At 51.6% G+C, this 70,657-nt stretch overlaps 2 protein-coding genes across 2 annotated transcripts; both read left to right on the top strand.

Annotated features, from left to right (window-relative positions):
- The first annotated feature begins 10,695 nt into the window (after window positions 1–10,695).
- GPRIN2 (G protein regulated inducer of neurite outgrowth 2) lies at window positions 10,696–12,834 on the top strand. Its single transcript, XM_032423834.1, has one exon. The coding sequence runs from the start codon at window positions 10,696–10,698 to the stop codon at window positions 12,067–12,069; it is 1,374 nt and encodes a 457-aa protein (XP_032279725.1). The 3' UTR covers window positions 12,070–12,834.
- Window positions 12,835–55,575: 42,741 nt separating this feature from the next.
- LOC116644175 (neuropeptide Y receptor type 4-2) lies at window positions 55,576–56,746 on the top strand. The gene has a single exon (XM_032423534.1). The coding sequence runs from the start codon at window positions 55,602–55,604 to the stop codon at window positions 56,727–56,729; it is 1,128 nt and encodes a 375-aa protein (XP_032279425.1). The 5' UTR covers window positions 55,576–55,601; the 3' UTR covers window positions 56,730–56,746.
- Window positions 56,747–70,657: the final 13,911 nt, after the last annotated feature.

Raw genomic sequence — 70,657 nt, forward strand, 5'->3', positions numbered from 1 at the left:
TTGCCTTTCCCACATTTGACTGACAGCAGGTGTTGGGACTCACTGTCCAAAGCATTTAACCTAGTCTTCATAGGAACAGAACTTCTTTATGCATATTCCACCAGTTCATCCGCTATTTAATTAAATTAGATTTAATTATTTATGTAATTGCATAATTACAACACGTACAGTCCGAGTAAGTAACTTTGATACAAGCTCGGCTGACTTGGTAAGCCGACAACTCAACCGCCGATGGCAGAAGGGCCAGCCAGCCCAGCCGTATCCTCCCGGCCACCAGCATCCAGAATGCTGTGGTCTTTGACTCCCTTTTTCTCTCTTGCAACTGTGAGTCCTAATTAGAACTTGTTTTTCTTTGATGATTCTTTCCGTGGGATATTATTGCCGGTCACGAATCGTGCTTTGGCCCCAAGACTGCTTGGCCATCTTCTACTGCATTTCTTTGGCCAGCAGAGGCTCTTCCCCTCTCTGCAATGACTATTTCTTTTCGTTTTGTTTTTAATTTTTTTAGCGAGTGGGGGGTGAGGCAGAAGGAGAGGGAGAGAGAGAACCTTAAACAGACTCCATGCCCAGCATGGAGCCTGACGTGGGGCTCGATCCCACGACCCTGAGATCATGACCTGAGCTGAGATCAAGAGTCAGCCACTTAACTGACTGAGCCACCCAGGCGCCCCTCTGCAATGACCATTTCAAACCTCCTCTGCTCTCCTCACCCCTCCAACCTTTCCATCAAACTTAAATTTCCAAACCTGGTGACCTACCTATGTGCTACCACTGTCATTTCTTCTTGCTTTCCAGTTACATAGAGAAGCTGCCCCCTCTCCTGCTTCGCATGTTCTGGATCCCAGCCCCTGGGGACCTTACCTCCAGCAGTGGTTTCCACTCTTTCCAGCTCTTCATCCGCTCCCTCCCTACGGCTCCTTTCCCCCCACTGTCAAGTTCGCTCAATTTGCTACAATGTTTAGTGGATCTGTCTGCGTCTGGCCACTTGGCCTCCATCCCTCCCTCTGGGAAAAATGTCCTGGGAGGCCGTGGGTACTCCTAGAGATCTACTCAGCCAGGTATTCCCGACTGTCCAAGGACAGAAGGTGTGTGGCCATAGCTCACCTAAAGGAGCTCCTGCTTCCCCGAGACTTTGAATCTTGAACAGAACACAAAGGAGAAAAAAACCCAGAATCCTTCCTTCCATGGTGGTGACCAGGCAAGACTGGGGAGTGGCTCCCTCTGTTGAGGTCTGGAGTTACCTGGCTCCCATCTTGGAGGAGCAAGGCTAGCTCTCCTCATCAGCTTCCTTTCTGAGCTCCCCGAAGTCTTCCGACACACTCCCTTTCTGCCCAATTCAACCCAAGTTGTTCTCTGTTGCTTGAAATCAAGGACTTCTACTCCATGATGCCCCATATTAAAAAGCCAACCAAAAAACCAGAGCCAAATGCCCCAAATCTCTCTTGACCCCATGTCCCTTCCTGAGCGATCCTTTTCTTTATTCTCTCCTTTAGGGTCCTGCTTAAAAGAACTGTGTACACATTTGCTGTCTTCGATTCTCCCCTCCGACTCCTCGCTCAGTGCACTCCTGTGGGTTTTGCCTCCAGCACCATGACAAAGCTGTTTGCCCTAAGTGCCCCAAGTCCCAGCAATGTCCCAGTTTCCCTCTTTCCTTTCTGGCTGCTTCTTCTCAGTCCTTTGCCACCTGGTTGGTTACGCACAGCTGGGTCCTGGGCCCTCTTTGCTACACTCTTCCTGAAGACCTTACTTACTCCTGTGACTTCAGGGACCCCTGTGCCCATGAGGCCCAGACCTTCTGGGAAAGTTCTAGATGTGCAACTCGCTTAGCCACCGGGTGTCCCAGCATGCCCCGACTGAACTCCTGAGCACACCATGCTTGCTCCTCTTCTGTCAGATTCTGAGTCTCAGGAAGTTGCCCTTGGCCCATGGGGTCCTAAACCAGAGCCCCCCTCTCTACTAAAGCAGTCAACAAACCCCACTCCTGCCCCACACCAGGCGGTCCTGGCTTTTATTTCCAGAACCGGACACAGGAGGAGCTCGATAAATATTTGATCAAATGACTGATAGCAGTGAGAACCCTCTGCAGAATACTTTTGCAAACCCCATCTTCCCCACAGCCCTGGGAGGTAGGTGTAATTATTGTCACCACGCAGATGAAACCAATGCCCAGAGAGGTGAACAGTTTTCTTGGGTGTGGGATCACAGAGTAAGTGAATATGTGGGGGAGTTAGGATTGCAACTGAGGGCTGACTCTCCATCCTGGCTCGCCTTGGGCAGCCACCACAGCCAGAGAAGCTTCTTTGCCAAACCACAGTTGCAAGAAGAGGACCCACTGGTCCCAAGGCCAGGGTGATGCTCAGAGACCCTGGTGGCAGGTCGAGCCAGGCTGCATCTGCAGGCAGACACCTGACTCCAAGCCACCTCCCTGAAACACCACATTGAGGTTCTCGGAGGGCTCTCACAGGACCAGGGAGCTGGGAGCCCCAGGGACTGGCACCAACTCTCAGTGTAACCCCGGTATCTTATCCCTTCTTGGGGCTCAGTTGACTTCCCTAAAAAGGGAATATGAGTAAGATTCCTGAGATGTGAAAGGAGGGGCTCTAATTGCTAGGCAGGAGCAGGAGTGGGTTGGTGGCCTCAGCAAACAATCTCCCATTTGGCCCCTTGGGGCAGGATCCTCCCTGGCAAGCTGTGTGTGGTGGGAGGACAGGGCCTGGGGTCTCCACGTGGACATCCTGTTACCCCCCAGTGCTCACCACCCCCTCTATAGCCATCTGGGCAAGTGCTCTAAGACCCCACTGGAAAGGGGGTGCTTAGGGCAGTCTGAGTCTTCCTGAGCAGAACCCCACCCACTCCACCAGTGAGTGAGCCCCAACTTGAAGCTGTAAGTGACCATGGTGGGAGGGGCAGAGGAGGTAGGGCCAAGGCTTCCAGCCAAGCCCTAAGCAGCAGGATCCCAGGCTGGAGGGGGTGGGAATAGGGGGGCATGGATGCCTGTATTGAAAGTCAGGTGGGGAAGTGTGAGGGCATGACCTGCGGGCCCCAGATGCTGTGTGTGACAGGTATCTGTTGTCCCCTTTGGGCTATGAGACAGTCTGATGAGGGGCAGTTCAGAGCTACAGACGGGGATACTAAGGCTGGGGGGGGGTCCTCACATGCAGAGAACATACCAGGTGGTGGGGTGAGGGCGGCTGGGTGTGAGGTACGAGCCACACCTGCTGCAGAGTGCTGCACACCCCTGTTCTGGGCTAGGTGCCAGGCTAGGGGCTGGGGGAAAGGCAGTGAATGGTGCACATTCCTGCTTTCCACTCTCCACCTTGCTCCAAGGTTGGGGGCTTTCTGCCCACCCTCTCCTGATGCTCTGGCCTCGGAGCAGGGCTGGGAGAGGCTGGAGAGGTGAGACCGGGCTTTGAGGTCTTCCCAAACTGGAGGAGGAGCTGAGAGGCATTGGCTTCTGGGGACACTGAACCCAAAGGGGTGCAGACCCCTCAGCAAAAGGTTGGGTAAGCAAATCAGGGGTTCCTGGAGCTAGAATCAATAGAGAGTCAACATTGGGACCCAATTCTCAAAGATTGGGGCCCAGAGATGGGACATGCTCTTCTTAGAACGAGGCCCTTGGGATGGGTGGCAGGAACCTCTGGAGAGCTGAAGGGGTGGAGGACAGGCCCCGCGTGGGTGGCTGCCTGTTGCACCTCTGTGAACCCCTAGCCAGGCCAGTGGCTGTCAGAGATTGGGGGATTTAGAGGGAAAGGTGGCAGGACCAGGCATTCCCAGGGCCTGGACACTTCCTGGAGTTGTGGGGCAGAAAAGGATCGAGGAAGGGCATTTTGGGTGCTACAGGAAGCAGCGGGATGGGGAGTGGGCTCAGATGGGGTTGGTTCACCCTCTCATGGTCCTTGCGCATGCCAGCTGTTGAGGTCCATGGGGGCGGGCTGGAGAATGAATGCCCGGGAGTGGGGTTGGGTTGGGGGGCAAAGGTGGGGATAGGGACATGGGCGGGGGAAAGGGTGGGAGAATACGGGCTTTGGGGACGGGGCTAGGGACGCAATTTTGGTGATGGCATCTACCAGGCCGGGCTGGTGGGGGCCGGGTGGAGGGCTCTGGGGACAAGGCTGGCAGTATGAGGGGCCGTGGAGGCGGAGCTCAAAGGACCAGGGTCGTCTTGGAGTCCGCAAGAATGGAGCTGGGAGGATGGGACTGTGAGGTTCAGGGCTTGGAGAACTGGGGCGCTTAGGGGAGGGACTATGAGGGACCCGGCCTGGTGTCCGAGGGTGGGTGGCCCTAGAGCAATGGGGTCTTGAGGGTGGGGTCTGAAGCCGGAAACTTGTGAAGGGCGGGTGCAGGATGACGAAGGACATGGGGCGGGGCCGTGAGGAAGGGGGTCGCCAGAGGACCTGTGGACCTCGGTGAGGGGTGTGGTGCTGGGCAACGGGTACCGAGGGGGCGGGGCAATGAGGAAGTGGACTTGGGGGCTGGGTCGCGGGCTGGAGGGCTGTGGGGGGCCGAGCCTATAAGACTGGGGGTGGGGGGCAGGTCGGGAAGATGGGTATCTTGGGGGTTCGCTGGGCAGGCGCGTAAAACAGGGGATCGTGGTGGGGGCGGGGCCGAAGAGACGGGACAGTGAGGACCTGCCCTGAGGTCGGGAAGGAGGACTGGGGGCTCGTGGACAGAGGGGTAGGGCTCGAGGGGCTGTGGGCGGGGGACAGCACGGGAGCCGAGGGGCCGTGGGGCGCGGCGGGCCGGGTCCCGGGGGCGGGGCCGCGGACAGGGGGCGGGGCCGGGACGCCGACGCGGGCGGTGGAGCGCGGGGGCGGGCCCAGGTGAGCGGGGCCGCCGCCCCCTGCGCCCCTCCTTCCCGGGCCCCCCAGCCACCCCTGGGCGCCACCCCGGCGCTGGCTCCGCGGGCCAGGCGGACGGCGGCGGGCGGCGTCTTCGGCCCGGGCCGGGTCCGGCTCCGGCTCCATCTTGGGCCGCTGCGCCGGGCACCTGTGGCGGCCGCAGGAGCAGCGCTTCCGCCGGCCTGCGCGGCCCCGGGCGGGCGAGAGGGTGAGAGGCCGCTGTGTGCGTGCCCGTGGCAGGGGGAGGGTGGTGGGATGGGCGGCGCCTTCCCTTCCTACGCCCCAGAACCCCACTCCTCACCTCTTCGTGCGCTCGGACCCTGCGCATCACAGCCCCCGCCTAGTGCTCGGCGTCCCCCATGGCTGCATCCCTCCTCCCATCTCTCCTCTCATTGCCTATCCCATCCCCTCTTCCACGTCTCCTCTGCCCATCCTCCCATTTCCAGCACTCTGCCTAGGACCCCGTCTTCTTCTGCCTCCACCCCCGCTGCTATCGCTGTCCCCTCCCATTCCTCCTCCCTTTTCCACCCCTACTCCCCCCTCCCCCCTCCTCTGCGGCCCCCAGCCCAAACCTCCCTTCCCTCGCGTTCCTTCTGCCCTCCATCCCTACCCCCTTGCCCCACAGCCTCATCTTCACTCAGTCACTGCTTTTGCTCCTGGGAAGATCTGTAGCCTAGTTTGGGGGATTGTGTTGAGGACCTTCTCCCTGAGTCCGGTGGGCTTTGGGCGGAGGGGCGGGGAAGGGACCCCTGCTCTCAGGGAGAGTGTATGGTGTGGTGTTTCAGGCCCCTGGCCCCACAGCCAGAGGCGGCCTGTACATTTGGTGTGCAGAGTGCAGTTGTGGAGATGGTGTTTCCTGCAGGCTCCCACAGTAAATCGGCCTGTGCGTCCGCCTCCGATGTGGCCACGGGTGGGGCTCGGGCCCATGCTGGTGCATGGGTGTCCGGGAGCATGCAGGTAGGGACACACTAGCTACCTGGGCTACCTCTGGTTTGGGGCACCTGGGCCTTTAGGTTTACCTTCTCCACCCCAGGTGCCTCCTGGGAAGTATGGGCAAATCATCCTCAGGGGAGGAAGCTCTGGGGCTGGTGGGGGCCTGGGCCTCTCTCTGGTGAGCAGTGCTTGGTCCTTTGGGCTTTTGCCCACAGTTATCCTAGAATCCTTTACTGGCACAGCTTGTGATGGGCAGATTTTGTCCCCTCCAAACAATCCCTCTTGGTAGCTCAGGAATGCTCCTTGCTGCCTTGCCCAACTTTGGCCTTGAGTGGTCCTGTCAGGCCCCCTTTTGCTGCTGGGATTGATCAGATGACCTGCAGGAGGTTGCCACACCCCCACTATCCAACCAGGGATTCCTCTGGTGTGTATCCCTACCAGGTCCCTGAGGGGTAAGGTCCATATTTTAACATTGGAGCAGTTTCCCCTCCTGACCATGTGGGTTTGCTTTTCTGTTTTGGTTTTGCTGGAAGCAGAAGTCATCATCCAAATGCCTATCTCTTAACAAGAGGAGATGTATATGGACGCCACAGGGTGGTCTGAGACAGGGCCTGCTTGCCCTGGCTTTGGTAGTCCCCCTGGCCACACTCCCAAAGGCCTGGGCCCCTCTGCTGGGTGATATGGCAGGAGCTAGAATCTCTGACCAAGTCAACCTAGCAGGTTTGTTTGTTAGTTTGTTTTTTGGTTGGGCCAGTTTGGAAGGTTCTGCAGGGCTGGGAGGTTTTACTCAAAATAACATTGGTTGATTGCTGCATGAGGCTGGTTGTTCTTCCATTTACTGAGCAGTAGTCCTGTATTGGCCACAGGACATGGCCGCATTGCAACTTTGGCATCAAATGGGGCAGGAGAGAGGACAATAAGGTGTCATCCAAAGAACACTAGGGGTCTTGGATAGCTCCATGTGCGTGTCATTTATTTTGTGCCAAAACATCTTTCTAGGGTCTGTTTGGGGTGAAACCAGAGTCTTTCCCATGGTTTTTAAGGTCGATGCGCATGCCATTCAGGGCAGTTTGAATGAAGACTCCACACTTGGGTGCGTGCCCGCATACGTGTGTGTACAAGCATGGGCATATGTATCCTCCCAAATTAGTTTTAAAATAGACTGGGAAGCTTAGTGCTGTGATGGAGACACCGGGGACCCTGGTGGTGACTAGGTCCTAGGAGGAGAGGAAGACAGGAAGGACTGGGAAGCAAGACTAGGCTCACCCATGGGATATCTTGATGGCTTCCTAAAAGGGCCTTTTGTCCCCCAGTCCTAGTCCCTGTGATACCTTGAGTGCAGGTCACTCCTGATGGGGGGAGGAATGAGAAGATTATTATTAGCAGTCGCTGTTCAGTCTGTATACCATCATATTGGGCTTCACAGCAACCTTGCAGTGGGCATTTACTTCTGTTTTGCAGACTGGGCAAACTGAGGCTCAGGGGGCGTAGGTGTCCACCTGAGGGCACGTGCACAGGAAGGGGAGGAATCAGGGTTAGAGCAGACCCCTTGCCCCGCCTGCTCACCCACGGCTCCAAAGCTCCTTTGGTCAGCTCCTCTCGCTCCCTGGGAGGCCCCTCTTCTTAGTGATGGGGGTGTGGGAAACCTCCTTTCCCTGGGATAACCTGGGTGACTTTCCTCACACCTCACAGTGCTTCCCTCCTTCAAGGCTGGGAAGGCCAGGCTGTAGGAGAAATACCCCGCTGGGGTTCAGCTGTGGGCTCTCTGAAATTTCTCAGCTGTTCCGGGCCTCGGGTTTGTCACCTGCCACAGATAGCCACCGGCCTGTGGTCTCTGTGGTCACTGCCCTCTCTGGGTGATGCCTAGTCCAGGTGAGGCAGCCATCTGGTGAGGGGGGCACAGCGGGACCCTCTCACTAGCTCCCGGAGGGGTCTGAGGGTACCCTCAACCTCATCTCACCTGTTTCCTCAGGGGGGCCAGGGCCTGACCTGGCTCTCTCTGGCCCTGCTCCCTAGGAGGGTTTCGGCTCGGTGGGGTTCAGCCAGAGGCTGCGTAGGTTGTCCAGATAGGGCTTTCTTGGGCTTCTTGGACCTGCAGCTGGGTGCTTGTTTGCCTGCCGGGGGCAGTTGGTGGCCACAGCTTTCCCAGCTAGCAGGGGCGTCTCCTGTCGTCCTGACTCCAGGCAGCCTAAGAAGCTGCTAAGAAGTGGGTGGGGTGGAGGTGGGCGTCTGGGCTTTGTTCCCATTCATTCCCTCGTTCCATGGGCATGTCATGGGCACCACTGCAAGTGTTGGGTGCTGGGGCTTCAGCCGAGTCAGGGCAACAGGAAAGTAAGGAGATGGAGACAGTGGAGGGTGTTAGCTTCCAGGAGAGAGGTCTGTGCCGTGCTCAGACGCTGCCGGGTTTGATTCCTGGCTTAGCTGCTCACCAGCCGTGTGCCTATGGGCAAGTCAGGACACCTCTCTGAGCTTTGGCCTCCTCATCTGTAGGATGGGGTTGATGATGTATCTCACGAGGCTGCTCTGACAATTACAGTGAAATGAGCCAGTGCGCAGACGGGGTACGGCACGTGCCTGGCACAGGGTGGGTGACGGGGCTCTGGGAGCTGTTCTTTATTATCCTCATCACTGTGACTGTTACTGGCTTTGTCGCCCTTCTCTGTATATACATCCATCTTAGAGCTCCTTGAGGGCAGGGCCTGGGTTCTAGCCCTCCCTTAGCTGTTCATCCTTTTCTTGCTGCCAGGGACCAGTCTGGCTTCGGCCCCGAGGAGCAGCCAGGAGGGGACGCTCCTGTGCAGGCTGGAGCTGTGTCTAGAGCTGCACAGTCCGGTCGGGGAGTCATTAAGCACATGTGGCCATTTACATTTAAATGGCCTACATTGCTGTGAAATCAGAAAGCCAGTTTCTCAGTCACGCAGGCCACCTGTCAAGGGCTCAGGAGCCGCACGTGGCCAGGCCTGATCGTACTGGGCAGTGCCGAGTAGAATCTTTCCATCATCACGGACACTGTGCCAAACTGGACTCCATAGCAAGCCTTGAGCTCTCAGGGGACTGCAGCTCCAGAAGCATCCTCACTGTTGAACAGCCAGCAGCCGTCTCCTGAGTGCTGGGGCAGAAGAAGTTGGTAATTATACAGAAACCGAGTTCCTGGGAGCCCTTCCCATGTTCTCTTGCTTACTTGGCCAAGGCGGTTGGTTTCTTGGTAGTTCTTATCAGCCCAGGGGTGGACGGGCAGGACCAGGATTGCCGCAAGTGTAGCTGTGCTTCTTCTCCCGCCCTGTTTCTCCAGCTGGTCCTGCCTGGCAGGGAGTCCCGGGGGGAGAGTCCTCATTCACAGCTTTGGCTGGGGCCAGGCCAGCCCAGATACCCTGCCCCCCCGCCTTACTCCCTGTGGGGCCCCGTCCAGCCTCCAGCCCACTCCTCCCCTCGTGTGCCTCCTGCCTTGTGCTCGTCCTATTCCTTCTCCCCCGGCCCCTTCTCCTTCCTCTCTCTCTCGGCCCCACGTACATGGCTGGGCCTCCAGCAGGCCTTTTCTGATCCATCGTGCAAAGTGAGCTCTCCTGGAAATGCCCTCTCTCAGACCCCATTTTTGGCACTCAGCCCTTTCCCCAGTGGCTTTACTCTTGTGTTCTCAGGTTCTCTCAGCCAGGCCCGTGGCGGCCGTTCTGAGTACCAGTGTCAGGTCAGTGCTGGGTGCTGGGTAGACTGAAGGGTACAGGCCAGAGGCCTGCTTTGACAGCTTCAGGTTGGTGGGAGGCCCTTGGTTGGCCAGGTTGTTCCCTCCGGGCCAGACAGTGCTCAGCCAGAGAGGGAGCCAGTCCGGCTTGGGAAAGCTGCTCCAGGAGGAGATGCTGAGGTTGAAGGGCCCAGCGCTGACTCTAGGCTGTGGATGAGTCAGTGAGCAGGTCTGGAGGGGTCTGTGTGGCTGGAGGAAGGGACAGGAATGGCAGGGAGGGAGGGAGGCAAGGAGGGTGTAGGCATGCTTGGCAAGAGGGAATTGAAAGTTTATGGAGGGCATGTCTGACTGGTGATATTAGACCACATTCCCAGAGGCACAGCCGGATCTAAGCTAGTTCTGTGTCTCCCGAGTCCAGAGCCTGGCGGGCGGTGGGTGCTCTGGAGACGGCTGTGGAATGAGTGAACGTATGCTGAGCGTGTTCTGTGTGTAAGGGGCTGATGCGTGGGGCCTCTCCCTATTCTCAGAGCCAGAGGTGGGAGTCAGAAAACCCCTTAACCCTTCACAGCTGCCAAGACTGAGTCCCAGAGACAGGACAGCTCAACCAGGCCAGGTCCGAGAGGGTGGGAAAGGGGGTGTGGGGGGGCGTGGGAACCCAGGGTTGTTCTCAGCGTGTCCTCTGTTCATTGTTTGTTCATCTCACAGCCCTCCTTTGAGCCCCAGCTCTGTACCAAGGAGGCCCCAGTCCAGAATAAGATGGATATGGACAGTTTTGGGAGGAACCAGGCTAGTATTTGCCAGTCAAGCTTTACTGGTTATTAAAATACTGCAATACTCCTGTGCTGGTTGACTAAGAGTTGCTGTCCCAAAGCCCCTGCCCCCAGTGCTGCAGTCCTTCCCCAAGGTCCCGGCAGACTGGGCCTCTCCCCTGGGTTCCGCTCTTGCCACATAATGCAGCTTGTGTGGTGGATGGTCTCCAGGACCCTATGCTAGGGCTGGTTCTAATCGCTTGGTACCGGTTATTAGATATTTGCAGGGACATCTTGCAGTATAATGTGTGCTGATCTTGATTTGAAGTGTCTGGTGTCCTGGTACTGTTTTGCTCACAGCTCTGAGCCATCAGGCAGCTGGGGCCGCGGCTGTCCCCCCAGTGTGCCTAGCACCGCGTGAGCCCACGGAGGTGCCCAGCTGAGGTGCTGCACACAGTTCAGCTCCATTCCCTCCCTCTCTCTCCTGCAGGCCGCCATGAGCACCAGCCGCCCCGAGCCGGGTGCCCGGTCCCCCCGGAGCCCCCGCCCACAGCCCCTGTCCCGGAGCTCTTCCAGCCTGCTGGGTGAAGGCCGGGGGCAGAGACCAGAGCTCCGCAAGAGTGCCAGCAGCACCGTGTGGCAGGCCCAGGCGGGTGAGGCCAGCGGCGGTCCGCCGGGCCCGGAGGAGGAGGGGCAGCCCGCTGAGAGCGTGGAGCAGGCACCAGCCTCCAGCCCCCGGCCCCGCACTGTGGGCCACCGGCGGGGCAGCACTGTGGGCAGCGTGTCTACCGTGGGCGGCAGTGATCTGTGTCGCCTGAGGGCCCCCGGCGCCGCTGCCATGCAGAGGAGCCACTCGGACCTGGTCCGTAGCGCCCAGATGCGGGGCCACAGTGCCACCCAAAAGGCCAGCCTCAGCTGCTCGGCCCTTGGCAGCTCGCCTGTCCACAGGGCTCGGCTGCAGCCCGGCCGTACTTCTGGCCAGGGAGGCCAGGCCCCTGGGGGCCTAGAAAGGGACCTGGCTCCGGAGGAAGGGACTTCGAACTCAGCCTGGACACTGGGAGAGAGTCAGGTGAGGGTAACGCCCCTAGAGCTGGGAGGGACAGCTCCCCACAGCAGTAGCCCCCAGGCCGGGCCCAAAGGCACTGGGCAGCCGGCCACCACCTCCTGCCACACCCTGTCCCCAGCGGCTCTACTCTGTGGTATGAGGGAAGTGGGGACCGGTGCCTGCCGCCATGCCCTGCCAGCCCCGGGGATCCTGGCCTTTCCCAAACTAGTGGCATCTGTGAGTGAGTCTGGGTTGCAGGCTCAGCATGGGGTGAAGTTCCAGTGCAGGTTACCTGGGGGGCTCCCTGGGCATTCCCACTGTTGTGCCCACCACCCTTGGGGTCCCACCGGGTTAGCCACGGAGCCTGGTGCCAGGACCAAGGATGTGTGGACCATGACCTCAGCCAGTGACTTGGCCCCTGTGTCGGCATCCTCTCTGTCAGCTCAGGATGCTGGTGTGCAGGCAGCGCCCATGGCGGTCTGCAAGGCTGTGGCCACCAGCCCGCCCCTGGAAGCCCCCGTGGCCCTGCACACATTCCCAGAGGTAACCCTGGGGGCCGGCCTGGAGGAGGCACCCTCCCCCGTGCGGGATGTGCGATGGGATGCCGAGGGCATGACCTGGGAGGTGTACGGAGCTGCAGTGGACCCTGAGGTGCTTGGCGTGGCCATCCAGAAGCATCTGGAGATGCAGTTTGAGCAGCTGCAGCGGGCGCCCCCCAGCGAGGACAGCCTGTCGGCGGAGGGCCGGAGGGGGCCGTTGCGAGCCGTCATGCAGTCCCTGCGGCGCCCCAGCTGCTGCGGCTGCCCCAGCGCGGCTCCCGAGTGAGGGGCCGTGGCCCTCAGAGACATCCTCGGCCCGTGGACTCAGCCCAGGCCAGGGACACGGGGGGAGGGGGCGCCGTGCTCCTTGGACCTGCTGGCGGCCGTGGACGTGTCTCCGCTGTTGGCAGCCTGGGGGTCTCCTGCTCCTCGCAGCTGGGCTGGTTTTGAAGGGCTTGACTCCCAAGAGCCACATCTCTGCACATCGAGGCTCCGAACTTGGGGACAGACTTTCAGCACTGTGCAGAAGGGAGATCCCGATTCTTCTGTACAAATACTCGACGTTCTGTGTAGTCTCTCCTCAGAACTCTGCCATGATTTCCCCCGAGGACTCTTGGTGGCTTTATCGTAAAGCAGTGCTGAGCTATGACGCATTCCTGACATGAAAGTTGGGGCCCCAAGTGACAGGGACTGGCTGGGTCTTTAGGGAAAGGCACTGACGTTGTTAAAGACCTTCTCTGTGCCACACACTGTGCTTGTCACCTTACCTTGTCGAGCGCCCACCTCTTTGCCCTGTTTCTGGATGAAACCTCGGATATTTGGCAAGGCTGTAGCTCACAGGCCTGGGCTGGCCTGCTGGAGGGGGTGGGCTAAGATTCAAAGCCAAGGCCGGCTGAAGGCTGTGCTGTTTTCCCTGCAGCACACGGCTGGTCCGTGCAGTGCAGTCACTAAAGAGAAGAATTTATGGAGTCAGTATTCTGTGCGGGGTTCTGTGGATTCCTTGGGGAATGAGACAGGCTGTCTGCACTCTTGCTGAGCTGACGGCATGTGGGAGGTGGGGTACACATCAGGACCAGGGCACTGAGCATTACAGAAGGGCCGGGGGTGCTGCTAAGTGCCAGCCCCCTTGTTGGTCATTGTGTCAGGGGCTGGTCTCAAGAAGGGGAGAACAGGTAGCTCCTTATCCCCAAATATGTTGGCAGTCCCTGAAATCGCACCATTGTCACCTCATTCCCGTGGCTTAAGGATTTATTCCCAGCTGGTGCGGTCCTTGGAAGGAGGGAAGGGAGAAACGGATGGGAAAAGGGAAAGAGCCTGGGGTGGGGTCTTCCACCTGGTGGGAAATGGCCAGAGCTGGGAGGCCTGTGGGCCTGTTCTCCCAGCCCTGCCCCTGTGAGTTGAAATGGGCCAGGCAATGGGGGACCGGGGATCATGGGGTGAGGGAGCTCAAGACACAGGCTTGGCATAGCCTGACTTCATTGCCCAAGGATCTCCCAAACTCCTATGGAGTTTGGGCACAGGCTTGGTGTCCTCATTCTGGGGCTTAGCATTGAAGATCCTAAGCTCCTAGGACAATCTGCCAACCTACCCTTAAGAGGGAGCCAGGGTAGGGTGCTGCTCAGGGTCCCGTGGCTTGGGAGGGTGGAGTCCAGGCCCACATGCAGCCCTGCCCATGATCTGGCCCTGGCCTCCTTCTGCACTGAGGAACCCGGGACCTGCCAACTGGCTTACGGGGCCACCTCAAGGCCCCCCGTACTCACGCTGGTGGAAATGACTCCTGCAGCAGTGGGTTGACTTTTTAAAGCAGGGGTGGCCCTCTAATGGGCCAAAGGAACAAGGTGAGGAAGGTATGCATGAGGTCAGAGTGCCTCCCAAGGCCCCAGGATGGGGCTTTCTTACCCCAAAACACGCCTTTCCAACTGTTGCTTAAAAATGACAGCACATCAGTACTGCTTCTGAGGGTGGGGCTGGGGCAAAGGGGGTTGGTGTGGGCAGGAGGGGACCTGATCTTACCCCCTGTTAAAATTCGATCAAGCAGGTTTTCATGCATTCATCGGCTCTGGGCACTGTGCAGCCTGGGGGCCTGGGCCCGTCTGTACCTCTGTGTGTTCTATGGGGCAGGTACATCACACTCGGGATGGTGACGCGCGTGGGTACCAGGCTGCCCTCATGCCTGGTGCTACACAGGGGCTCCAGGAGCCCCAGCTGTGGGGACACGAGACGGGATGAAATGGAGTGGGGAGGACACTATCACACAGGGCCACAGCTGAGCAGGGTCTTGAGGACACAGTGGGGCTGGGCAGGTGGACAGTGAGGAAGGGCACACCAGGCACACGGGACAGCCTGGTCAGAGACATGGAGGTGCCTGTCCTGCTCATGCCATGGTGAGTCACCGCAATGCAGCTGTGTCGGGGTGTTTGTTGGGTTGGGAGACTGGCGAGGGTGTCCCCATGGTGAGGATCCAGGTGTGATTGAGGGAAGGGACTTCAGGGTTGCTGTGGAAAGGGTGGTGGAGCCAGATTTCATTTTAGAAACATCCCTTTGGCTGCCATTGGAGAGATTAGTATGGAAGAGGTGGGAGGCAGGGGCCCCGGGGGATGTGGTGTGTGAGCCAAGGAGGGGCCTGTTGGGGAGATGGAAGCTGGGGCTTGGGCCACACGCGCACATGCACACGCACACACATCCTGCAGTGGATTCGGAAAGGAGGAGGAGTTCCAGGAGGTTGAGGTTTCTAGTTTGAACAAAAGGAGGTGAGGAGGCAGGTGAAGGGTCACATGCCAGGATATTTGGCTGGGACCAGTGAAACCCTTAAGAGACTTTCTCTGTCATATGCATACGCATTCTCTGTTCAGCTGATGGATGCCAAGCTGTACCGCTTCTAGGCTGTAGCAGGCGTGCCAGGATGGTGGGCTGGGCTGGGCTGGGCCCTGAATGGGAAGGGCTAGCCAAACCTTCCACCCAACTCATCATGCCCGAGATAAATGTTTGCAGGGTGGTATTGGAATCCAGGTGTGTCTGGCTGTGGGGCTGTGCGTGGCTGGGGCCCCCATCAGACCCTCCTGGTTAGGCTTGCTGCCCTGGCCGTGGCCCCATAGGCTGACTGCACAGCCTCGGCCAGTGGGCTTACCTAGAGGGACTGCAGCGGAATCCCTGAGTTTGCCCTGCAGAACGAACCCCTCACCCCCATCCCCTTGCCGTGGCCCCTCCCTGGCCAGGCCTGACCAGCTGTGGTTAGGGACTCAAGACATGGCCACCAGCTTAGTTTACAGATCTCCCCTCAGATTCCAGATGTCCGACCAGTCTCTCTGGGTCCCCTTCAGGCCCTGCTCTGGGAGGTGGTGGATTTCATTATCTGTACAGCTGTTTTGTTTTGAATTTGAAATAAAGTATTGGAGGTCAGAGCTTTGCCAGGGAAGGGTCCACGGTCCTGGCTGGTCTTATTTTTTTTTTCTGGTAGGTTTTGTCTTTGGAGCATCCACCCTAGATTCCGAGCTCCCCCACCAGGCAGGAATCCGCCCCCTCTTCTCCAGGGACTCCTCCCTTCTGTCCATTGTTCTCTCCTTCCTGGCAGCCTTGGGGCCCCAACAGCTGAAGCCTGGCTTCCTGGAGCTTATCACCTCTGGGCGGGGCCAGGACACAGGGCACGCATCTCTTGCCAAGCCCCAGGCTGCTGTTACCCTCACAGGGAGTCCTAGTCCATCCTGAGGGAGAAGTCACTGCTGCCAGAGTGTAGGCTACTGCCCACCGGAGCTCACAGTGTGTACGGGGGTGGGGGGGGGGGGGGGGAAAAGCAGAGAATGGTCCTGTCACACGGTGACATCGCCGCCCGTATCCGCTGGATTGGGTCTCTGTCCCCAGAAGCGCTGCGTTCTTATTTCATGGGGGTCCCTCGGGGCCTTCTGAGTGCATATTCTGACACCTTGGACATTGTGTGGGGGGGCGCAGTGTAGACCACAGCTTAGTGGTCTACAATCTGAGTTCGAATCCTGGATCTCATCCAAAGCCATGAGAGCTTGGGGAGTTACTGACCTCGCTGTCCTCGATGTCCTCACGATGATATGATGAATCATGCCTCCTTCGTAGGCTTGCTCTGAGCGTTAAATGGAATAACCCGCATAAAGCAGCTGGTACCGAGTTGGGGCTCACCACACGTGCCAGTGCTGTGGGGTGCCACTTCCTTGGACCTACTGCCCCGGCCACAGGCAGGGGCTAGCTCTTGCCTGGCCAACTTGGCTGTGATCGAGGTCACATCCCATCTCCTTGGCCAGTCCTCATTCAGAGCCCCCTTCAAGGTCCTTCACGCTGTGCTTCATACTCTGCTTAGGACACGTGTACTCCGGCCATGGCCATGGAGACTAGTCTGCGGCTGGGCTCCCAGAAGCTGGTGCTAGGGTGAGGATTCTGGATTGACTAAAGAAAGGGGAGTGGGGAGTGCAAGGTGGGTAGCGATAGAAGCCAACAAGCGTGCAATTTCAGGTAGAATCCTGGCCTTGGCCGGGTCCCACAGGGGAGCCCCGGGGCAGACTCTACCTCCCGTAAGGGCCACTGGGACCAGGGGTATGCAGGTGGGGCGTACTGGCTGGGGCAAGCAGGCTACGAAGCTCCAGGAGCCCTGGGGCAGGTGTCTGCATGGGGTTGTAGGCCCTGTCCCAGGGGAGGGGTGCACAGAAAGCAAGGGTGTCCGTGGGGCCTGGGGGCACACCCATCCGCAGATGCATTCATGCCCTGAGCAGCCCCTCACCCAGTAGACGTGCATGGAGTCCCAGGCCTGCAGAGTGTCCAGACTTGTCTCCGTGGGCTGCTCTGAAGCAGTTGTCTCATTTGTGTTCATGCCGAGTGACCTTGGTTACTCAAGTGCAGAGCTTTGCATTTGCCCGCACTAAATTCCTTCTCGGTCGTCATTCTGGCCTGACCCAGTTTTGTCATCTGAAGCCATGACTAGTCCTTTATCAGTTTCCATCCAACTTGTCAGACAGAGCAGGGCCACACAGGCCCAGGGCCTGTCACCGAGTCATCCTGTAGGTCAGCACTGGGCCCCATGTGCCTATGAATCCACAGTCATCATGGGCAAATTTTAAGGTGAATTTGTGCAAATCGGGGTCTTCGACATGAGTAGCATTCTTCTGACCCAAGTCATGGCCCAGGGACCCTCACATCCAAACAAGGATGGAGGGGAGGGGGCTTGACTCAAGTCCTCGCTCTCGGCATAGCTGGTTCTGGTTCTGGTGATCGCTGCTTCCCTTTCTAAGATCCTATTTCTGTTTAACAAGCTGTTCTAGAAGTTTGAGATCTGCAGCAAGCTAAGATTCAGACTCTACATTGTAATCCTTTTGGAGATTGGAAACCGCCCCAGGCTGTTTCAGCAGGCCTCCCCTCCCCTCTTGGGGGCTCACCTGCGCACTTCCTGGGGGATAAAGTGCTGGGGGGGAGAGCATGGTGCTCATCACAGCTGGCCTCTAGCTCCTTCCTCATTGGGCCTTTCCCTGGGGCTTTTCACCCTTTTTTGCTAAGAGTCTTTCTGAAGCTGGGTGGAGGTCTCCCTGATGGATTGGGAGAACGCGGGCTAGTTTTGTATTGTTGTGGTTACACAGAGATAATAAGCCACGGAAAACATTTCAGAAAAGTAGGTGTTTGTTAAAGAAACCCAAATAAAATCAAAGTTGTATTGGCCTATGGGATTGGGGGCGGACAGGTGGGGTCTGACTCTCTTGCTCTAAGAGCTGGATAAACACTGTCTTTGCTCTCTTCTTCAGAGACTTTCTGTGACTCATTCATCCTTTCTCCCCCTCCAAGCTTGGGGTGGCTCAGCAAGGAGGCAGGTCTGTACCCTGAAACGTGTGCTCCCAAATGGGTGTCCTAGAATTCGTATCTCATGTCCCCGCTTTGTAGGAGAGAGTGTGGGAATTGTAGGAATATGGCAGTCCTCATCTGGGGCTTGGGATTGGTGAGTGTGTCCAATTTTAAGGTGTGTGGCTTTTAGTCATGTACCTTTCACCCAGTCTGTCCTGGCCTAGAACTTTCCATTTCTGAAACTTTCCTGGGAAGAGACATAGCGTCCTATGAATGTGACCATGAGAGTTCAGTACCTCCATGGGTGTCCAGACAGGGCCCAGTGGGAAGGCTCTGCCCTCGGTGTATGTTCTTCCCACCTCCTGTTTTTCTTGAATCTCAGTTTCTCCCTTTTTCTCCTTTTCTGTATCAAATCCTCTCTGCCCTCCAGAAAACTTGTGTCTCCCCACTGTCCCATTGTCCTTGCCCCTGCTTCCATCCCCTGCGGCCAAGGGTCTGCCTTGCCCTATCCCCCCCGCCGCAAACAGCAGTCCTGCTCTTCTTATGGCCTGTGCCATTTCTCCCCCAGCCAAGGCTGAGTCTGGGTCTCAGCATTCCCGACTTTCATGAGTCTGGGCTCTTCCTTCCCACCTGTCCATTCTCTCTGGGTGAAAACCAATTCATTTGAACTTGCCAAATAGCTTCTGAGCCTCTCCCCAGAGAAGGAGGCCTCCGTGGGCTAACCTGGGGTTGCTTTGTCAAGTTTTCATCACTTTTACCCAAAAAGAGAAATCAATTGTTCGTGGTCCTGCTGGGTGAGTGGAGGAGCTTTGTTCAGGCTGGATGGCACCCCATCAGTCCTCAGTTTTGGTGTCCCTTATTGGGGCCTGGCTGGATAAGTTACCTGAGGGGCACACGGGATGTGCAGTGCCCATCTGCTCGCTTTGGGTAGGCCATCTTCTCTTTCACGTTTTCAGACTCTTCTTGCTTGGCTTGTAGTTAGATTGGGGCATGGCCTGGGCCTCAGTGGGGGCACGCTGTGCTGTCTCATCTCTGTTCCTCTCTCCTGTGTGGGCTTGTGTCTAGGAACCAGGACTGGGGAGGGGCGAGGAGACTTCTGTCTTTAACACCTGAGAAGACGCCCACTGAGAAAGCCTGCGCAAGGCCCAAGTAGGGAGCCTCAGTTGGGGCTGGCATTTTCCATGGCTCACCAGGGAACTGAATTTGTGGTGCTGGAGCCCTGCTGGGGAGGGGTGGAGTTGTCCCCTCCCCCATGCCCACAGGGCCCCTTACTTGTAGCCTTCTGCCTTGCCCTCCCTCTGTCCACTTCTCATTTTTAGCAGTCAAGGGTCTGGGGAGGTGGTGGCCAAGGGGGCCATTTTGTATTCAGGCTTTGTGGCTTTTGTAAGCCCAGCCCACGTCCCTTGAAGAAGACTATGTGGTTTGATTTCTTTCCCTGCAGAGTTGGGGGAATTCAGGGAGAGGGAATAGGGCTTCTTGAGAAGTTTCCAGCCCCTGAACGCCCTTCTGCTCTGTACAGTCCCCAGGGTGTGGCTCAGCCTCCTTCCTGGTCACATCCGTGGGCAGGAACCAGCAGGGCTGTGGTCCCAGGAAGGCTGGGACACCCATCTGGGCACTACTGAAGGCACCAGGAACACTGCCTGACCCTTGCTGAAGGGCAGACCCCCAGGCTCCTGCTTTTATATGGGATATATTTATATGTGGGATCCTGCTTTTATATGAATTTTTGATATTTTGTCATTCATTTTTTGCATTAATTCTGGTCTTAAAATATTCACGAAAACATTATCTTGACTACTGAGCATTTTGCACCTAGTCCCTGCCTGGTGTCCTCCTTCTGTCCTAGGGCCAAGAGGTCCCCTTTCCTCTTCCGGCCCCACACCCGTCCCTCTGGCAGGTGCTGGGCGGCGCAGGGGAGGGGAGGGCTCTCAGGGGCTGGTGGGTGGGGCTGGCTGCGGCCTGGGTCCCCGGCGGCCGGTGGGCTCACGCCCGAGGGCTCCAGTGCTGGGAGGGCACCCGCGGTGCGGCCCGCGGGAGGAGCTCGGGCTCCCCCTAGTGGTCACGGAGCCGCCCTTCAGAGGCACCTGGGGACGCAGGCTGGGAGCCAATGACCTTGTCCCCTCCCGGAGCAGCCTGGAGCTACGTCCCGCCTGTCGCGCCCCAGTGCCTGCCCCCCACTCCCCCTCCGCCCCTCCTCCGAATGCTCCAGGACCACCAGAGCAGAAGATTCCCGAAGGGATGATGGAGAGGGTGGAGGGGGTGGAGTCCAGGCGGAGGTGGGGGTTGGCGAGGGGGGTGCTTTGGGGGGGGGGAGGGCACCTTCGGCCTTTGGAGGGGAATACAGCCTCATTTTACTTACACCCTAGACTCCAGCTGTGAGTTATACAACCGGAGGGGGCTGGATGTAGGAGCCTTTGTCATTCCACCCTAAACTCGGGTGTGTTTTCATAACCCTTTTTGGCTTGCCTTTGTCTTAAAATTTACCTGGAGCCTCTAAACGTGCTGGGTGGTCCCACCCCAAGAGGGTCCTCTTCCTGGGCCGTGGGGAGACCAGGTGTAGACAGCCAGGATTGTGCCTTCCCTCACAGGGCACTGACCCTGTCTGGCAGAGGGAGGATGGGGGGCAGGGGGCTGAGAAGGGAAGTCTGAGCTGGAGTTGACTGTCAGAGAGGGGCTGGAGTCTAAAGTTCCCTGCGGTGGGGGCTGTCCTGAGAGCCCCCCCTTATTTCCTGTTATTTCTGTTATTTCCTGTCTTCACTGACTCTGTGTGGTCCCCAAAGCCAGTTGGGCATGCTAGAGGTGATGGTAGTCAAGAGAGAGATTGGAGGAAGAGCCTCATAACTGAAGTGTGGTTGAGGGGTGTGCATGGGACTGAAAGAGTAGAGGGGCTGGGCTTCCCTTCTTCAGTGGTATGGGGCTGGGGGCTGGAGGGGAAGGGGAGTGGCTGTGTCCTCGACAAGTGCTCTTCTCTCATTCCATACCCACAGGGACTCTCTGGGGTGGTACATCCCTTAGGACATTTTTGCCTCCAAGTAACTGAATTATGAACCAAAATTTGTCTAAACAATTAGGATGTTTAATTTACCACTTAATTCTTAATTTCGTTTAAGAATTTACTGGGTCATTTTTAGAGTAGGCTCAGTGGCTCAGTGAAGACATCAAGGATTCAAGTGCTTTCCATAATTCTGCTCTGTCATCTTCAGAGTATTAGTGAGCTGTCCTCATGGTCACAAGATGGTTGCTGCACCTCCAGCTATCACATTCTAATAGGAAGGAAGAAACCAAAAATCTGCCACAAGAGGTTATTGGTGCACACGACCAACTGATTGAAAATATCAGCTTTTCATAGCCTGCCAATGAATGAAGGCTCACATATTCTGACCCTAAACAAATGGCAGAAGCAGTGACTATGTTTTGCATACATTATCTTTTTCACTTCTCATGATTAGCCCCACTTTACGATGACAGCTGAGGTTCAGAAACGTCTGGTAACTTGCCCTGTTTTTTGACCAGGAAATGAGGGAGCTGGCATTCAAACTCCAATCTGTGTGACTCTAGGTCTGGCTTTTTGTTTGACTTTTTGAAAATGAAAGGACTACATATTTATGATAAGAATTTCAAACAATCCAGACCTTGGATTTTTGCTTTTAAACAGTATATGTTCATGGTAAGAATTTCAAATAGTGTAAAGGGTACAGTGAAGATCTGCCTCTAGCCCCTCTTTGCAGTACCCACTGTAATTTCTGTGAGTCCTCCAGGAAATTTCCTCTGTAGTCACAAGCTCAGGCTTCTAAATATTTTATACAAATGAGATCAACTTAGATACTATTCTGCACTCATTTTTAAAAATTAATGCATCTTGCTAGTAATATTGCCATATATAGAGTCCACCTCCTTTCTTCTCTTGGGTATATTGTATTGCATAGAACACAAAAGTTATTATTGTTAATTATTATTCCAGTTTTCTTCTGCTGGACTTTATGTTATGTCTCATATCTTTTTTACTTTTATAACAAACACAAAGATAAATTTCCTTGTATGTATAGTTTTGTGGCCATATGTAAGAATACCTGTCGGATGAAGTTTTTATCAGATTGTATATACAAAATGTCTATGGATATTGGCAAATTGCTCTCCAAAAGGATTGCACCAATAATACATGAAAATGCTTATTCTCTCACACCCATGCCAAATGTGAGTGTTATCACACGTTAATATTTTGGCCAATTTGATAAATAAAAAAATATCTTGATGATTATTTTGATTTGCACTTCCTTTACTGTGAGTAAGGTTGTGTTGAGCCAGGCTGCTGGGTGAGAATTCCTCTTTGGTGCTCTCAAGCTGTGTGATGTTGGGCAAATTACTGTACCTCCCTGGGCCCCAGTTTCTTCCTCTGTAAAACAGCAATGGTACTTGCCTTGTTAGTTGGTGTTCAGGATTTAATAGCATCATACGCATAAATTGCTAGCAGAGTTCCTAGCTCAAAATAAGGGCTAAGTAAATGTTTGCTATTATTAGCCCATATATTTATTGACAATTTGAGTCTGTTTATGATTTGCCCATTCATATCTATTTTCCATTTTCATTGGATTCTTTTTTCCTTATTAATTTGCTAGAGCTCTTTGTGTATTAATAACATGTTCCTTTTACATATATTACCAGTATTTTTGTTTACATTTTAATAGATTTTATTTGTTAGAGCAATTTCAGGTTCACAGCTAAATTGAGAGGAAGGTACAGAGATTTACCATATTATTTATTTTCTAAGAGATTTTACTTATTTATTTGAGGGAGAGAGAGAGAGACAGAGAGAGAGAGAGAAAACGCACATGAATGGGGGGAGGGGCAGAGGAAAAGGGAGAGGGACAAGCAGACTCCCTGCTGAGTGGGGAGCCTGATGTGGGGCTTGATTCCAGCACCTCAAGATCCTGACCTGAGCCGAAGTCAGATGCTCAACTGACTGAGCCACCCAGGCACCCCGAGATTTCCCATATTATTAATCAATCCAGTGAGTTAATGGATCCATTCATCCATTCATTCAATAAACACTTTTTGGTATGTCAAGCTCATGCCTTTTGCAAACAGTGGCCTCAGCTTAAGATACAAGGCCCATCTTGTTCCCGTCAGCTGGGGAGTCTTTGCTAATACCAGCATCAGAGAGCATTTTATGAGTTGCAATGTGAAGGAGGCCTGTCCTGGGCAGGGACGGGGGTGGGCAGTGCAAGCATATGGTGGGCCCTGCCCACCTTGAGCAGCACTGTGGTCACCAAGGCATAACAACATCTGCCCTGGTCAGCTTGCTGCCCTCCAGGTACACCTACCTGACTGATAATCCCGGACACCACCTGCAGGCCTAGACACCGTGTCTACAGGTTTATGAGCATCTGAGAGAGAGACAGGGAGAGAAAGAGAATGGGAGAGAAGGAAGAGCAAGAAGGGGAAAAGATGGAGAACAGAGGCAGTGAAGGGGAGAAAAGATGTAGGATGACCAACTTGTCCTGGTTTTCCTGGTTTTAGCCTCCAAGATCCGGGGTCCGAGACCCCCACAGGCTCGGGAAAACAGAAACCGTCAGCCACCCTAAAGGAGGGACAATGAGGGAGAGACAGAACAAGGAACGGAGAGCAAAGAGGCGGGCACTGAGAGATGGCGGACTCCGCTGCTGGGGCTCCTGTCACCGAGCACCACAGACTGAGTCATTTAAACAGCAGACACATACTGTCTCCTGGTGCTGGAGGTGAGAGGTCCAAGATGAAGGCCTCAGCTGCGTCGGTTCCTTCCAGGGGCCATGAGGGAAGGATCTGTTCCAGGCCTCTCTCCTTGGCGTGTAGAGGGGCTTTTTCCTGTGTCCTCTCATCATCTTCCCTCTGTGCATGTCTGCCTCTGAGTCCAAATTTCCCCTGCTTGTAAGGACACCGGTCAAATTGGATTAGAGGCCACTCTAATGACCTCGCTTCAACTTGATTTTCTCTCTAAAGATCCTGTCTCCATATAAGGGCACATTCGGAGGTACTGGGGGCTAGGACTTCAACAGAAGTTGGGGGACACCGGTCAGCTTGTAACTGATGGGAAGTCAGAGAGAGGCACCCAGAGGCCAGGGACACAGATGGAGGTAGAGTGAGAGGAGTGAGTCATAGGCAGGAAGGAGAGTGATGGTGAGGGGACCGAGGAGCAGGAGTGACCACACACCACATTGTTTCTTCTCCTGACAGCTGGCTTCTCTCCATGATCTAGTTCTCTCCCAGTTATGACCCACTTACACTCTCCATCCCAGCCCAGGGCCCTCCCTGGAGCCTTATGTCATTCCACGCAGACCCCACGTGTGTCCCACCTGCAGTTCCCAAGTGCAATGAGTGGTGGTCCTCAGAGCCCCAGTGCCACCTGTCTCTCTGCGGCTTCTCTGATCCCATGGGCTACAGCATGCTGCCCTGGATGGCCATCTTTGGCATGCACACCTGCTCCTACGGGGTGCTGCCAGGGACCACCTCTCCCCTTTGGCCACTGGACTCAGAATCTTATTCTTTTGAGTGCATTTGTGATTTAACATTCCTGTCAGTTCCTGCCTCCTATATTCAGACCTAGCCAGGTTATTGGTGTTGTAATCTTGTTTGCTGGGATTCACTTACCAGCTGATTAGTAATCCAAAAAAAAAAAAAAAGAAAGAAAGAAATCATTCCAACCTGCAGACCTTGCTCAGCTTCTCTGACTTTGTTTACAGACTTTGGGAAGTGCTGGGCATGCTTATAGTCAGTTTCTGAAATATTGGATGTGAAATATTGGATTTGTTCTAACACCAACCCTTTGTGCTGAGTTTCATCCCATTTAGCCGGGATCTTGGCAATGATAGATGGATTCTCTGGCTCCAGCCAAAGTTTCTCTGCTAGCCCCTTCCTCTTCATTATTGCTGTTTTCTCTCCCATCCACTCAATTCATCCATGGATACTCCCATCCATCTACTTATACATCCATTACCCATCATTCATCTTCCCATCCATCAATCATCCATCCATCTGTCCATCCATCCATTATCTCTCTACCCATTAATCTATTCACAATCCATCCATTAGTCATCCATCTCCTTACCTATACATTATTCATCATTCACCACAATCCAGACATTCATCTGTATATCCATCTTCATCACTTAACAATCCATCCCCATCTAACTACCATCATTCATCCATCCATTCATCTATGTCCCCATCCACTATCCATCATTGACTCTCCTCCTATCCATCCATCCATCCATCCATTCATCTGTCCATCCACCCATCCACCCATCCATTCTGTCCCATCTGTCCCAGTTCTCCATCTATCCATTTAGCAAGTACACTCTATATTTTGGTACTATGATGAGGAAGGTCTTAGGTCTTGAAAACAAGAGATAAGAAATAAACTTTTTCTATCCTTAGAGCTCTCACTCTAAGGGGGTGATGGAATGAAAACAAAATGAAACAGTACTCCGAAGCACTAAAATAGCAGTAAGTCCAGCAGGGTACTGTGGGAACTTAGAGGAAAAAACCCACTAAATTTCTGAAGCTATTGGGGAACGTTTCAGAGGAGGTGACATTTGACTAGGACATTGAAGGATGAATAGGAGTTGGTCATAAAGAAAATGAATGGGTGGTGGTTGGAGGGATGTGTTGGGAAGGGAGAGGACACATTCCTGGCTGAGGAACTGCATGTGCAAAGGTGAGGATGATTCAGAGAATTCCGGATTCCGGGGACCAGGGAGATGTTTAGTGGGGCTAGGATGCAGCAGGTGGAATAAGGAGTCTTTGGAGCTGAAGCTTTGGAGGTAGATAGGGGCCAGATCAAGAGCGTCTTGAAAGCCAGGCTTTATTCTGTGGACATGGGGAGTCAATGAAGGCTATGGAGAAGGGGAGAAACACAGGTTTGGGCTTTGCAGTGATCCTTCTGGCAGCGGGGTGGAGAAAGGGCAAGCCTGAGAGATGGGGGTGCCAGGGCCCACAGCAGCTGGCCACTCGGAGGATCAGCCCTTGGTAGTAGGGTGGCAGGTACCAGTGAGTCAGAAGCTGGCCCTGGGGGAGCTGGGGTCCTGGCCGGGAGTGGACCGGTGACTTCGGCCTCAGATGGAGTCCTGGGGCCCAGTTAGAGCTGACTGTGGGTGGGGAGGGTTCTGCGGGCGAGACAGAGGTGGCTGGCAGCGTCTCCGTCGATGAGACAAGGCGCGTACTCGGGCAGGGCCCCTGTGGGCTTCGGCAGAACTTCTGTCAGCAGCCAAGACCCCAGGCAGGGTCTCAGGCAGCAAGGACCCAGCCCACCCATGGCTGAAATTCGGGGTCCCAGGCCCAGGCCTAAGGGAGTGCCGGGGTCACAGGCAGGCTCAGGTCCTGACGCTTGGCACGTGGAGGCGGCAGGGACTGCTCACAGGGGTCTGGTGTCTGGGTTCGAGCGGCTGTGAGCCCACGCCATGGCCAGCTCAGCCCTCGCCCTGGAGGGGTACTCCGGGGTTCCCCCTTGGTCTGCTGCTGCCTCTGACCCCCACTCTGGGATGGGTCATCTCACCCTCTGACATCAAGGCCTCCTGCGGCTGTGGTCTGGGTGTGGCCCCCAGTCCCCGAAGGCTGGGATGAATGTGGGGCTCAAGCATCCTTGTGTCAACATGTTGCCTGAGGGGCTCCCATGGCCTCTCCAGGGAGTGGTGGAGGGGCTGCAGTGCAGTTGCTTTGTGACCTTGGCTGGAAGGGCTTCCTCCCCTCCCCTCGCTCAGTCCTGCTCTTGCCCTCTTATCACTGTCTGCTTTCTGACTGTCCCTCACCACAAAGCAGGTTCCAGACCACTCACTTCCATCTGCAGGGGCTAGCCCAGGATGTGGTCCAGTTGTGGAGTGGTGATCCCCTGGCACAGCCCCTTGGAAACTGCAGGATCTGTTGTCCCCAGCCTGGCCCCAGTGTCCTGTGTCTGCTGGTTTGGGGACTCGGAGGTACCTCCTGAGGGCTGGATATATTCTGGTGGACCTGATACCAGGGCAGTGGCAGAGCTGGATGCAGGGATTCCTGGGTCCCAACTTTGTGCCTGCCCTGCTAGATGTGTTTATACAAACATCTTTCAAACAGCCATCCCAGGCAGCATCGTGCAGGGCTGGGGGCATAGGCTTTGGAGCCTGATCGCCCTGGGCTTGGATCCTGCCCTCCTCCCCCTCTTCCCCAACTGCTGTGTGAAACTGGATGAATCACTAAACCTCTGTGAGCCTCAGTTGCCATTCTGTAAAATGGGTCTAAATGCACCCACCTCCCAGGGGCTGGGGAGACATTAAGGAGCCAGGGCAGCATGGTCCCCATGTCTCCCTGGGCAGTTTCTGCCTCGCTCTGCACCAGGTTCTTCCTCTCCTCACGGTCTCCAGAAGGAGCTCTTCTCTCCAAAGCACTGGTGAGAACGCTTGACTTCACTGAAGCTGTAGGGCGCCCGACAGGGTGCTACTGCCCCCAGCGTGAACATGTGCTTCTAACCCCCTATTGGCCCATTTCTTCTCCCCAGTCTTTACTTCTCCTGCTGCCCATGTGAGATCCCTTCTCTCTATTCTCCATCAAGTTTCGGGGCCAGAGACCCCAGCGTCTCCCTGCCGCCCCCCACTCCTCCTTCTCTCACCCTTCCTGTCTCTCTCTGCAGCTCTTCCCACACATCATGGCCGTGATGGATGCTCTCGGGCCCAGAACACCCAGAAGATGGGGCCTGGGGGCCAAGAAGGGGTTCACAATGACTGCTGGAAAGCACAGCCCAGGACTGTGGCGTCGAGGCAGGCATCCTGTGTGGGATTGGGTGGAGCGGGTCCTTAATGAGGCAGCTCGTGTTTGCTTGGCATCTTGGTACTTCCTCTATTCTTGGCTATGATATTCACTGAGGAGGCCAAGTGCCCACGGGTGGCCTATTGGGGTGTGTGGGGGCTGGCTTGAGGCAGACCAGCTGGACTTGGGCTGGACGGGGTGTCAGGGGAACTCCTGGAAGGTTCTCCAGACAGTGGTTTTGAGAGCAACATGTATTAACAAGCCTGGCAAGTGGAAGTCTCTTGGTGCATGATGGCTTCTTCCCCATTCCCCACTAGGAGCGTGTGGGTGTGGAGGGGCAGCAGGGGGAGAGTCTGGTGCAGAGGACACCAGGCAAAGACATTCCTGGCACGAGAAGATGGCATGCTAGGAACCTTCACCATCTTTAAAGCTTCCTGACTCAGAACTGGTAGGCTGAGTAACGGCTCCCTGCAGGTGTCCAGGTCGTCATCCCCAGACCCTGGGAATGTGCTACCTTACATGGCAAAGAGACTTTGCAGATGGGATTCAGCTAAAGATCTTGCAATGGGGAGACTATCCTGGATGATCTGTGGGCAGCTGTGCCCATGATTGACCACTCGCAGGGGTGATCCATGTGGGGTGAACAGGGGCTTGGGGGACACAGAAGGGGGCACCTTGTCAGCTTGGGGTTGGGCCTGCTGGCACTTGGTTTATGAGGTTAATCATTTAGATGAAGAAGAGAGAAATGGAAGGCATTGGGGGGGGGGGTCTCATTTCAATGCAAGCGGCACCCGGGACAACGAGAGCTAACAGTTTCCATGAAAAGACTGCCAGGCCCAGGTGGGATGCATAGGTGGGAAGTCCAGGTGAGATATCCAGGTGGCATGTTCAGGTGGGATGCCCAGGTGAAGCAGGTGTGATGGTCACAGCCCCTAGGTTAAGAGGGGTGTCCAGACTCCCACGGGCCGTAACAACCTCCAGCCAGCTGGGGGTGTCCGGGATCATTGAGATCCCAGAAAGGGAATCCCTGTGTAAACATATTTTATGGCTTATCCAGGGTACCCTGGCTACAGATGTGGCACTCAGGGGTAAAGGGAAGCTGCTGGTATTTGAAGCTTTGGGTGACTTCCAGAGAGGAGGATAAGGTGACAAGTCTCACCTGACAAACACTGAAATGTATCTCCACTCTGACAATGCCAGGGAGGTTCTGACCACATGGAAAGCAGGGGTCGGTCCTGCTGATGAAAGGGTGCTTTTAGGAGGAAACAGAAGCTTGTAGACTGCAGAGACAGGCTGGGGAGGGTTCTGAAGAGAGAACCTAGAAAGTGCAAAGGCTTGGGGCCAGTGGGAGTGCAATGTGTTGGTGGTGTGGGCTTGTGGGGGAAAGGGGGCCCATGGGCTGTTGGACACCTGGTGGGGGGATGGATGCTGGGAGATGGGGCCAGGGTGGGAGGCAGGCCACTAAGACGGTATTGCTCTGGGTACCTACGGCTGGACAATTAGGGAGTGTGGCTCAGTTGTCCTGAGGGAGAGGCCAGCCCCTTCTGCCAGAGCCCAGGGTGCGGCACGCAGGGTTGGGCTGCCTTCACCTGAGTCCTCAATGGAAGGGAGTTGCCCCGGCCATAGGCTGGGCATCCCATGCCAGCAGGGACTTGTGCTTTTGTCAAAAGGACCTCTTGGGCAGGGCTTGTGGGGGTTGCTAGAGACAACCAGCGCTGGACAGTAGTTAAAAAAATAGATTTTATTCAGGAACTATTGCAATTGGAGAAAAGAGATCTTAATATAGAGAAGTGAGCTCAGTTCCAAGTGCCACATGGACAAGTGGGATTTACCACCAAGGAGCAGGGTGGGGGTCAGTGGATGGAACGTTATGGAGAAGAAGCCTCAGGGTAGGGCAGTTCCGCTAAAACCAACTTGACAGGATTCTGCGGAAGGCAGGCCAGGGTGAGCAGATACCAAGGGTGGGGCATCAAGAATTTGATCAGATAGGGGCGCCTGGGTGGCTCAGTCGTTAAGTGTCTGCCTTCGGCTCAGGTCATGATCACAGGGTCCTGGGATCGAGCCCCGCATCGGGCTCCCTGCTCAGCGGGAAGCCTGCTTCTCCCTCTCCCACTTCTCTGCTTGTTTTCCCTCTCTCGCTCTCTCTCTCTGTCAAATAAATAAATAAAAAAAAAGAATTTGATCAGATATTGAAGGTGATCAGATACCAAGGGTGTGGGATTCCCACTGAACTGACTCAGCAAGACTCTTTGTGCAACTGAGCAGTGCAGGCCAGACAAGGACAGATGGACAAGGACAAGGACAGGTCCAGGCCCTGAGGGCTTAGGGGAGACTGACTAGAGTTTGGTCAAGGACAGAGACTGTCAGGGCCCAGCCTGGGCAATTCTTCCACCCCAGAGAAGACACAGATTGGGAGCTAGTTACCTTCTCCATAGGTGGGAGTTGGGGGAGGCTGGTCACTCTGGGGGCAGTTGGGGAGCAGGAGAAGCCCAGAACCTTCTTGGAGCACGTGCTCCCAGAGTTCCAATGAGGGGGGAAAGAAGGGCTCCTGAAGGGGAGCCTGTGGACAGGAGCAGTCCTCGCTCTCTGCTCTGCCCAGGTTTGCTCTTCACCCATCAAAGCGCAGAAGGAAGCAACCCACTCTAGTTCCTGTGCCTGATGAAACTCACCATATTGCCTTCCGTTTTCCCAAGGGCATCACCATCAGTGCTTTGACTGGTGGTGTATTTGTGACAAAAAGAGTTTTGATTGTGTATTTGTGCTTTTCTTGATTTGTTTAATGAGCAGTTCCGAGATATGTGCCTTGTAAATGGGAATCAAATGTGGTTCCTGTTTCTTAGGAAGTCATAGGCGGGTCGGGGAAGGGTGTGCGAACAGTGAATGCTCACCAAAGCTGTTAACCCTGAACTCTGCAGATGCCAGTCGTTCTTAGCAAATACAGAGCACTTTGCAGCAGCTTAATACCACTTTAGGAGAGCTTTTGCTGTTCTTCTACGGATGAAACGGTTGAGGTTCAGCGAGGTCACGTGACTATGACTGCATCCCTCATTGGCGGCTGAATCAGGATTCCAACTCCGATCTCTCCGACTGCAGAGCCACACGTGCGGCATCTACCTCCCCGCTCCAGAGCCTGAAAATAGAAGTGGTGGTATCCAGGAGTTCTCCAGGGGTCCATGGGGAGGGCAGCCCAGGCAGAGGACCCGAGCAAAGCACAGAGGTGGAGATACGTGGCCTGGGCTGGGGGCGGGCGCTGAATGAGCGTGAGGGAGTGGAGGCTGGGAGGCTGCCCAGGGCCTCTCTAGTTGTCCTAGGTCTTGGTTCAAAACCAGGGCCTGGAGCTGAACAGGAGCCTGCGGCTGCAACAGCAGTCCCACATCATCATTTCAAACCCCTCGCTTGCTGTCCTCAGCATCAGCGTCAGGGAGAGGGAGGAAGGGTGCAGCAATTCAGAATCCCACACATCTGTCTGACAGCTGCGTCCCTGGGCAAGTGACTAGCTCTCTACGGCTTCGAGTTCCTCCTTTGTGAAGACGTGACAGTTAAGGGAGATAATATACATAAAGCACTGTATCTGTTAGACCTCTTTGCCTTTGAGCCATGGAAACATTGATGAATTTAAGTAGGAATTTCGCTCACAGAGTCATCAGGGAGATGGGGGAACTGGGCCTTGGCCCCAGGTCGGAACCAAGGCACCTACAGAAGGGAACCTGGGGAATGGCCTCATTCATGAGTGGTCTGGTCAGGATGTAGAGACACTAGAAGAAGTGACTGGAGAAACGCCAACCCCTTCCAGCCCTGATTCTGTGACCCAGATCCAGATTCCAGGGGGAGGCATGTGACAGGCCACTTCCTGATGAGGGTTGGCCTGGAAGCTGCTTTTCGAGCCAGGAGACTGGAGATAATGGGGAGAAACAGGGTGTGGTTAGCAAGGGAAAGTGGACACACTGTCCACTGCTGGTGGAGGGTCAGGCACTCTATCCTGTCTCCTCTCCTCTCTCTTCTCCTGCCTCTTCTTCCCACTTCTCCTTCCCCTTCCCTCTTTCTCTTCCTTTTCTCCCCAAATCCCCAGAACGGTGGGTTCTCATCCACTTTCATCTAGACCGTAGCCGCTGTCCTACCTCTTCTCTCTCCCCTCTGGCAGCTCACCCACACATCCTCTAGTTTTATTTCTAAGACATAAATATTGGCTTGTTACTTCCCTGCTAAAAAGGCTCTAAAGGCTTTTCAACAATGCAGGACAAATCTCAGAATTCTGGATCATGTCTGCTTTTCTGCTGTGAACCACTTTACCCCACACTACTCCTCTCTGATCCCATCATCTTTCCAGTATTCTAAGTCCTGGTGTTCTCTCTTCCTGACATGTACCAACCCAAACCTAGAGAACTCCCGCTTATCCTTTAGATCCATCCCAAATGGTTGTTGGCCCACATGTATTACAGAAAAATGTCATACAAATGACAACTGACCCATGACACATGCATGATCGGTACAGATGTGAATGATCTGGGCAGCTAACCCAGATGTCATTACACACCTGGGACCGAGGGCCTGCCCAAGATGATGTGCCAGGTGATGAAGGGAGTTCTCAGGTAGGCAGAGGGCTGCCCCTCTGTGCAATTCTAGGTTTGGCCTCATGGTGTCGCCATCAGCCGCCTGGTGCTTTCACAAATTATAGGTTTTTTTCTTGTCTTCCTGCCTTGGGGCAGATGACCTGGCTAAGGAACCTGTGTGGACCCCACCCCCCAACTCTGGGGTGTCAAACACCTCATGCTGTTTCCCCATCCAAGGACTGAGAGGCACTCCTGGTTTTCACATCTTCTCCCTTGATGTGCTTCTAATAGGTCCATTCCACAGGTCACAGCTGCTTTGGCAATGGCTCAGAGTAGGGACCTTCACACCAACCTGCCTTCTCTTCTCAGTCTCCTCTGACTCCCCTGCACAGTTAGTGCTTCTGTCTTCTGGGGTCCCACAGCACGAGCAATGAGGACATGGATTTACGGGCTCTGGGCTCTGGTATGGGCAGGACCGGGAAAAAAAGGCAGTTTGTTTGTGGTGGGGACATCAGGAACTGGGAGGTGGGGCAGGTCCAGCCACCTGTGAAAGGAGTCTGGAACAAACTGGAACTGCTACTTGGGGTTAAAGCTTGAAAAACCTGCATCCCTAAGAGAGCAAGTGGTGCAGAGAAAGCTGGGAAGACAGGCCCTGGGCCAAAGACTGGATGGGCCGTGTCCTCCATATTGGCATTTTGGAAGCTCTAACCTGCCTTTGCAAAACTTGTTTTGGGGCTGAGCACTTTGGAAAGCCAGATGGGAGCAGTGACAAGATCTGGGGAGGTGGGGATGGGCATGGAGATGAATACAGTGAGAACAACAAAGAAAACAGAACTCCTGCAGACTAAAATCCCAAAGTACTCAGAAAAACTAATCATAAGAAGAGTGAGGATAAAAATCAACCACGAGGAGATGAATTCATTGCCAAGCAAATGGAAATATGAGAAAATAAGAAAAAAATTAAGCATTTTGAGATCTCCATAGAGGAAAAAACAGTGTTTGCAAAAATAACAAGAAATGATAAAATAAAGCTTGAGAGAAGTGACTCGAGAACAGGTTGGCTTTGGGAAAGAATGGATTAGAAATATGGGTGTAAAAGCCATGCGAATCAAGTCAATAGATGGAAGAATCAAAGATAGAATTAGTGAACTGAAAGATAGAAAGCAACTCACAGGTCTAAGAAGATGAAAAGATGGGAAAGAATTTAAGAATCAGGTTGGGAAGGAGTGACAGAGAAGGAGTATCAGAGGGAATGACTGAGAATCATCTATTTAAGAAAGATGTGACTTCAGAGTAAAAGCTTGCACGGGATGCTGAGCAGGATAAACATAAGGAAATTGAGAGAGAGAGAGACCCCCTAGATCCGGTTGGCCCACCCCATCCCCCCACCCTAGGTCACCTTCTCCTTCTCATTTGTAACATCGGGACACTGGTCATGAGACTCTGGCTCCATGCCTGTTTGGATTATATGCAGCAGGTAGTCAGGTGGTCTGGTGTCTGGTTTCTAGAAGGTGCTCAATAAACATGTGGTCATTAATAATTGAATAACCGACAGGTGAGTAAGTCAGTGTTGGGAGAAACTGGTGCATGTGTCTCATTGCACGGCCAGGGCCTGGGGACAGGAGAGTCATTACAGTGGAGTGTGGGAAAGTGGCCAGGGACAAGCTCCTGGCCCCGCTCTGGTTGGGCTGGCCAGACCTGCTCCCAATGTGGAGGGCCACTCTGCGGGCCAGTGTGCCCGGGGGCTGTGTAAGAGAGCTGCGTGCCCTCTGGTGGGAGCCCACTCAGACCGCGTTTGGCGCTCAGGGGGGTGTGAGGACCAGCTTCCCCAGGAGATCTTTCTGGCTTCCCTGTAGAGAGTGGCTGGCCCAGTAGAGGTACAAACTCATTCTCTATAAATATGTGATTAGCGATAAGTTATTAATAGAAGAATAACTTTATTTTATTTTATTTAAAATTTTTTTTTAAGATTTTATTTATTTGTGAGAGAGACAATGAGAGACAGAGAGCATGAGAAGGAGGAGGGTCAGAGGGAGAAGCAGACTCCCCGCTGAGCAGGGAACCTGATGTGGGACTCGATCCCGGGACTCCAGGATCATGATCTGAGCCGAAGGCAGTTGCTTAACCAACTGAGCCACCCAGGCGCCCCTAGAAGAATAACTTTAAAGCAGCATGATCAAATACGGATACAGCACTTCACGGGTTCCAAAGTGCTTCACGTTTGTTATCTCATCTAATCCCTCTAACACCCACACAGGATATTGTTTGCGTAATCATTTTATAGGCTGGGAAAAACTAGGTTTGGAGAATTGGAGCAAGTCACCTGAGATCCCCGAGCGCCTGGGGACAGACCCAGGGCTCTGCGCAGTGGCCTCTGGCCATTGTCCCGTGCTCTTCCAACCTCTGCCCTCCTGCTTGTCCAGGCAGAGGTTGGGCTGCCCAGGACTTTTGCTCCCCAGAAACAAAGGGTTTACTGAGTAACTGAAGAATGTATACAGCCCTGCACAGCCGGCCACGTGTAATGTGTTCCCAGGTATGAGCAATCCTCAAACACGGAACGGGGCTTCCCCGCCCGCCTCCACAGAGAGGGCAGGAAGTGGATGTATGGACGCCAAGAACAGACTGCTGTGTGCGGGGGTGAGGGGGACCCTCTCAGGGAGGTAAGGAAGAGATGAGAGATGATACAGTCCCTGCTTCCTCCTGCACGTCTGGATACAGCACTCAACGCTGCACTGCTGGCATTTCATACACAGGCTTTAATTTTATTCTTTTCCTTCACGTGTGACCCGTGGGCCCGCAAGGGAGGCTAAGGACTCCTGCTTTGGCATGCCTGAAGACCCAGACTCTCGTTTCAGTTGAATTCTTCCTGAGTCCCATCTGAATCGGGCACATGCAGGACCATACACCATATAGACTCAAGGGCAGGTTGTTTGCACGTGGAACGTGTGCAAGTTGATGACCGCTTCTGTTTCCAAAACATCTATTCATAAAATAATCAGTTGACCTATTTGCGAACGACTCATTCAGCAAATATTTATTGTGTGCCTGGTCACCTGGAAGTGACTAAGGGGAGGCCTCACCCATAAGGAGCTCACTGCCACGGGGGAGAAATCAGGCAGGGTGGAAAGTTCTAGGTGGTGACTGAAGCTCACCACCGTCCATCGATCGGAGCAGTCTCCTTGGGACCATCCCGAGGCTGTGGTTTCTGAGCGAGGTGCTGTATTTCAGTGTTTCTATACACACACATTCTCAGTCAGACTGGACTTCCCCTGGTTCATCTAATTGAGTGCAGTTTTACTTGCAGAGAAAATGCTACTTAATAGCGGGAATGGGAGAAAGGGAGAAAAGAAGGCTTTGTGCAGCGGAGGCGGGGGAGGGAGGCAGCAGGAGCGGGAGGAAGGAGCCACAGGAGAAACCCTGGGCCAGCGGCCGAGCCACCCTCTGCCGTGGTGACAGAGTGTGGCAGACACCATGTATTCCTGGGGTTTGTTTAGGACAGAAGGAAGCTCTTCTCTGTCCATCCTGACAGAATGCAGAACAGGATGAGTCCCTTTTGTCTGCAGGTTTGAACATCAGGGAATCTCATTTGACAGCTCTGTTAACTGGTCTTTAGCTATAATTCTTTCGAACCACTGCCCACCCCCCCCCCCCCCCCCCCTCCCTCCCCCTGTCTTTGTTTTTCTTTTCCCCCCCCCCCCCCCCCCCCCCCCCCCCCCCCCGCCCCAACCTGCCGGCTGGGTTCGGCCTTGGCCCGGTTCCCACAGGGCCTCCTGCCCCTCTCCTGGGGCACTCAGCACCTTCTAGAGTGAACAGTTCGTTACTAGGTCTCTGCCTTCAGACAACGAGTCCTCTGGGGGCCCCTGGGCTCCCCTCTGAGTCCTCAGTACCGGACACAGGGCCTGGGCAGGAGTACCCGGACAGGAGCATGGAGTCACCTTGCCGAGGGCGGGAGGGAAAAAGACAAGGGAGCACCCCAGGGGCATGGAGATCCACGCTTGTAGCTGGGCGTAAAGTGCTCTATCTTTTCCCTTTGCATCCTGTGAAGGTCCCTCCCAGCATCCTGCTCCTCTTCCTCCTCACGGCCAGATGCGGAGATGCGGGCTCTTTCCAGAGCACTTGCCCTGCCAGGTGGGAAGAAAGAGCGCCAGCAGTGCCCCTGGAGAGGGGAGGTGCTTCCGCTGTTTGCAGGGGTGCGGGCAGCATGGGGTTGCACACTATTGGTGCTGTTGGCCAAGGGGGGCACCCCAAGTGCTGCAGCTCCAGGGTGGCACTTACTGACCGTGCTTGGACACGTCACTTCTGCTCACGGAGTCTGTTTCCACCTGTAAAATGGGGGTAATCACAGCAACTCCCAGGATGATGTGAAGATTAAGTGAGAGATACGGTGTGAAGCGCTTGGCACATTACAGAGACTCGCAACATGGAGACTGCCCTTCTGTATTCTCGGCCTGACCCCCGAGAGGAGATAGCCCAGACGGATGATGCCTGAGTGTGACCAGCACTGTGGTTCTCCATGGCCTTATTATGGGATGTTGAACATAGAGGGCAGAGAGAGTGGAGAGAGCGTTCCACCAGGAAACAGAAGAGGCCTGAAGTTTGAGTCTGGGTTCTGTCACATTGCAGCTGTGTGACTCTGAGCAAGTGAGTTACCCTCTCTGAACCTTATTATTATTTTTTTTCTAAATTGTTTAATATGGAGTCTTTCAGATGCTTTCTCTAAGAGTGGAGACAGTGACCTCCAGAATAAAGGCAAAATGTTACCATTATCCTCCTGATAGGACATTTCTTCCAGTGGTGAGCTTGAAGCCCGCAAGTGCTGGGTGGGATCCTGGCAGTTGCTATGCGTTGACTGGCACCCTGGTGAAGCTGATACCAAGGAGCTCTTTTCACTGCCTCTGTCTGACCCCTTATCAACATGGCACCAAATATTTACCAAGGTCTGGTTGGCGGTAGAAATGCTGGTCTAAACGTTATTATGGGGTGAAGATGAGATCAAAACAGAGGCATCCTGGACTCATTACCTATATCCCCAGATATCATTATGTCATGTTACCTTTGATGGCCCAGAAAGTGTGGGGACTCCCTGAATTGTAAGAGATGGGATTTAGTGAGCGGAGGAAACCACCACCCATGTCGTGTGCGGCGGAGGACTAGGAGGGCCAGGGCAGGCTCTCGGCGTGCTTCCAGCTGGAGAACTCTCACTCCCGGAGGGAGCAGCGGCCCTTGGAGACACAACAGGCAGGCTGCCTGCAAACCAGACGTGGGATCGTTGTCTCTGACCTCCCTCCCCGAACAGCAGGCAATAAGGGGGAGCGGACACTAGGGTGGGAGCACGAGGGTAGCACCCAGGAGGAGTGGGGAGCATCGCACCCCAGAAGGCTAACTTTTGGCACGTCCAGTCCAGCAACATTCCCCACACACCCCGGCCCCAGAGGCCGCCTTCACTACCTCCAGGCAACAAAACTAATAATGCTCGCTGCAGGCTCATAGTCTAAGTCTAAGATGGGCCTTCCAACAACACCCTCCACACATTTGCAGAAAAAAACCACACCCAAATAGAGACACCAAGGAAATCGAGTTACATGAGCAAACAGGAGATTAAGAAAAAAAAAAAAAGAAAATCTTAAGAAGGACGAAGTTATCAAATCCATTAAACAAGAGCAAGCAATTTTATTTTAAAAATTAAAATAAAATAGGGGTGCCTGGGTGGCTTAGTTGGTTAAGTGTCTGACTCTTGATCTCAGCTCAGGTCTTGATCTCAGGGTCCTGAGTTCAAGCCCTCTGTTGGGTTCCATGCTGGGCATGGAGCCTACTTAAAAAAAAAATTATAGTAAAATAATGAGGTTTTGGCAATGAAAAATATGATTATCAAAATATATTTAAAAAACTAAAGGGATGGGATTACTAGCCACCGTAACACAAGTGGAGGGGGGTTTAGTGAGCTGGAAAAACAGGGCAGGGAATACTTCCAGAACCTAGTGCAAACATCCTAGAAAGACTGTCAGCTGTCTACCAAATTCCAGCCTCCCCCTTTTCCAGAGCACGGGTGGGACCATGGTTCCAGTCCCCAGCCGCAGGTGAGGTGTGGTCACGTGACTGAATTCTGTCCAATGAACGCAAAAGAGGAGGGGCTGGGTCCCCTCCAGACTGAGGGTCTCCCTCTTTGTTGCTTTTCTCTCTCACCACCAGGTAGGGAAGAAGAAATCATCAAGTAGAAAATGGAAGAAAATATCAAAGAGGTGAAGAGAGGCAAGACTAAATTTAAGGGCCCACGCAGTGTCAAGCAGGATGAAAGGAAAAAAAAAAAAAAAAAAAGAAATCCTGGCTTAAATCCTTGCTATGAAATTTCGAAACACCAAGGAGAGAGAGAACAACCTAAGAAGGGGAGGAAATTAATAAATAAATTCAGGAAATGAGGATTAAACTAACATCAGTTTTCTCACTTGGCAACACTGAATACAAAAGACAATGGAGCAGTATTTTTGAAATTCTGGGGGACAACGGCTTTGAACTGACAAAGCTATACAGAACTGATCTGTAAGTCAAGTGTGAGTGTGAGGTAAAGACATCTGAAGGCAGAAAGCTCTGTTTACCACCGGCCTTATTGTCTGTGAATCTTATTTGAAAGAATTGCCGGAAGATGTACTTCAGCAAAATGAAATGTGAATCCAAGAAAAAGATGTGTGTTACAAGAAATATGTGATTAAAGATACCAGTAAAACTTAGTCATTCCAAATAATCAAGGATACTGTCAATATACTATATCGATTATATATATAATATTATAAGAACCTGGAACAAAGATTCTAAATAACCTCAACATTGGGGGAAGTGATGAAAAAGATAAAAACATGTTAAAAATGGAAATAATAATCCCCTTTTTTCAAAAAGGGAAAAAATATGAAATCAGAAATGCAAGTCTCTTTTTAAGAGAGGAGTCACATTTAATTAAAGGGAAACGATGAAGCAAATCACTTGGACCTAAAATTGCTTTGTTTATTCAGGTAATGTATTATAAGTTGCCTTCTCTGGGCTACTATGAAAATGGAAGGATGTAGTATATTTATGACTCTGTGAACTAAAACATAAAATCATTTTGCTAACAAATCTGATTGATGTCGAGGGCTCAAGTGAAATGAAATTTTATTCTGCTCTAACTTTATCACAAGTCATGGATCCTCCCTGCTCTGTTTCCTGAGGCTAAATATAAAGATACAACAATTATCTTTGTTATAACGATGTCCTTTATTATTCAGTTGTTTTTCCACAGAGCATGTCTTTACTCATCAAAAGTGTAATTTCTTAACTTACAAATGCGTCTGCACATCACTGCTTTTGAAATATATTTTCCTCAATTTTGTAAAACATGACCACGAGCAAAGGAGACAGTGGTGTTCAAAAATTGTACCTATAGTTAATTATTCCAGCTATAACTGACTCACTTCCTTTCATTCCTTCCAGTTTAGAACTGAATTTTTTGGTTTCCCACAGTGTTATTACTGGGAGTTGAAATCGTTTATTCTGCTAGTTCTCCCTGCTGTATCTATTAAATATAAACTTGAGTTAAAAACAAGTGCTAAAGGGAAAAAAAAAATGGTGTCGATATCAAATGTTGGCGAGGATGTGGAGAAACTCGATCACACATGCATTGCTGGTGGGAATGTGAAGTGACATAGGCACTCTGGAAAACAGGTTGGCAGTTTCTTAAAAAACAAACAAACAAACAAACAAAAAACCAAACAAAGCTAAACTTGGAACTACTATTTGGACCAGGAATTGTACTCCTGGTATATTCATTCCCAGAATGAAAACTTATTTTCACCCCCAAATTCTACACAAATATTTATAGTGGCTTTATTTGTAATAACCCCAAACTATTGGAACCAACCCAGATGTCCTTCAACAAGTCACTGGTTAAATACGTGGCACATCCATACTGTGGAATACTTCTCAGTGACAAAAAGAAACAAAGTATGGCTCCATGCAGCAACTTGGGTGATTCTTCAGAGAATTATGCTGAACGAAAAAGCCAGTCCCAAAAGCTTATGTACTGCGTGATTCCATTTATATAACATTCTTGAAATGACACAGTCATAGACATGGAGGACTATTAATGGTTGTCAGGGGTTAAGGATATGGTGGGAGTAGACGGTGGGAAACAAGTACACGTGGTTATAAAAGGTCAACCGAGGAACCCTTGCCATGGGAGTGTTCTGTACCTTGACTATTTCAATGTTGATATTCTGGTTGTGGTATTATACTGTAGTTTTGCAAAGACGTTACCATGAGGGATAGAGATAAAGGGCACGAGGGATCTCTGTATTACATCTTAGAACTGCATGTGACTCTACAGTGATCTCAAATAAAAGTTTCTTTCTTTTTATTTTATTTTATTTTTTAAAAGATTTTATTTATTTATTTATGTGTGTGTGTGAGAGAGAGAGAGAGAGAGAGAGAAAGAGAGAGAGCGAGTGCACGCACACAAGCAGGGGGAGCGGGAGGGAGAGAGGGAGAAGCAGGCTCCCCGCTCAGCAAGGAGCCCAATGAGGGACTTGATCCCAGGACCCCAAAATCATGACCTGAGCTGAAGGCAGACGTTTAACCTACTGAGCCACCCAGGTGCCCTTCAAATAAAAGTTTCAATTAAAACTGTGCATTTGAGAATTTCTGTACATACGATCCAATTTAGAATTTTGTTTATCTTAGGTATTAAGGTTCTCTTCTTGTTTGGGGTGGGGTATAAATTATTGTTCAAATATATTTTACTCTTCTCACCCACATCTCATCAGAAGAGTCTAGTTTTTGCTTCTATTAATGTTGGTAGTAGCTCTGTGTCTTGTTCTGGCTTTAGGGTGGGCAGAATGCAGTTCCTTGCCCCGTTACTTTGTGCTCAGCCACGCAGCTTGCTATGGCCAATGGATGTTAGCAAATGTGACTCAGATAGGACTGGAAATGAACTTGCAGAGCCAGGCTTGTCCTCTTGCACTTCTGCCATCTCCGTGAGTAAAGCTTTTGAACTTGCCCTTCAGTTGGGGTCCCAGAATGAGCACAGGTGGAGGAAACTAAATCTCGGAGCCAAGTCCTGTTGGACCTGCAACTCAAAGCAGAGCTGGCCTATTGAGTCCAGCTTAGGTCAGCTAAACCCCAGGTGACCTGTAGTTGTTTGCATGTCACTGTTGGTATGCCATTTTGTGGTTATTTGTTACTCAGCAATAGCTGACCCATACAACATTATATCAGGTAAATGTGCTAGGACAGCACAGCTAAGCACAGTTTGAGATGAGGAATAGAATAGAGTGAGTTCTTCATCCAAGGCATATGGTAATCTGGTGGCTATTTTACCTAAAATCCCATCTGCACCCATTTGGGGAGTTTCTGGCTCAAAACTCCTTTTATAACATGTCTTGGGGAGTTGAACTCTATGTCCAGCATCCAGCACACATAGAACTTAAAACTATTTGTTCACCTCCTACACTGTTGGTAGGAATGCAAGCTGGTGCAGCCACTCTGGAAAGCAGTATGGAGGTTCCTCAAAAACTTGAAAATAGAGCTACCCTACAACCCAGCAATTGCACTACTGGGTACTAACCCCAAAGATACAAACGTAGGGATCCGAAGGGGTACGTGCACCCCAATGTTTATAGCAGCAATGTCCACGATAGCCAAACTATGGAAAGAGCCAAGATGTCCATCAACAGATGAATGGATAAAGAAGATGTGGTATCTATATACAATGGAATATTATGCAGCCATCAAAACCCCTGAAATCTTGCCATTTGCAACGACGTGGATGGAACTAGAGGGTATTATGCTAAGCAAAATAAGTCAATCAGAGAAAGACAAGTATCATATGATCTCACTGATATTAGGAATTCTTAATCTCAGGAAACAAACTGAGGGTTGCTGGAGTGGTGGGGGGTGGGACGGATGAGATGGCTGGGTGATGGACATTGGGGGGGGGTATGTGCTATGGTGAGCACTGTGAATTGTATAAGACTGATGAATCACAGACCTGTACCCCTGAAACAAATAATACATTGTATGTTAAAAAAAAAATAGTAGGAAGTGAAAAATGAAGGGGGGTTAATTAGAGGGGGAGACGAACCATGACAGACTATGGACCCTGAGAAAGAAACTGAGGGTTTTAGAGGGGAGCAGTGTGGGAGGATGGGTTAGCCCGGTGATGGTTATTAAGGAGGGCACATATTGAATGGAGCACTGGGTGTTATACGCAAACAATGAATCATGGATCACTACATCAAAAACAAATGATGTAATGTATGGTGACTAACATAACATAATAAAATAAAATAAAATAAAAAAAAACCTATTAGACTATGGTTTGTTTGACTATGGACTGTTTGAATGCATCCCAGGAAGTCCCAGAAGGTCCCAGAAGGCAGGGGATAAAAACAGTGTAGGCTGGACTGCTTTGGTATTTCTCCTTTGTCTTCCACAGAGGGGCATGTGATGCACTGGGGTAGCAGAAGACAGGGACTATAGGTCTCTAGGGGAATGATGCCCTTTTGTCCTTGTCTTTCTCTTACTCTCTGCTAAGGAGGAAAAATGCTATCCTCAGCTGGTCAGCTTCAAGATCATAGACTGTACTGGAGAAATGGAGTTTTAGTGACAAGTGGCAACTGTGCCCTCTTCCTCCTTTCTCTCTGGCTGGAGGGCATGTTTTGTATTGCCGTAGGTGGAGTAGAGAAGGAGTGAAGCCTTGGTAAGGAGGGGCAGGGAAAAGGCACTGGAAGTCTAGCTTCACTTGGAGAGAGGCCGGGGCAGGGAGCCAGGGAAAGGCCAGCTGTCTGGGGTGGGAGGCAGGAAAGGTGTTGGCTGCCAGCTGACTTCCCTTATCTTCCTTTCCTGTGGCCAGAGAGGAGGTTATTTTATAGCCCAGCTTCTTTATGGCCTCAGTAGGGAACAAAGGCAAACAAAGAACAAGTGATCCTTCAGGGTCTGGGGAGCCTCCTCCCACAGCAGATGTGCCTGCCACTTGGAGAGCTTTGTGGAAGACCAGACCTTTAGGGGCTGCCTGACCTGGAGGTCTCTCCTTCATGTCTCGCTTTCATGTGGTTTTGAAAAAGACTTCGAATGCATCCCGATCCTTTCAACCTTTGCATCCTCACCAGCTTGTCATGAGCTTGAACCAGTCTTGGCTCCATGTTACAGATGATGACACTGAGGCTGGGTAGTTGTTACCAAGCGTCTTTATCCTCTGTGCTGTGGATGCTATTTCATTTCTTTTATTTATTCTTTTCTTTAATAATTGTAATTATTCTTCTTTAATAGAAAGAAATGGGCTATATTCCTATTGCTTAGATAAATGATGTTGACATCCCCCCACCCTGATTATTTCTAGAGGTTGCAACTTTCAACTTTTATTTCTGTTTTATTCCATGAAGGTGAAAAATCTTATTATTATTTAAAAATATATAAACAATCTTAAACTTACAGAAAACTTACAAGTGAGTATAGAGAACATTTAAAAAAATTTCTGAACCATTTGAGAGTAAGCTGCAACAAGATGCTCATCTCCCCCAAAGAGTAGTTTTATTGTTTATTTCTTATAGAGAAGAACATTCTTCTGCTTACCCAAAAACACAACCATCATGATTCAGGCGATTAGCACTGATATATAACTACCCTCTCACCCCTAGGTTCCATTTACCAGTGGTCCCAAGATGCTTAGGTTTAGCTCTCACGAGTCTGGTCTCCTTTATTCTGAAACAGTTCTCCTGTCTTTCTTTGATTTTCATGGCCTTGACATGTTCTAAGACTACAGGCCAGGTATTGGTAGCATGTCCCTCACTTTGGGCTAGTCTGATGTTTCCTCTGGATTGGGTTCATTTTTATGCACCTTTGGCAGAAATATGACAGAAGCAATGATGTGTTCTCCTTGCATCCTATTATGGGTACGTGATTTCAGTTTGTAGCGTTAGCGATGGTGGTTGCTTTGATCATGTTGATTAGCGTGGTGACTTCCAGGCGTCTCCACTGAAAAGTAACTAATTTTCTCTTTGTAATTAATAACTATTTTATGGTGAGGTACACTGAAGCCATGTAAATATCCTGTTGTTCATCAAACTTTCACTTTGTGCATTCAATTATTTATATTGGAGTGGACTCACAGGTTACTATTTTATTCAAGGGGCTAGTATCTATTACTACCATTATTTATTTTAATACTCACATTGTTCCAGATTTGGCCAGTAAGAGACCCTTCCAGCTGGATTCTGGGTCTTTTTAACATGCTCCATTGTTCTTAGAGCACTCTGTTGTTTTCTAGCTTCCAAAGATCTTTCAGGCTCATCTTGTATGTTCCCTGTCCCTTGGATTCTTTTAATGGAAAGTGGCATTTAGAAGCCAAGTATGGGTGCTAGGAGTGCTCACTGTTATTGGTCACTACTCCAAGGCTCTCTCAGTGGACAGAATAAGGAGATGCGTGTGTGTGTGTGTATCTCACAATTGCATTCATATTTATTTATATACAGATCTTCCTTAACTTACAATGGGGTTATGTCCTGATAAACCTGTTGTGCTTTAGAAGTAATGTAAATTGAACGTGCATTTAATACACCTAACCTAACGAACATCATAGCTTAGCTAAGCTTAACTTACACATGCTCAGAACACTTCCATTAATCTACAGTTAGGCAAAATCATCTAACACAAAGCCCATTTTATAATAAAATGATGAATACTATGTAATTTATTGAATACTGTACTGAACATGAGAACAGAATCGTTGTATGGATAGCCGTTGTTCAGCCTCGTGATTGTGCGGCTGACTGGGAGCTGCCCACCGCCCAGCACCACGAGAGTCTGGTACTACATATTGCTAGCCCAGGAAAAGTTCAAAATGCAGAATTCAAAGAACTGTTTCTACTGAATGTGTATGGCTTTCACACCCTCATAAAGCTGAAAAATTGTTTGAGTCGAACCATTGTAAGTGGGGTACCATGTGTCTATTGAAAACCCTGAGTTTACACAATACCTTCAATTCTGATTTAAAACCACAGGGCTCATTCTGTTTTTTTTCCCCCTTCTGTGTTTGTAACTACCTTCTCCATTGATGAGAAAACTGGCTCCAATTATCTTTAATATACTTGCTTTACTTGGTTGGTTGCCGTGCGTGGAGTGTCTCCCATAGCAGAACTCCCTTCCACCAGGACCTCCCTCTACTCTGGTTCTGGCTCTCCACCTTGGCTGTCCTCTTCTCTCACACAGATACCCTCTTCGTTGTATTTGAGCTCTAACACCCTGTATTGGGCTGCCAATTCCCTGCCTCCTCACATGGACACTGTCTTTGTCCTGTTCTGACACACTATGCCGCGCACCGCCCCGCCATGGGATGCTATTCTCCTTGTACTTGGCTCTGACATGCTGGGCTGCTGGGGTTGCTACCCTATCCTGTGCAGATGTACTCCTTCCCCGCTAGGTTCCAACACCCGTTGGCTTGCCCCTTGTGGGGACATCTTCTCACTCAACTTGGGCTCCAACTCCCTGTTCTTGGCCACCAGTCCCCCTAACCCTGGCCTCACCCTCATGGGACACCATCTTGCTCAGCTCTACCTAATGGCTTTTGGACTATATTGTTCCCTGTACCATGGAAGTATTTGGAACTAATTCTGGGTATGGATATGGATATTCAGAAAGGAAGGGAATGGAAGAGCGACAGCATAAGTGCTTCAGAAATTTTTATTTTGAGCAGCACCCAGTAGATCTTTTCAATCTACATCTCTGGGAAAGTTTCTTTTATTATTGAGTACTTGGGTACTTTTTTACACTCCACCCAGATCCATTGTCTGCCATTGTTTCGGCCTTCTTTAAGCCCAGAGAGGCTGGATGATTCTTTGCTGGTTCGATTCCAGGTGGCTTTGGTCAATGGCAAGAACCCATAGGAGACTGGAAGTGGATGGAGAGAAGTTGGTATACTTCTTTCCTACTTCACTCTGTTTCAATGCTGAGTCTCTGGCTATAGTGGCATGCCTCCAGACTCTAGCAGCTCATTGGGTGGCCCTTCCTCCACAGTCCCCTGGCTCTGATGATATGATTTTTTCCCCCTCACTCCTTTAGCTGTAGAGTGGTAACTGCCCTGCCAATGTCTGGGTGCCGCACCATTTATTGTCTTTCCCCTTACTCCTGCCCACTCCTCCATGTTACCTTTCAATTAATGTCTCTTCATTTGACTATCTGGGGGTGAATTCCGTTTCCTGCTGAGTCTATGACTGATACGCTACCTTTCATTTTCTTGGTTTTCCCTTCCTGGAACATTTATTAATTGGATAATGGATTATTTGCATTAATCATCTATGTCTTTTGTTTTTGCTCTTAGGTTTTCCATCTTTTTGTGTTTCGGCTCCACATGATAGGACATTTCCCTACTTTGTCCCCACCCCCATCCCTTCCAATAAAATGTTTTTCAACTTCAGCAATCATATATTTAATATTGAAGGGTTTTTTCTTGCTTTCTATCTCTCTTTTCCTAGCAATCTGCTCTTGTTTTACAAATACAGTAACTTCTTTAATCTGAGGATTAATGAACATGACTGGTCTCTTAAAGTTCTTTTCCAGTCCCTGAGTTACCTCAGTTTTATGTGGGGTCAGTTATTTTGTTTATTTATCTTGACCTATCTCCTTTGTGCTGTTGATTTTCTAAATGTATGGGATTCTTTGATTCTCTGTTCATAGGAATGGGAAAATAAGCTGATTTTCCTGGATAGCTAACATGGCTTCCTTTTGCTATGGCTCTTCCAGGAACAAGTCAGGACAGCTGCCTGGAAGCTCTCTGTGTGGGGGACACACTCGCCAGCCTCCCTTTAGAATGAGTGTGTGGTGGGGTGAAATGGCAGGGACTTTTCACAGAGGGTTGGTTGTATGGGCTTGGTCTCCAAGAATGAGTAGGAGTTTTCCAAGCGGAGAATGAGCTCAATGAATCCAGGCTGTGGAAGCAACATCTACCCAAACCTGGATATGTGAAATGCAATGATATTCCCTAAAATGTAGAGTTTGAGTGGGGAAGGAGTCTGGGGGAGACACCTTAGAAGGTTTAAGGAGAAACAGACTGACTTGAGAAACTCACCATGTTGGAGCGTGGGGTCCGTTAGGACCATGTTGGACTAATTCAGGTGGGAGTGTGGGTCTGGAGAGGTTTCAAACTAGAATTGCTGGAGCCTGCTCATTAGCTTTTGGGGGGAGGGGTGGCACTCAGGGGGGTGGAGGAGCACAGGGGGTCCGGGGGCAATAGATCTTGAGGGCATGTTTCCTGTGCTAGGAGCCATTTGCATCTCATCTCATTTCTGCTTACAACAGCCCCCGAGGTGGATTTTATTATTAGCTCCATTTTACAGAAGAGAATTTGAGGCTTGGAGAGTTGGCCCCTGCGCCCAGCTCTTGACCACTCACCATACTGGCTCTTAAGGTGGTGACAGTAACAGGTCTGATTTCTAATCTCAGCACATTGCCAGCAAGAGGGTGGTTGGGGTGTATCCCTCCTTCCTGACCCTCAGCTTTCTCGTTAGCCCGAGGAGACCTTGCAGTGGACCAAGGGGTCAAACTGCAAGCCATGGAGGGCTGACCATGCCTGAGGGATTAGTGCTTACATTTAGCTCCAAGAAGATTCACATAGAACATGCCTAAGGGGGTGGGAAGTGAGGTCCATCACTAGGCTGTTAAGAAGGCTAATGTCTAGGAGGTCAGACAAAAAGCCTGCCACTTTTATGGTGCAGGAAGAACCCTACTGAGCCCCTTCCCCAGAGCCTGCAGAATGTAGCCTGCCTGGCTGGCAGGCCCTCCCAGACTGGGGTCCTGGCCCCAGACTCCCACGAAAGGGGAAGTACAGTGCCCCGTTTCTTGCTTGTGGCCTCTGCTTTCTTGGGGGGAGCTTCCGATGCTCCTGCTATGCTGGCTGCCCAGATCTGCTGCCGCCAGAGGGTGCTGTTTCCTTCCCCAGCAGAGGCAGAGAGTCTGACAGCCTGCTCCGGTAGTGTTGGTTTAACTAGGGATTCTGCGGTGAGGCGCTCCCTCCCCCTGTCAGGGGCACTACAGGGCTGGAGAAGGAGCTCAGACTGCGTTCAGATCCCAGGCTGGCCATCTACAATTTGGGTGACTGAGACAAGTCACTCTACTTCTTTGGGTCTCAGTTTTTTCACTGAGAAATGGGATGATCGCACTTCACCAGCTGGGCATGAGGAGGGAGTAAGAGCAGGTGCTCCGTTCACTGGCTGAAGAGGAGCCAACGCTGCCTGAATTTTCCCTGCTGTCTCAGCTGCTTGGCTGTTCTCTGACCCACGGGGGTTAGGGCTCAGACTCCTGAGCCCCGGGCAGTGCTTCTCAAATGTGTACATGTGGCAGCCTGCCTGGAAGAGCTCCCCAGCACGGCCTCAGAGGCTACAGGCAGCCCAGGCCGGCACAGCGTCTGAGTTCTTGCCTGCACAGAGAGCAGGTGTCTATAAAAATCCCTGCCAGGTGAGTGGTTTCTGGATAGGAAATATTCTCCACTTTAGACTCCAGGAAGCCACAATTATGATTAGGTCCCGTTAAATGCATACCTTCCTTCCTTTGTCGGATGCTGCCTCTGTGTGTGGACCCATGCTGGGCTTTGGGGGGCAGAGGAAAGACTGGTGCCCTCGAGATGGGGAATGGGGAGACGAGGATGCTGGGGCGCCACCTGCCTCTGCCATTGAGCATGGAGGGCTGCAGAAATGCATCCTAGCAGGAGGGTCATTGGAAAGCCCTTGTGAACAGAGGCATGGGTTTGGCAGGCCAGACCTGAGTGTTTCTTAGCCGAGTGACTTTGGGGGAGTTGCTCGATCTTGGACTCTCACTTGGTTTCATCAGTAAAGTAGGAATAAAAATGCCTACCTCTTGGAGCTGTTGTGATGATCAAATAAGGTCATGTTTGTAGAGTCTACACATGCCATAAATGGCAGGTGCCATTCTAGAAAGGGCCACTGCTCACAGCTCCAGGGCCATTTCCATAGATGAATGGTACCTCTGGGGTTACCTGGTATGTGTGTGGGAGGAGCGGCTGGAGGTGTGGGTCATATTATAGGAGAGCCTGTCCCAAATTTAGGACGTTCCCTTGAAGCAGATCTGTTACTCTCAGGAGGTCCTCCAAGCACATACTCAATTTTACTGTGTGGCCTCCTCGGGGAAGAAAATGACAAGTTAGTGTATTTAAAACAGGAGCAGCCCTTGTAAACTAATCCTGTTCCATTCCGGCCAAGTCCTGTGTCGCCTGGGCTCTGATGGAGAAGTGCTTTCTCTGTTAATTCTCATTACAACAACCTTGGAGGCCCTTCCAGCACCTCTAAGTCCCTCCTGACCATCCCACCCGTGCCTCTGGAAGCCTCCTTGCTAACATTCTCCAGCGACACTGCCTCCCGTTCTCTCCAGGGGCCAAAGGCCTCCAGCCTCAGGGCCTGTGCCCTTGTTGTGCCCTCTGCCTGGACCACCCATCTAGAGCTGACCTATTTCCCCATTCTGAGGAAACTCATTTACTTGTCCCTTGTTTGTCTCCCTCCCAGGACCAGGAGCTCCAGGATGACACAGGACAGGGACTCTGTCTTGTTCAGCTGTGTGTGCCCAGCAGGAGAGCCAGGCTCATAGGAGGCCTGCAATTAGTATTCGAGAACCAGTTTCCGAAAGGCCCATTTCACGGATGAGGACACCGAGGCCCAGGCAGGGAGAGCAGCGCAGTCCCAGTCTGTGGCGTGCGGGGCCGGGGCGGGCGCGGGATGTGGGGCGGCCCGCGTGCGGGGCCGGCGCGGCAGGGCGGGCGGTGGGGCTCGCGGGCGCGGCTCCCGGAGCAGCAGTCCTCGTGGGCGGGCAGACTGGGCGCGCGCGGGAGCGGCGGGCGGCGCAGGACGGAGCCGAGCGGGCCAGCGGGGGGACGGGCAGGCCGGCTGGGCTCCGCACGCAGAGAGCGCCGGGGCCGCCGGAGCGGGTAGGTGGGCGCGGGCCCCGCGACGGGCCCCGTGGGTGCAGGGGGCTCAGGGGCCGGGAGCCCAGGTGCCAGCAGTCCTCCGGGAAGCCGCGCGCGCCGCCTGCCGCCGGGCGCCTGGGGAGGGGGCGCCGGGTGGGCTTCAGATGAGCCCAGGGCTCGGAGCCACACGGCCGGGAGGGGGTGGGGTCAGGGGTGGAGGGCGGGGGTGGGGGGAAGCCCCCAGCCGCTCGTGTGGACTCGGGCTCCCGCAGTGTCCTCACCTGAAACGTGCACGGCCCGCTACCGAGCTCACCCTGTGGGCTGCGAGGAGAGAAGTGAGGGGCGCATGGAAAGTGGGCGCTTGCGGCATTAGGAGACCAGGAGCTGCCTGCTGAAATTTCAGGAAACAAAATAGACGTCCTTTTCCATTCTTACTTCACGGGAAATTGATATTATTTGTATTCGTTCTTAGTTTTCCTCTGACTGATGAGGAGCGCAGGCGAGGGGGGAGACTTCTCCCAGAGGTTCAGATGTTCCGCCTTGTCTTGACAGCTGCCTGGAAACTAAATCCGGAGTCACCATTTTACTGCCCTCGTCCAGTGATCCCCTACCCTCCTTCCCCGAATCACCACCCCTGGGGTGTACCTGGAGGATCTGAGCTCTGGTCCTCCTCACTGGGCATCTCTGAGGTATGCAGTGGGGAGTGAGGGACAGTCTTGGTATGAGGTCCCCTGCGGGGGGGGGGGGGGGGGGGGGGGGGGTCCCCCGAAAGGGGGGAGGGGGGGCCGGGGGCCCCCGCCCAGCAACCCCGGGGGGGGGAGGTGGTCCCCTGGAGGCTGCGAGGGACTGACCCTTGGAAGGTATGGGTCCTTGCTCAGTCATAGCCCTTCAAGCCTGTGTCTCCTCCTGGGGGGGCTGTGCTCTGTCACTGTGGGGGAGGCCTCTGAGGTTCCAGATTGTGTCAGTAAGGAGGCAGCTCTAAGAGTGTCATTACATTGGGGACCCCCAGCCCAGGTCTGCTTGGGAAGGATGAGGACCTGAAGGGGCTGGGTGGTCCTTGGCGCCACGGGGGAGCCAGCATGCTGGGACCAAGGGCCAAAGCACTCCGCCTGACCAACAGGTGCCCCTGGGGTACCTTCTCATTTGGCTGAGCCACCTCCCGGCACCCTTGGGCGCTCACTGGGACCCTGGGCTCTGTCAGGCTTTGTCAGGGACCTTGGATATTCATCTCCAACCCTGCCTCTGCCCCTTTGTTCCCACATGTTAGCTTGTGTCTTGCTTAAGCATGGGCTCCACTTCCCTTTTCAGCATCTGTCTGGCAGGTCCCAGTGCAGGGATTTCAGAGTCAGACTGCTGGGGGTTCAAACCCCGTCACTTACTAGCTGTGGGACGTCAGTCAGGTCCCTTCCTCTAATTGGGTCTCAGCGTCCCCCTCTTGAAAATGGAGCAGATAGGAGATTGAACCACATGAATTTGCCGTGTTTGCAGGGCAACAATGGTTGGATACTGGCAATTTCATGTGGTTCAGCCTAGTAATGCCTTCCCCGCAGGGCTATGGTGTGGATTAATGCTCGGTGGGGTATCAGGTGCCCAAAGCTCAGGGACAGCTGATGTCCCTTCTGCCCTCTGTCTCCCAGGAATGTGTGTGTTCTCCAGGGTGAGGCAAGCCCCTCCCTCCTCGGGCTCTCCCCTCTAAGACTGGGCTCCCTCATGCCCTCTCCTGCCTGCCCTTCCAAACTCCCATCCCTGCTCCCCTAGGCGCACCAGGCTCAGATCCTGCCCCTCCCCAGGTGCAGCCTCTCGGGCTGTTTGGGCATCTCCCGGGATGTCCAGGGGACCAATCTCAAAACAGAGTCTTATCTGTCTACATGCTGGCTGACTGCCTCTGTGTCCCTCAGAATCCTGGGGTCTCATCTATAGACGGGGCAGTGTGAGTGAGGGGCAGCGTGAGGCCTGCCATGAATGTCTCTCGGGCTAGTTGCTGGCCTGTGGACAGCACAGCCTTGGGCTCTGACAGGCAAGCAGTGGGAGTGTGGCCCTTTCCGGCCCTGGATAGAGACGGGTACTCCCCCGTGGGGCGGGGCTCAGAGCAGGAGCGCTCTGCAACAGGGCTGGTGCCGTTTGGAGGCCGGGCGCTGGGCAAAGCATTAGAGTAAGGTGATTGCTCCCAGCTCTGTGCCCCCCTGCAGGACTTCCTAAAGAAGCTTTGGGTCAGAGCTGGAGCCAGGTGCACTCGGAGGCCTGGGCATGGGTTTGTATGATCACTGTGGCCAGTTCCTCATGGTGGAAGAGAGTGAGGTCCCCTCGGGTGGAGTTGGTGGGATGCGTGGGAAGAGAAGGAAACTGACGTTCGATGAGCACTTGCTCTATGCCAGGCTGGTCTTGTTGCAAAATGGGCAGCTCAACTTCCCAGGAGGTGGCAGAGAGAGTTCCTGAACAGGACCTGGTCCACTGAATTGTGTTATTTGTCCAAGGAACTAAGATGGAGACTGAACCTGAAAGAGTCTATGGGAGGGAGAGCTCTAGGGTCCTACTTTACAGACTCCTTTTGTCCCCATTTCATCCCCTGACCTAGGAGGGAACCAGGCCCTCCTGTAAGATAAGTATTGCTCCCCCCACTCAACCCCCCCCATATAGCTGAGGGAACTGAGGCTCAGAAAGGTTCAGCGACTCTCCCAAAGCCACCCTGCTGATAGGTGGCAGGGCTGGAATTGGAACCCAGGACAAGTACATGGCCTGCTGGCCTCCCTAGGATCCTGATGTTTCTCTACTGTTTTTCCAGATGCCAGTGTTGGTTCGGCCCCCAGACAACTGGGGAGACAGGGCTACAGCCTGCTCTTGAGTGAAAAGGCCCCCCTCTCCCGCCAGCAGCAAGGTGACCCACTCCTTTCAACCACATGGTCTCACTGGGACCATTCTTAACCCTGAACTCTTAAGTCCCAGTTGGTGGAGTTGTGGCTGGATCGTGATAGCTTTTCCCCAGGCTCTGGTGGCATCTAAGTCCTATCTCCTTCTTTACTTGATTCTGCTCAGGAGCACCTCCCCCAAGAGATCCTCTGTTCCGGAGACCCCCCACCTCTCAGAATGTTCTATGAAAGAAATCCAGCTTTTCTGCTGACCTGGGGCTCTTGGATTTGAGTCACTGCCACCTTGACCCTGGAGTGCGCTTCTGGAAATCCTCAGTCCTGGTGCACAGAGGGCCTTTCTGGGGTGGGGGCTCATGGAGTCTCCTCCCAGTGGGCCCCTCTCAGCCTCTGCAGAAACATGCAGAGGCCGCTGACAGTTCCATTCCTTTTCTGATCCTGTTCCCATGCTCGCTTTCCTGCCTTGCTGCTCTCCCAGTCCCAGCACTTCCCTCGTCTGCCTGTTCCCACCAGCTGCTGGGATCGGCTGATTTGCATTCAGGCATTTGTGTGGTCTAGTCAGCAGTGACAGGTGTGGGGTGTCCCGGGCCACACATGCCCATCCCTTGTGTTAGCTCTTTATGGCTTCTCTGAGAAGGGGCCTGCAAGCCAGGCAGAACCCCAGTGCTGTCTTCTTCGGCCCTCCCTTTCCTCCTGTCCTGGACCTCTTCCTCAGTCTATTCTTTACATCCAAATGATCTTTCTAGAATGGACGTGGGCTTGTTGGCCAGCATTCCTGCTCTGGCCCACCTCTCCAGTCTCATTGCTTACCACTGCCTTCCACCTACACGGGGCTCCAGTTATTCTGAACGGCCTGCTGTTCTCTGAGGAGGCTCTGCTCTTCCCTGCCTCCCTATCTTTGTGCATGCTGTTCCCCGCACCTTGAATTCCTTCCTCTATTTGGTCCACTGAATGGCTGACTCCTCTTCAACTTTGGGGCTGTGCCTCAATGTCACATCTTCTCTCATCTTCCTGTTTCCTCTCCGATCTCCCAACTCACGGGCATTGCATTCATACTGGCTTTGGCCATGGCGATATGACCTTGAGGCTCACCTGTGTTCCTGGGGGCAGTTCTGTGGTCTGGGAGGGACATGGCTGTATGTCATCCTCACCCTTGTTTCTAGCATGGGGCTTGGCACATGTTTATTGAGTGAATGAAGACCTGAGGACTTTCTGGAGCCCTCCCCATCCACGAACTCTGCTCTGATCATGCTGTCCTTGGCTAGTTTGGAGCCTCTGGCATTACTCCTGCCATTGACCCAGCCCTGGTTGATGGTCAGCCAGAGCCTGGGGTGTCTCTCCCATTGGCTGCTTCTAAGCACAGTGCACCCACCACCGTTTTGTGCAGCTTCGGCTGCTTTTGGACTCACATACTGGGCCTTGCATTTGGCCTTGCTACATTTCATTTTGTCAGGTTCTATTCCAAACAGTCCTTTCTGCCAGAAGACTATGGTGCCAGAAAAATCCTCCTGCCTCTGAGATTCGGTAGCCAAAATAACCAGACTATAAACTGTCAGTTGAATTTATGACTTGATCTTGTAAATGGCCAAATGTAGCTCATCTTTATAAACCAAATCAAATGCATGGTGAGTGACATTTAGGACACGAGACATACAGATTTTCCTGATCTCTGGTTAATTTTGGCCATACTCTGTAAAAACTGCTTTTAAATTAGCACTTGATCATGAAGAATATATATATGTTCACAAATGGACTTGAGCATTCTGTGGGACTTAAAGAATATCTGAACTAGGGTCTTCCTCTGTGAACGGTGTATATCACAATGGGACTCGAGGAGCACGTGCATGAGAATCATCTGGGCCACTTGTTAAGATACAGGTGCCTGGGCCCCATCCCAGACTCACTTCATTGCATCTCCTGGTGAGAGGCTCTGGAGTCTGCACTTTTGACATGCCTCTGGAAGGATTCCGATGCTTCCTGAGGGTTGGGAACTGCCCTGGGGGATTAATGACAGCTAGAGACCCCGTGACGAAGGTGAATCACAGTGGTATGTGGAAAGATCTGGGAGCTCTCTAAGTCAGAGTATCTGTCATTGGCATTACCACCTGGAGATTCTAGAGTCCAAATTCCAATTTGGTCTTAGCAGAGGGTCCCTTGTGTTGAGGAGACAGCAGGGGAAAAGAGATAAGCCGTGCCAGGGCATGGAGCTGTGGACCAGGCTGGTGTGCTTGAGATCTGCAAGCTAGTTCAGGTGACTTGAGCATGGGCAGCGCAGTGAGTGGGCAGCCCGTAATCTTGGCCCTGCACGTGTGCAGCATGATGGGCAGGAGGAGAGACCTGGTGTGCAGATGACCCAGTCTTTGCATCCGGGGCAGTCTTCAACTCTGCCGTGTGTCGCCTGAGAAACAAGGCTGGCAGGGCAGATAGGGCCTGAGACCAGGAGGGTGTACTGGGTGTTGAGCTCTGAGGTTTGGTTTTATTCTCAAGGGCAGGGGGCTCTGTGGAAGGACCTGAGCACACAGTGGCATTTGCTGCTGTCTCTATTTGGATAAAATGTGACAAGAGGATTTCTGCCCATACTCCCTAAACAGTTCTGTCTTTGTACTCTGCGTATAAAACTCTAGTTTCTTTATCATTAAAACAGCCTGGAAGCCTGAGGTCAAAGGGAATGTGTATGACAAGTTCTGGCATCAGGCCAGGATTCACATCTGAGCTCTTTGACTGATTAGCTGTGTGACCATGGGCAAGTTGCTTTACATCTCTGAGCCTCAGGTCCTCCAGGTCCCAGCAGCCTTGGGATGGCAGAAGCTATGAACCTCTCTATGTGGCTCCCACCTCTCCCTGGATTCCACACAGGAGGCAGGATCCCTGAGTACCATTGCTCTGTTTGCTTTGTAGGCATCGTCATTGAATCTTCCAGAATCTTCTCACCTGCACCATGAACATCTCGCACTTCCTGGCCTTGCTGCTCCCAGGATCCCCTCAGGGTCAAAACAGGAGCAGATCAAGAAGCATCCCGTACAACTTCTCGGACCACTGCCAGGATTCTGTAGACCTGATGGTCTTCATTGTCACCTCTTATAGCATCGAGACTGTTGTGGGGGTCCTGGGCAACCTCTGCCTCATATACGTGACCATTAGGCAGAAGGAGAAGGCCAATGTGACCAACCTGCTCATCGCCAACCTGGCTTTCTCTGACTTCCTCATGTGCCTCATCTGCCAGCCACTCACAGCCATTTACACCCTTATGGACTACTGGGTCTTTGGGGAGGCCCTTTGCAAGATGTCCGCCTTCATCCAGTGTATGTCGGTGACAGTCTCCATCCTTTCGCTTGTCCTTGTGGCCCTGGAGAGACATCAGCTCATCATCAACCCAACAGGCTGGAAGCCCAGTGTCTCCCAGGCCTACCTGGGGATTGTGGTCATCTGGCTCATCGCCTGCTTCCTCTCCCTGCCCTTCCTGGTCAACAGTGTCCTAGAGAAAGTCTTTCAGAGGAACCACTCCAAGGCTGTGGAGTTTCTGGCAGATAAGGTGGTCTGTACTGAGTCATGGCCACTGCACCACCACCGCATCATCTACACCACCTCCCTGCTGCTCTTCCAGTACTGTGTGCCGTTGGTCTTCATCCTGATCTGCTACGTGCGCATCTACAGGCACCTGCAGAAGCGGAAGCGGCTGTTCCGAAAGGGCACCTACAGCTCGCAGGCGTGGCAGATGAAGCGGATCAATGCGATCCTTGTGGCCATGGTGGGTGTCTTCGCCGTGCTCTGGCTGCCCCTGCACGTGTTCAACAGCCTCGAGGACTGGTACCATGAGGCCATCCCCATCTGTTATGGCAACCTCATCTTCTTGGTGTGCCACCTGCTTGCCATGGCCTCTGCCTGTGTCAACCCTTTCATCTATGGCTTTCTCAACACCAACTTCAAGAAGGAGGTCAAGGCCCTGGTGCTGACATGTCAGCAGAGTGCCCATGTGGAAGAGTCCGAGCATCTGCCCCTGTCCACGGTGCACACGGAGGTCTCCAAAGGGTCTCTGAGGCTCAGTGGCAGGTCTAACCCCATTTAGTCTGGTCTAAAGCTTCTCCCTGCCATGTTCATTACCAGGCTCCACCATTTAGCTAAGTGGGCCAATTGCATCATTACTGGCAATGTTACTGGCATTCTGGTGGCACTCCATCACTACTGGCTTTCTGGAACCCAGAGAGGCTGGCCAGAGCCTACTTTTGCACCCATTTGCCTTGTGAAGCCTGACATTCAGATGGTCCAGCCATTTGTTCCTGGGAGAAATCTGAGTCTGGATTCCGCAGGTCACAGCATGCCTTGCAGCCTGAGCAGGTGCCAGAAGCAGACATGCTTGTAGCAGGCAGAGTTCATTCTGGTAATTCACAAACAGATGCTCAGCCTGGGAACCCAAGGCTTTCACCTCTGCCAGCGAGACTGTGAGGTCACTGTGGGCTGAGGGAAGGAGCCCGTGGGGTCAGAGCTCTGGACCTTGGTCAACCCCTCACCTCTGGGAGAGCTGATGTTGGCGGACAGACTTTGTGAGTGGTACAGAAGTCTATGAAGGCAAGATAGAGGGATTACTGTCATGTGATTAGCATATTGTGTTGCAGAACATGGGTCCTGGTAATCTTGGATCCTTGTGCTCCTCTGTAGGAGGAAAAGTCCGGCCTGAGCAACAGGAATCCCAGGATTCACATCCTGTTCCATCTTTCTCTTTCACTGCCTCTGCCACCTTAGGTGGAAACAAGCCTGCAAGTATCTCCCCTTGATAAGCACCTTGAGGGGGACATCTGCATTGTCTTAGAGCTGGTCCTCCATACCGAGGACAGGCCCTGGTGCAGGGAGAGGGCTCCAGCAAGGTAGGCTGATGGCAAACGTGCCCCTGCTGAATACTCAGCTGAGCACAGATGCCCTGCACCATGGTCCAGCATGGGAAGGGCTCAGGCTGCTGCAGCCATGCTCTTACCCCCCCTTCCTAGCCTGCAGGACTTCTCTTGACAAGGCAGCAGGCCAGGAAATCTGTGACCCTCCCCAGCGTTAACCCACTGCCAAGGCCAGTAGCACTCTGACCACTAAGCTGACTTGCTCTAGGTTATGGGCACCGTTGTTCCAAAGCCTTGCCAAGCCTTCAGTAGGGGTAGGGACAGGGGGTTCTTTCGTTTGGTGTAATGGGACACTGGCTGACAGGAGTATGGGTCCCCCTTCCTCCAGCCCACCAGGGAAAATGGAGAAAGGGCTACAATGAATATGAATATCTCACCCATGGAGGTCATGCCCCAGTCTTCTGGCTGCCGACCCAGATCCAAGGCTTTATCTTTTTGTGGACTAGACAGACAGGTCAAGATTGCCTCTGGGCCACTTTTGATGGGAGGCCCAGGTCTGGCTCTTGCCTGCTCAGACCCAACACACCCTGGGGCAGAGTGGGCACTGGCTAGACCCACCATGGCCTCCTGGGGCAGGGTATTCAGGTGCCCAGAGCCCCCGAGGAGTCTCACTGGCAGGCTACTAGGACTGCTGTTCACAGGAAGTCTGGCAGAGGGCCATGCCGCAGGAGGTTGAACAGCCACGTCTGACTGTCTCTCTGACCTGGCCCCTGACCAAGAACTTGTGCAGCCGACACCCAAATCAAGTGCTCTTTGAGCCACCAGCTCCCTTCCTGGAGCTGTTTGTTTCATCCCAGCTTTTGGTGACAGCGTTCATTCTGTTCCTATGGTGACCTTTACCTTGGCTTTTGGGATAGATTTTGAGCCACTCTATCGGGCGCAGCTTGTGCTGGCCCTCTGGTGCCATCAGATGCTGGCAGCTCCAGGTAAGCACCTGCCAGCAAAGCCCAGACCCTGGGGCTCATCCCAGTGCGATGTCATTGACCAAGCTTCCCAAAGAATTTGGGGGCCTCAGATCCGTCCAGAGCCTGTGCAATTGCCTAGAGTTTATGCTTCATTGCCCATCTCAGTGGGGATGCTTAGGGACAAGGATACTTTAGGGTGCCCACACCCTTGAGGGCAGGGGGACTGGGCTGGGCATCTGGCGAAGGTGCTTGGCATTAGGAATTGGGGTAGTGGGTAAAAGCTTCATTGAGCATCTTCTGTGCTCCCCTCACCTTGCTTGGGTGGACACAACCTGCCCGGATGGCTATCTCCTATCCCAGTTCCTAATGCCCCTTGCAGTTGTCTGGTTCCCCAGCACCCTGGGATCTTGCTGCCGAAAGTATGGTCAGAAGACCAGCAGCCTCAACATCACTTGGAACTTGGTAGACATGCAGGATCTCTATTCTCACTTGAGACGTATTGAATCAGAATCCGCATTTGATCAAAATCTCCAAGTTAATGGTGTACACATTCAAGTGTGAGAGGCTCTGCTCTAGAAACAGAGTGCCCTGCAGCCTGGAGCCAGTCGGCGAGCCCTGAGGACACCCACTCTGGGATCTCAAAGAGAGCTCTAGGAATCCTAGTTCCGGAGATTAGGCTTTACAATGGTATTGCTGAAAAGGTAGGTTGTTTGGTTCTGGTTGTTTGTCTCATCTCTGCATGTGGACATAATTCATGTGATGCCTTTTCATTCCTTCAATAAATATTTACTGAATGAACAGTTTGTGCAGTTACATTCTTAGTGAATGTGCCGCTCTGTATTCTGCTTGATTTCACTTAAAACTGTCGTCATGGTTTTCCATGATGCTGTCTATCATTTTTGATGGCTGATTATGAATTTAGCAAATAGCTCTAGCTCCTGGGTCCCAGCTCATGGGCATGTCCTTGACTTTAGTGGGAGGAGCCCATCTTCCGAGGAGCATTGGGGCTGGAACTGGAGCTGCCCACCCACAAAGACCACCTGGGGACCCTTAGAGGGAGCAAAGCATGACCCAGCCCTGGTGGTGAGAACGTAAATCCTGCCTCACTCCAGCACTTCCTTTTCCCAGAAATGACATTGGCTTGTTTTTTCCCCATTATAAAAGTTAATCATGTTCATTCTTGAACATACACGAAATAGGCAACAACAAAATGAAAAAGGAAATCATGTTCTGTCACCCAACCATATTCAGTGTTTACATTTTTGGGGAGTCATTTCTTTAGTTTCTGTGTACATAGTGTTAGTTTTATTAGAAAAACATGGTTGAGATCATACTGTAAGTGTCTGCATATTTATGTATAATATTAAAATATTTTTAAATATCTTTTTTTGCTTGACCTTGTAAGAATTTTTAATCATTCAACAGATATGTCAGACACATGGTAGGGGCTGGAGATACAGTGGTAAATAAGATAGACATTGTCCCTCTTCTCATGGAGTTTATAGTCCAATGACTAGATCCATCCTGCCTCCTTCATCATCATCTGTTGTGGCGTATTTAGATGTTTCTAGACCTATTATGTGTAGTTCTGTGATGAACTTCTACGCAGAGAACTTTTTCTAATTTTTTATTTTTTAAAAAATATTTTTAAAAAATATTTTAAGTTGGTTCCACACCCGACGTGGGGCTTGAACTCATGACCTGGAGATCAAAAGTCACACGCTCTACTGACTGAGCCAGCCAGATGCCTGCAGAGAACTTTTTCTGTATTTGGAATTATTTCCTTAGGAGAGATTTCCAGAAGTGGAATTAATGGGTCAAAGTGGACATTTTTCAAGGCTCATGATGTGTACTGCTAAACTGATTTCCAGAGAGACTGGAATGGTTTTTGCTCTGTGGCTAGTGCTTGTTTTACTGTAACCCGGCCACGGTTGAGGGGTTACCATTACCGAGCAGACCTCCATTGTTCACTAGATCCTGTCCCTGCTCACCTCCTGAATGTCACTCCAGCATCCTCCGTTCTGGGCTCTCCTTTACACAGAACTCCTGCTAAGGCTTGTCTTATCTTGACGTCTCTGCTTCTTCTCCTCCCATGTTCTTTTGTACTCACCTGTGCATCCAAACAGCTCTTGCCAAGGTCACCAGTAACCCCCAGGTTGCCAGATCCCATGGTCAGGTCTCAGTTTCATCTTTTGTGACCAATTAGCAGCATTTGGCAGTTGGCCCATCCCTTCTCCTTGGATCTCTTTCTGCATGTGGCTTTTTCAGGACACCACACTCATGGTTCTGCTGGGCAGTCCTTCTCAGATTCCTTCTTGGGTTCTGGTCTCCCTGCCCTTAGAATATTGGCACGTCCCCAGGAAGACATGAAGGCCCACCTCTAATTCCCTAGGTGGGCTCACCCAGTCTCCTGGCTTTCAACACCACCGAATGTTTAAGTGTCTAACGCTCCCAAATGTGCATCGCCAGTCTGCACTTCTCTCTGCTCTCAGATTTGTATATCCAGCCACTGCTTTGTGTTGACTAGATCAAACTTGGCATGTTCAAAAGCAGACTCCTGATTTGTTGCCTTGCCTCTTGTCCCTCAGTTTCCCTCCCCTCTTCATTAAATGGCAACTCTTTCATTTCATTTGCTTGGGTCATAGTCTTAGGATCAGCTTTCCATTCACAGCCCACATCCAATCCACCAGTGAGTTCTGTAAGCTCGGCCTTCAAAATGTATTGGGAATGACCACTTCTCATTCCCCTGAGAGAAGGGGCTTTGCCCTGGCTTTGCCACCTGGTCCAAGCCATCAACATCTCTACCAAGATGATTGAAGTGGCCTTGTGTCTGCTCTCGCTCAGGCAGAGCAATCCTTTGAACACCTCTGTTCAAAACTCTTTACTGGCTTTCTGTCACTCTCAGAGCCAAATTCATAGTCCATGGTCTACCTGAGTTGTCCATCTGCTTGTTTCTGACCTCACTTGCTACCACTCTTCCCCTCTCTCACCCCCTTCAGCAGCACTGGCCTCCCTGCTGTCTCTTGAACACTCTAAAATTGCTCCTACCTCAGTCCTTTGTACTTCCTACTCCTGCTGCTACCCTCTGATATCAACATTTTCACTCCCTTGCTCCCTTCACCTTAAATGAACCTTTATCAGCAGATTACTTCCTCAGCCATGCTATGAAAATACAACCTTCTCACCCTGCGTGCCTACTTTATGCTATAGGACTTAGCACCCTGTGACATGCTTGCACACATTTATTGTTCCATTGTTGAGTGCCTTACTTCCCCATTAGGATGTAAGCCCCATGAAGGCAGGGACCTTGTATGTTTTATTCACTGTCTGGTTCTTAGAAGAGTGTCTACATATGGGAGGTGCAGAAGAAGTATCTGTAGAGTGAATACATTTAAAAAATTTTTGTAGTTAATCAGTGGGGGGGGTGATACTTTTAACTTCTTATTTGTGGAGTGCAGGTATTTGGTTTTGTAGGATTTTGGTACTTTGTGTAGTGCCAGCGGCACCAGCTGGTTGTATTTGCTAGCTGACTGTGTGACCCTGAGAGGCCGCCTCTGCGTCTTGGTTTCTGATTCTTCATCTGTAATAACACTGGCTACTATGTACTTAGAGTTCCAAACACTGTGCTAGACACTCTAGAGACATTGCCTCTCCTCAACCCTCAGAGTGGATAGATGAAGAAATGGGTGGAGGGGCAAAAAAACTTCATCCAAATTTTCAAAAAGAGCCAGATTTGAAACCCAGTCTGATGGATTCCGAAGTCCATGACTTGGACTGTTACAGCAGGGAAGAAGGTTAACCAGATGACCTTCCAGCTTTTAGCTAGACAGTTTGAACTTTATGGGTAATGAAGGGACCATAAAGGGCTTTAAGCAGGGGAATGGCATGGTCAGGTTACATTTAGAGAGATCAGTGTAGCTGAATTGACCTGGGTTCCCCTAAAGCAGAAGCTGAGGCAGAGGCTTATGGGCTTTTCCTTTATTGGAGAATGCAATCCCAAGGAACAAAGTGAGGACACGGGAAATGAAATAGGGAAGGGGAGAGAGCCAATTCGAAGATGTGTTATTGAACTGGCTGTTTTTCAAAGGCAGCTGATTACTCGATCTTTCGTATAACTCTCAGGACAGGCTGTCTGGAAGGAGAAAGAAATAAGAATTTAACCATTAATCTCTGTATTTCACTTGCCAAAGTGTTTCCCCATGGAATTGTGCATTCATAGACCTTGAACACACCTTTATGTGAATAGAGCAGCTCCGGGGAGAGGTGAGAAGATGTGCTGTGAGGGTGTAAGATGAGGTGGCATCAGGTCGCACCTGCAGGAAGTTGCTCAGAGCCCTGAAGAGCTGGATGCTGCAGTGACCACTGGTCCAAGCAGCAGGTGAAGACTAGAGGATCTGAAGGTGGGCATAAGCGGCTTCTGATGTGGGGCAGAGCTGGAGGTGGGATGGCTGGTGTCGTCAGTTGAATTGTGTCTCCCCCACCCCCAAATTCATATGTTGAAGTTTTAACCCCCAGTACTTCAGAATGTGACCTTATTTGGAAGTAGGGGCATTGTAGATATAATTAGTTGAGATGAGGCCAGGCTGGAGGAAGGTGGCCCCGTAATCCAGTATGGTTGGTATCCTTATAAAAGGAGGAGATTTGGATCCAGAGACACACACACAGTGAAGATAAAGGAAGAGGTCTGAGTGATGCTTCTACAAGCCAAGGAAGGTCAAAGATTGCCAGCAAACCATCAGAAGCTAGGGGAAAGGCATGGACACATTATTTCTCACAGCCTTCAAAGGAACCAACCCTGCTGATACCTTGATTTTGGACTCCTAGCCTCCAGAACATTGAGATAATACATTTCTGTTATTGAAACCACATAATTGTTATGGCAACCCTAGCAGACTAGTACAGGAGGTAAGACTGAAGGCAGGAAGAAAAGTTACTCCAGATACCTGGAGCTGAATCTGGTGATAGGACATTGAGGTCAGCAAACAAGATGGGGTCCTCGGACATGGGGTGGGACAGTGCCCAGCAAGGAGGCCCAGTGGACAGGGCAGCATCAGTCAGACACAGGGGCTATTTCTCAGAGCTGAGCCTGGCATGAAGCAAGTTATCCTCACCAGGTATGTTGTTCTGTGGCCTCAGTTCTTTAGAGAACCAAGGACAGCTTTAAGGTCAAGCTTCTTGGCTGGAAGTTGGGAGTTGTTACTGTGACTTCCAGCTTTGCAGGGATACAATAATGCCCGAGAAAAGGCTGAAAAGATCTGGAAGTTCTCAGTGAAGAAATCTTTGATTCCTACAGTGTGTGGAGGGGAAGGTCTGATGGTGGAGGAATGAACGTAGCCGTCATCTCTGTCTTAAAGTGGGTCATGCTGACTTGGACAGACATCCTTTGGTGACAGAGCTCTTGGCTTGACTTTGTCTCGTGGTGGGACTTTTCCCTAGAATATCTCTTCAAGGTTCTGGTACATTTTTCAAGGCTGCTGCAAATACATAGACATAGACCAGCCTGGGGCCCCTAGGTCTTGAGAAGACAGTGGGAAGGGGTTTGCAGAGCAGATTAGGATGCTTTCCTTGCTGACAGCAACCCAGCACTTCCTACCCTGGGCAGCTAAGAAGGCATCTGCAGGGTGAACTTGCCAATGAACCACAGAGTGGGAGGGTTCTTGTGAATGTGGCTGTGTACTCATGACCTTTGAGGTTTCTAGTTGTTTAAATGTCACCATTTATTTGAAATTGATTCCTGTCAGACTTTGAAAAATTTATCAGTGCGATTGTGTATGAGCACAAAGCTCTCTTAAAATACATTTCCTTTCATTCATAAAGCTGTTAATGGGCACTTGGTTAGTCTTTCTCTTGACTGCCAAGGAAACCATACTGAAAGTAGGGCATGCATTTAGAACAAAGAACTTCACCTCACTGGCGAAAACCCTGTGATAGCCTTATCTCCCTCCCCCCAGATAGTGTGCCTTGTGATGGCCAGCAGCCCATTGCCACCTTGTAAACGTCACTTGCAGCCCCTTCTGGGTTTTATGACTTTAGGTGTGGGGGAGGGTGGGGGTGGTCTGGCGCCAGAAAGGATTTCCCCAAAAGAGACCTCCTTTTCCTACTTTTTCTTTTACAGACCCATTTCTTCAACCCACATACCTGGGGCAAGTGGGAGACTTGTATTTTACCTGGGCAGGTGTGCGCACCAGTCTTTTCCCCGGGTTCCTGGGCACTGTCAGATTGTGCTGCTAATTGGCCATGGGGCCTCAGTCACATCCTGGCAAAAGGAGTACTGAGGTCTCTTATCAGTATGTTTAAAAATTCAGAGGTAATGGCCTGCACCACTTTTTTTTTTTTTTCCAGTACATAGCTTTAAAACAGTTAAATATAACACAGTTTATATAAGGTGGTGGGTGTTTCACCATCTATGAAATCTGGGGTCTATGACTATGGACAGGGCAGAAAAGCCTGGAGCCAGAGTTTTGGAAAGAGGCGTATGCAGCTGGTGCATTTCATCTTGACTCATTGGCACCTTCTCTGCGGATGGCATGATTGAGACACCTTCAGAAGGGTAAGTATAAAAACAAGTACCGTGTGCCATGAGTGCCATCACAGAGTCAGGGCACGGGCGAGGACGGGCCAGTCATTCTCCAGGAGGGCATTTGGGAGGATGTGCCTTTAAGTTCACAGGCAGGCAGGATGGAAAAGGCTGAAATCAGTAGTGATCAACCGCAGGAGGTAGCAGATCCAGTGTATTTGGGGATGGGGGTGTTGAGGGCAAGGCTGGATGGAGAGGTCAGTTCCGGTGCAGAGGGCTTGCATCCCCCCTGCTGAGTGGTTTGACTATATCAGGCTGGTGAGGGGAGGACACTAAGGCATTTTAGCAGGGGGTACCATGGTTGGGCTGGAGGTTAGAAAAGCTACCTTTGACTGCAGTGAGGAGAAGGGTCAGGGGAGTGATAACTAATGTACTCAGCTCATTTCTGGTTTAGCTCTTCTCTGTAGGCTGGCCTCACAGAGGGGCTGGTCTCCTGCAGAGCTCCCAGGAGGCTGGCTCCAGCTGAATCCTGAGAGCGGTCAATCTTGGTGGAACACTGCTTTGTCATAAGCTGGAGCCCTACCCTTGGCCATGCCAGAGTGGGGCTGGTGCTCCCCAACTAGGAATGCTGAGCTAGAAGAGCAGGGCGGATGACCAGAGTTCTGCCACATCACACCATGATCAGACCCCAAGTCCTATCCCACCAGGAGAGGGCTGGTGCTTCTGTAATCATAAAAGCCTGAGGTTTGGGGTCCCTTTCCCGGAGTCTGACATCAGCTAGCTAGAGCCCTATGCACTGCCCTGGAATGGGTTAACACATTTGTTCCTGAGCTTATCTCTGTGGGTTTCCCCCAATGAACCCTGCTCCAGCAGGCAGTGCGTGGGCTGCCAGGTAATTTTCCCTTGTTTGCATAAGGAGTTGGGGCCCTGAGGCCATTTCCATAGCTTTTTGGTTTAGTTTGCTAAAGGGAGGCCCTCTCGCTCATAAACACTGAGTCCTGATAAACACGGGCATGGGGGAGGGTGATGAGGCTGTGTACGGGCATCTCGAGGGTAGGGGCCTGTACTGTTGCGTCCACCTGCTTCGCCCTCAGGCCTCCCCCGGCCCAGAAGTCAGAGGGCTCTGTGTCCAGTTCCAAGCCACACACGGTATAGTTTGCTGTCCAGAGGGGCGACCGAGTGTCACAGAAGCCCTGTCACATCATGGTAGCTGTCTTCGTATTGTGGATTCCGCGTTACCAGCTCACTAAGAAAGGTCTGGAGGTTGCTAACACTGAGTCTCAGTTTACATATCAGTCAAATGGGGGCGTTGGGACTAGAATATTTTCGGGATTCTGTGCTCTTTTAGAAGAGTCCACGATTTCTCTATCTTATGGGAAATAAAGTAATTTCCTTAGCCCTCCGACTTCTCCATGCAATGAGGCCGACGTCAGCATCAGGACCGATGGGCAGGATTCCCAGTACCTGCTGGGAGTTGCCTGACTCTTGGTACATTCACAGCCTCATTTTCATGAGGACTGTCCTGATTTTTTTTTTTTTTTTTTTGGCCCGGCATACCCAGGCCAGAGCTCGATTCGATTCCAGGGCTCGGTGAGTTCATTTAGTCAGTTAAGTTAGCATTAGCCACGTCAGAGCTGTGCAGTTGGCTATTAAAAGCTAGACAACAGCATCATCAATCTGAATTATTACTGAGCACTGATGGGCATGTGGTGTCGGATAACAAGCCATAAATGTCCAAAATATTGAGAAAGAATGTGGGATGAGTAGGGTTGGAGACGCCCATGTCCCACTACCACCAGCTTTTGCCATGCCAGACGCTAGCACGTGGGCCTGCGGCCAGCACTGCATTCTGTGACCCTCCTGGGACTCAGAATGTCAGTGCTTGAGCCTTGCCAGGCAGCTTCTCTGGGGGGCCCTGAGCCTCCTCCTCCCTCCGGCCTCGTCGGAACTGGCCCGAAGCTCAGGACTGGCGAGTGTCAAAGTATCTGAGCCTGTGGGAGGGTGACAGATCCAAAGCACGTGAGGATTACCCTTTTTGGGAAAGTTTAGCCCATAATTAATGGTGTCATAGCTCTCTAGTCTTCTAGCTTTGCACCCTCTAAGTCATCCCCAGACTCTTTGTCTACAGGCTCTGTCATTCCAACCCATAAACTCTGTGAGGCGCCATATTGGAACAATTCCTCCCAGGACTTTGCCAAGCCGTTTCATGGATCTTCTTCCCTCCAAAGCCAAGTTCCTCTGAGAGTATTCTATACTCATGGCCGCCACTGTCTCACCTTCTCCTTGCTTCTCAACTGATGGGTGTTTTATATCCACAGCTGCTGAAGTTTCTGTGCATAAAATACCAGATGGCACGTTCATCGCCACACGTTTGGGTCCTTACCCTACTTGATCTCTGTAGCATTTCGTTCTTGATATCACATCCCTGAAACCCGCCCACTGTTAGCTTCCATGACAGGACCCCAGCCTTGTTCCCCTAACTCTGGCCGCTCCTTCTCAGGTGCCTCTGTCCCTCAAATGTCAGGCTTTTCCTGGTTCCGCTGTGGCTTTTGTGTCCCACCTGGCATACTTCCCATGAGCAATTGCATTATGTTCCCTTGGCTTCAGCTGCTCCTTAGAAGTTGACTGTTCCTAAATTACACCTCCCCAAACTTCATCTGCTTGCTGCTCCACATTCCACACACACCTGAAGTGCAAGTCCAAAGCAAACAAACCCTTCTCTTGCATTCCCTACCACCAACCATCTGATTGCCTACATCCTAGCATCTGATTCATTTCTTCTTCTTTTTTTCACAGTGAATAAGTTTATTAAATGTATATTCCATGATTTTACCTATCTTATACCTCTACACTTAAAGGGCATTTTTTGTCATGGACTTATTACCCTTTGTATGAGTAGTTTATTTGTGTACTACTTACTTGTTAGACTATTTGTCTTAAAAAATGTTTTTGTTAGTTTTTTTAAAAACTATTAACATATAATGTATTATTTGTTTCAGGGGTACAGGTCTGTGATTCATCAGTCTTACACAATTCACAGTGCTCACCATAGCACATACCCTTCCCAGTGTCCATCACCCAGCCACCCCATCCCCCCACCCCCCTCCACTCCAGCAACCCTCAGTTTGTTTCCTGAGATTAAGAGTCTCTTATGGTTTGTCTCCTTCTCTGGTTTCGTCTTGTTTCATTTTTTCCTCTCTTCCCCTATGATCCTCTGCCTTGTTTCTCAAATTCCACATAACAGTGAGACCATATGATAATTGTATTTCTCTGATTGACTTATTTTGCTTAGCATAATACCCTCTAGTTCCATCCACGTCGTTGCAAATGGCAAGATTTCATTTTTTTTTTTTTGATGGCTGCAAAATATTCCATTGTATATATATACCACATCTTCTTTATCCATTCATCTGTCAGTGGACATCTGGGCTCTTTCCATAGTTTGGCTATTGTTGACATTGCTGCTATAAACATTGGGGTGCAGGTGCCCCTTTGGATCACTACATTTGTATCTTTGGAGTAAGTACCCAGTGCATCTGATTCATTTCTGTTCCTTTGGACTATTGCAAGAACCTCCTTCAATGGTATCTTCATGTTCAGTCTTGCTGTCCAGTGGTTTCATCTTACTCTAGTCACAAATTTGACCTTGACTTTATTATTTGGTAGTTCCCACCATCTATAGGATGGAGTTCCAATGCTTTTACATGGCCCTTGGGCCATTTGTGGTCCACCTCTAGCTGGCCTTTTCATTCTCTGTTCTAACCTTCACCCACCCACCGACCCACCCTCTGCTCCAGTCCATCAGACTCCTTATTTTCTGCCCCTCAAACATGCCACACTTTGCCCAGATTGATGTTGAATCCCTGCACACTAAGTTTACTCTCTCTGAAAACTTTCCGCAGCTGCCTTGTCTCATTGTCTGTATGCCCAGAATACCTTGCAGTGTCTCAGTTGGCCACTTGAAGAGTCTTAGAACTGGACAGAAGAAAGGGTGTCTCTCTGCTTTCCACCTGGCTGTAGCCCCCTCAAGCAAAGGGACTGCTTTCATCTCCTGGATAGCCAACATAATGCCTGGCCTTGAGTAAATGCCCCATGAAGAACAGACAAATGAACTTGGAAATTCAGAGGTGAGCTAGGCCTCAGGGAGGAGATCAGGAATTGCTGGGCTGGCAACTCTTTTCCCCTACAGTGCAGCTAATCGAGGCTACAGTCATCTCCAGCTCCAGCATGCACAAAGCAACTCTCCATACAGAGCATTTAAACTAGGCTTTGGGGTCTAGGGGCCTGTCTATTTTTTGTATTTAAGTAAGCAGGACACTATAATATAAATTAATAAAGAGAGAGAGAAAGAGAGAGAGAAGAGAGAAAGGAACCTAGGCAGAGCAACTATTCCTTGTAATTTCCTTGGGCATGATGGAAGCAAGTTCTTGATCTTGGACTCTGTACTTTATCAGCTGATCACACTTCCTTCACTTTTCCCCAGGCAGAACTGTTGACACAGGAATCTACAACATTTGTATATATCAACAGAGACCAATTAACAAATGCATGTGTTCCTGTGTAAATATGGAAACTTCCTTATGCAGACAGGGGTAAACAGACATTTGGCCTAGAAATATTTGGTCTTTAGAAATACTTAACAAATAGAGGTGGTGGACGAGATGTCAGCCGCTGTACCCCGCTCCAAGCAGCCAGGTGCCCAGACCCCTCTGGTTTCTTTTTTTGTAAGTTAACTTTTCTTGAAACAAATGCTATACAAATGATTTATATTTATTTTTAAACAAAAACCCAAATTTAACTTTGTCTAATTTAAACAAAAATTAGGAAATACAGATACACCAAAAGAAAACTAAACTATAGATAATGACGGTTCACATTTTAGTTTATATCCATATTCCCTTTTGAATTCTATTTATTTATTCACACAGATTTTTAAAATTAACTTATCCTAGAGTCTTTTATAACATTCTTCTTTTCTATTCTTTGTTAATGTATTTAATTAATTTAATTTTTTTAATGGACCTGGAGTGTATTTTGCTAAGTGAAATAAGACAGACAGAGAAAGATAAATATCATATGATTTCATTTATATGTGTAATCTAAAAAATAAAACAAGGAAACAAACAACAATAGCAACAACAAAAAAGCAAAACACTCTCATAAATGGTTGCCAAAGGGAAAGGGGATTAAGGGGATGGGCAAAATAGGGAAGGGGACCAGAAGGCACAAACTTCCAGTGATAAATAAGTCACAGGGAAAAATAATAAGTCACAGGGATGAAAGTACAACCCAGAGAGTATAGTCAATAACGTGGTAATAACTCTGGTGACAGATGGTAACTATACTTTATTATGGTGAGCATTTTGTAATGTATGTACTTGTTGGATCACTATATTGTACACCTGAAACTGATATCATAGGTCAACCATACTTCAATTAAAAAAAATAGACCCATCTGTTTTTATCAGTCTCCCCTGGGTTGCTCTGAGCATTTCAATGGTCATTGTCAGGTTCGTTGAAGCTAACACGTTCTTTAGTGGGTGCGTGCCAGGTGCATGTATTCTCTCACTTACCAGTGAGAAGGAATGGACTCTGTGTGAGTCATCAATGAATGAGGGTCATTCAGTCAACATCATTAAATGCCTAGGCACATTCCGGGCCCTGGGCCCAAGGAAGGTAGGACTGC

The sequence above is a fragment of the Phoca vitulina genome, unplaced genomic scaffold (genome assembly GCF_004348235.1).
Source record: "Phoca vitulina isolate PV1807 unplaced genomic scaffold, GSC_HSeal_1.0 scaffold29, whole genome shotgun sequence".
Classification (NCBI taxonomy): Eukaryota; Metazoa; Chordata; class Mammalia; order Carnivora; family Phocidae; genus Phoca; species Phoca vitulina.

Coding starts and splice junctions, on each gene's coding strand:
- GPRIN2 (XM_032423834.1), top strand. CDS start 10,696: ATGAGCACCAGCCGCCCCGAGCCGGGTGCCCGGTCCCCCCGGAGCCCC.
- LOC116644175 (XM_032423534.1), top strand. CDS start 55,602: ATGAACATCTCGCACTTCCTGGCCTTGCTGCTCCCAGGATCCCCTCAG.